A 67,050-nucleotide genomic window follows, 5' to 3' on the forward strand; every position below is an offset into this window, starting at 1 on the left:
CTTGTACCATGTACAAAAATTAATTCAAAATACATCAAAGATCTAACTTAAGAGCCGAAACTATAAAACTCTTAGAAGAAAATATTGGGAAAAATATTCATGACCTTGGATTTGGCAACAATTTCATGGATATGACACCAAAAGTGTAGGCAACAAAAGAAAAAAAACAGATAAACAGAACTGCATCAAATTAAGAACCTTTGTTAAGAACTTAATAGTGTCAAAGACCACTGTTAAGAAAGTGAAAAGACAACCTACAGAATGGGGAAAATATTTGCAGATTATATATCTGATGAGGGATTGATATTTAGAATATAGAAAGAATTTCAACTCAACAACAACAACAACACAACCCAATTCAAAAATGGGTAAATATTTGAACAGACATTTCTCCAAAGAAGATGTACAAATGGCCAATAAGTACACGAAAAGGTGCTCACCATCCCTAGTCATTAGGGAAATGGAAAGCAAAACTATGATGAGATGTCACTTCACACCAACTAGTATGGCTATAATCGGGAAGATGGGAAATAATAAATGTCAGTGAGGCCGTGGAGAGGTTGGAACCATCCTGGGTTAGTGGTGGGAACGTAAAAGGAGCAGCTGATGTGATCTTGGCAGTTACTCAAGATTAGGAACTACCATATGACCTAGCAATCCTACTCCTGGATATATATCCTAATGAACTGAAAGCAGGTCTCTATACACCAATGTTCACAGCAGCATTAGGTACAATAATCAAAAGGTGGAAAAGAACACAAGGGTCTAACAATAGATAAGTGGACACACAAAATGTGGCATACATTGGATACTTTAAATGGAAGCCATAAAATGGAAGGAAATTTTCGGTGTGATATATCCTATGACATCGACAGACCTTGAAAACATTATGCTTAGTGAATAAGCCAGACATAGAAGGACAAATGTTGTATGATTCCACTTACATGAGTTACTCAGAATAGACGAGTTTGACAAAGAAAGTAGAGAAAAGGTTACCAGGGGTTGGGGGCAGGTAGGAATGGGGAGTTATGGTTGAATTGATAGAGTTTATTGGGGATGATGAAAAAAGGGTATAGATAGTGGAGATGAGAAGGTAAACGCTATGAATGTAATTAATGCCACTGAACTGGACACTTACAAATAGGTTGGGGCACCTCGGTGGCTCTTGATTTTGGCTCAGGTCATGGTCTCTCCATTGGTGGGATCAAGGCCTATGTCAGGCTCCTTGCTGACAGCAAAGGAGCCTGCTTGGGATTCTCTCCCTCTCTCTCTCTCTCTCAAAATAAACAACTAAACTTTAAAAAATAAATGCAAATGGCTAAAATGGTATGTATATTTTATCACAGATACACAAAAAATAAAGAGGCGAGGGAGGGTTGAAATTTTATAAGAAATGACCTTTCTGTAGAGCCGTAAAGGAGGCGGAAAGTCAAGTGGCCATCTGCAGGAAGGGGGTTCGGCCAGAGGGAGTAGTACAACAGGTCTGAGTGGGAGTGGGAGAGACACATTCCAGTATCGGGCGGGAGCCCGTGTGGCTGAGTTGAGTGAGCCTGGAGGAGAGTGGAAGGAGGGGAGGCCAGAGAGAGCTCAGGCCGCGGTAAGTATTTTGGTTTCTTCTGGGAAGGGGAGCCACAGCAAGTTTTTGAACAGCTGTACGTGATCCGACTTGAATTTTAACAGGATGCAGTGGAACAAAACATCCGAGGCCACTGCACCGGCCACCGGCCAGCCAGTGGCCAGTTCGCTACCTCCAGGGAGTCTGTCGAGTAAGCGCCTAGTGCTCCCCAGGAGGCGCTTCCCCGAGCCGCCTTCGGGGGGCAGAAGAGCCGCGCTGAACGCCTCGCGTTCGGGTGCCTCGACACACCCCACCCTCGGGCGCAGGTGGCCCAGACCCTGGGAATCCTTACGCCGAAACCTATCCGTAGTTGCGCGCTTCCGCTCGGCCCTTTAAGAGCGAGCGTGTCCGGAGGCCTAACCTGGGGCGATGGCTGCCCGGGGACTGAACCGCGACTTGGGAAGGGAGGCGGAGAAAACTTCCCAAAAAGAATTCCAACTTTTCCTGGGCCTGATTCCCCTCGGGCGTCCCTAAGAGCGCAGAGCTTCCTTTCCGGAAACTTCACTTGGTTCTTTCAATTATCTAAGTTGGAGGGCACAACAGGCCTGCAATGCCTCCGTTCTCCCAGGACGGGAGCCTCCCCCAGCCCAAAGCTCGCTAAGACTCGCCCCTCCCCGCAGGGTGTACCTAGGCGGGTCCATCGCCACCCGGGCAGAGGGGTGTGGGCAGAGAGGGAACAGGTGCAGGGAGGGACCCGCCCCCCTCAACAGGTGAATCACCCCAGTTAAGCGTCGGTTCTCGTGAGTTACACTCTGCGCGGCTTCGCCAGGGCAGGAGAGGGCCGGACAGGACCCCCAGTCCGCAGGCGCCCTCCCGGCGCGCTGGTCACTTGGTTCCGACCCTCGGGGCCGGAGCGTACCTGGGTCAGCCCACTTCCGGGGAGGGAGGTGGAGGAGCCCCTCCCCACCGCCCACCCCCTGGCCCAGCCCTCTGCTCTCACCCAGTGTACCTGGGCTGATCCATTCCCCAGAGCGCGCAGGGGGTGGAGTGGCTCGGGGAGCCACAGTGGGTCCGGCGAGTTTCTCCCCGAAAGCTGGAGCGTGCTCCTCATCCACGTTATTTCCGCTAATTAAAGTCCTGGAACAGGGCAGGGTGGGCTTGGAATAGGGACAAGGAACGGAAGCGGGAAGGGGAGGAGCAAGCACCCCTCCCAGGCTTAGTGCGCGCCGCGCCCCCTACCCTCTCGGTACCAAGTAGGGGACGCGCGGGCCAGACGCGCCCAGACGGCCGCGATGGCGCCAGTGGCTCGCGGGCTCTCCTGGGGGATGGGCCCTCACCTAGCCTTTCGGGGCTGGGGCGCGGTCGTCTTCCTGTGGCTTTTTCTCAGCACCTTGTGCACAGGTATGGAGAGCGGGGCCTCTGGTCGGCGGAGCGGCGGGACGGCACTGTAGAAGGGGGATGGATGGAGTTCTACACAGCCGAGCGGGCTGGAGAGCTGGGGGAGGGGGAGCGCCGAGACTAGGATCTCTGGATCCCCAAGGTCTCGGGAAATCTGGGTGTCAGGGTGAAAGGAATTCCCCATTCGAGCCAAGGAACGCTCCCCCGCCCTAGTTCAGAGATAGCAGGAAGTGAAACTCCCCGGACCGCGAATCCTGGAGCGGCAAGGAGAAGGGGACCTTTTGTGATGTCGGGGTGAAGGACCACCCGATCACTGGCAAAGGCCGGGATGGGGATTTGGGCGCACCCCAAGATTTCTAAGACTTGGGGTAACGGAGAGCGGACACTCGAGGGCTGGATCAGACGCCGCCTGGAGAAAGAGTTCAAGAAACAGAGCCCAGGCTTTGGGTGGATGTAAGACTAGGGACTCCCCAGGCCCCAGCCCCATCCATGTTGCCAAGTATCTGCTTAAGGGTCTGGTGGGATGGACTTACGGACTTGGTGTGAAACCATCTTCTGCTGGCAAGCTTTCACCTGGATCAGATGTTTGGGTGGGGATGTGGAGGGGACTTTATCTTTAACCAAGCGCTTTTGGTGTGTTCGTTTGAGATGGATTAGGGTCGGGTGAGGTGGGAGGCTGATGGAGACACTATGGGGGCTTTAGCTACTCCATGGCAAAAGAGTTCAGTGAAACAACTCCAAAATTCCACTCCCCTCCCTCGCCCCCCAGTCACAAGACCCCATGGAACTTGGAACCTTTAGTGGTTGTTTTTGCAGTAGGGCCTTGAGTGCAGTGGCCTTGGGGTGGTCTTTGCGCCTTCCTGCTTAGGCCACAGAGAGAGGTCCTTCCCATGAGAGAATGGCTAAGGGAAGAGGGAGCCAAGGCCACACTCTAGGAAGAGGGATGGACAGGACGTTCCAAGAAATCTGGCTGTGTGACCTTGCACTTGCCACTTTAGCCCCACGGGTCTAGGAAATGGGCATGATTATCTGAGCAGCCTCTCTGGTCCCAGGGATTAAGGAACAATGTGTGCTAGGGATTCTGTAAAACCATTACACTTGCAAGTGTCCCACTGGTGACCAGTGATGTTGCTCAGTCTTGAGGCACTTCCCTGAGCTCACGGAAGCCCTTGCCGACTCTCCCCTTGCCCTCAGCTCCTGCCAGCGCCATCCAGGTGACTGTGTCAGACCCCTACCACGTGGTGATCCTCTTCCAGCCTGTGACCCTGCCCTGCACCTACCAAGCCACCACGACTCCCACGGCACCCATTGTGATCTGGAAGTACAAGTCTTTCTGCCGGGACCGCATCGCCGATGCCTTCTCCCCAGCCAGTGTGGACAACCAGCTCAATGCCCAACTGGCAGCCGGTAACCCAGGCTACAATCCCTACGTGGAGTGCCAGGACAGCATGCGCACTGTCAGGGTTGTAGCCACCAAGCAGGGCAATGCCGTGACCCTGGGAGACTACTACCAGGGCCGAAGGATCACCATCACAGGAAGTACGTTGGGCTGGGCAGGGCAGGGGATGGGGCGGGCGGGGCTTGCTTGGGTGGCGGTGTTGGCTCCCTTGTGCCCAACCTGGTGTCGCCCCCCCCCCCCCCCCCCCCGGAAGCTCTTGAGCAGCAGTGTCTAAAAGGCTTGATGAAGGGAGGGATCCTTCCTTCCATCCATCCATTCATCCGTCTGTGCTTTATTTAACAACAAAGATTTATTGAGCACCTAACGTATACAGGTGCTGTTTGATGCTGGAAGTTCATCAAATCCTTTCCCTTGTGGAGACCACATTCCAGTGAGGGAGACCAATGAGATAACATGTAGTGTCAAGTGCTTGGAACATAAAATTGGGTAACGAAGAGAAGCAGCGGTTCTAGAATGATACTAATACCAGCAACAGTATGTAAAAATATATATAAGTATGTGCCAAGGCCCTCATCCGGGTTTGTATGGATTAACTCATTTAGACCACACAGTAATTGTGTGAGATTCTGTTGTCATTGTATAGAGGTCCAGAGAGGTAAAGCAGCTTACACGGGGTCACAGAGCTGCGATTCTAAGGCGGCCACTTTGGGTCTCATCTCCAAGCTTGTAATCCCTACTTGCCCAGGGTGGTCAGCAAAGGGCTCACCAAGGCAGTAACATGAGTAAGCTGACGGCGTGAGAGATTTTCATGGATAAAGCCTATGACTTGCCAGGCACCTTACATACTTTCTCCTATGCAGTCCTCGTGACCACATTTTACACTCTTGGCTTTGAGGCTCAGAGAGGTTAGAGTGGCTGTCTAGACACACAGCTAAGAAGGGGCTGGAGCTGGGATTTGAACCCAGGCAGACTTCAGAAGCCTGGTCTTTAACCATAATACTGCCAGCTAACAGGAAATGCCTTTTGGGACTAAGTAAGGAGCAGGTAGGAAGTCATCCATTCATTCTTTCGGTGTTTATCAAGCATCTGCTAAATGTTAGGTGCTGATGTAGGTGCTGTGGATGTAAGTGGCGATCAGGACAGCCAAGGTCTCTGTGCTCAAGGAGGTGACATTCTAGTGGGGTGAGACTGGCAGTAAACAAGCAGAGAAAGAGAATTTCAGGGAGTACTAAGTGCTACAGAGCAAGTCAGCTAGGGCCACCTACTATATGGAATGAGTCAGGGGCGCACCCCTTAAGACATTTAGTGAGTGTGATTTCGAAGGACCAGACCCTAGGGGTGCCTGGGTGGCTCAGTCCGTTAAGCGTCCCACTTGGCCAGGTCATGATCTCACAGTTTGTGAGTTGGAGCCCCCCGCGTCGGGCTCTGTGCTGACAGCTTAGAGCCTGGAGCCTGCTTCGCATTCTGTCTCCCTCTCTCTCTGCCCCTCCCCAGCTCGCACTCTGTCTCTGTCTCTCTCTCTCAAAAATAAATAAACATTAAAATAAGAGATAGAAGGACCAGACCCTAAAGAATCTAGGGGAAGGTGATGGGGCTGTAGTGGGGGAGGGATGAATGCTCAACTCATGTAATGGATTTACCCTTTCAACTCATGTAATGGATTTACCCTTTCTTAAATAAGGATTAGAGTTTTGATCTTGGGTATGGGGACAGAGCAGGGAAGGGAGCGTCCCTTTGCAGACCCCGAGAGACCAGGCAGGTCGTGGAGCACACTCCCTCGCTCTGTCTAGACCATGGACAGAAGGCAAGGTTCCAGAGACCCAGTCTGTCAGTCGTGCTTGGGGGAGGGACCCGAACAGCTTGCCCTGACTTTTCATGAGCATCCTGCTGTTCTTGAGGTCAGAGAGCTTCTTGGGGGTTCAACCTGTACAGGCCCCTCCCCTATAACCCAGGGCCGTCTCTGGCCTGGACCAGGCATGACTACCCAGCAGCCCTGTCCGGATACCCCCAAACTGAGAGTGTCCTTGAAGGCTGGCTGGAATCACGCCTCCTCTGCTGAGGCTAAAACTCCAGAGTGACCCTCAGGCTCTCCTGGGGTAGACTCTTCTTGTTCCAGAGGCCTAAGGTGCCTTGACGCGGGGGTTTCAAGCTGCCTTGACGCGCTCTGTGTCGTGTTTGATACAGGCAGTAATGTGTAAATATCCATTGTGTGTATGTCCTCTCAGGAAATCTGGGAGCCGCGGGAGCTTCCTCCATTTCAGCTTTGAGGATGGAGAAAAGCGGACCCCCTTTTGGTGTTCCTAGGGCCACCAGCTGTCCAGGTTTTAACTGGAAGTTGTCCTTGGCAAACCATAATGGTGTGTCCCTCAGCTCAGGGTGCCTCTGGCTACCCCTCCATTCCTCCTTGCTTTGAGTGACGTGGAGCGCCAGGATGGGAGCTTGTTTCTACCTCGCCAGGCTGCCTGGGCACGTGTGCCCCCCCACCCACCCCTACCCAGTAGCACTAGAAAGCCCATGGGACCCCTGGGGTGAGGGCTGCTTCTGCCTGATGCAGATAAGGAACCAAAGGTCCAGAGATGTAGAAGAGGCCCTGCTCTGTTCTCAACTGGAGACCCAGCACCTCCTCCTGGCACCTAAAACAATGAGGGCAATGCCCAGCCCGAGTGATGTCAGGACCACACATAGACCGGGAACAGGGTGCGCCCTGCAGGAAGGAGGTGGGCCCGGGCCTTAGAATTGATCAAAAGCAGCTGGAAAGCCATATTTTGTGTGGGTTTTGAAAACGTTATACAGCCTCAAAGAAAACATTGAGCCTGGGATCCGGCCCAGAGGAGCCAGGGGATTTCAACTCCTGGCCTGTGAACTTTGGCTGTAGCCGGGGGTTCCCATCCACCTCTGCAGCACAGGGTAGGGACCCGCCCCTCAGCTCTGGTTTTGGAGACTTGGTTGGAGTCTGATTTAAGGACACAGGTGGGAAAATGATGGGCCGAGAGGGTGTTCCGGAGAATCAGGAAGATTTGGGAGCACGTAGTTCAGCGTTTTATGAGGATTCAGTGAGAATACATGGAAAGGGACCCAGCACAGAGGAAGAGTTCAATAATCAGTGGCTAGATGTGTGATTGTGGAGGGGAGTTGTGTCCTCTACTCCCTCACAGTTGCTCGGAAGGTCACCTTACGTGTAAGGCTTCCCTGGCCACCCCTTAAATTTACACAACTCCCACATCTGGCACTTTCCGTCTGCCTTCTCTGGTCGGGTTTCTCCATACTCCTTATCACCATCTGATACATGGTATATTTAAGTTTATTTGTCTTTCTTTCTCAGTTAGGATCTGAGCTCCGTCAAAGCGGGGATTTATATCTGCTGTATGTAGCAGTGGTTCTCAAACTTGTCGGTTGTAGGGCCTCTCCACTCTTAAATACTTCAGAGAACTTTGCTTTTATGACTAGCAAACAGAGGAGTTTAAAAAATATTTAAAATGACAATAACCAATTTGTTACAGGTTAATATAAATAACGTGCTTTTTTATGGAAAAAGAACCATATTTTCCAAACGCAAGCAAAAACCTTTAACGAAGAGTATGGCATTGTTTTAGTTTTATATTTTTGCACATCTCCTGCAAGTCTGCCCGAGCAGGAGAAGCTGGCTTCTCAGAGCTGCTGCTGCATTCAGTATACTCTGACAGCACAGGCTTTATAGCCTCTGGAAAACTTCCTGGCAACGCACGAGAGATTGAGCGAGAAAGGCAGATAACACCTTAGTATTATTATGATAACTTTGACCTCAAGGACGCCTCTGAAAAGATCTGGGGGAACCCCGGGGTCTATAGATCACACTTGGAGGACTGCCTTTCTAGCACGCCAGTCGCCTCAGGTATGTCCGGAACATAGGGTGCATTTGGTGATTATGTGTTGAATATTGAATGAGTGTATCAAGTGCCTATTTGAATACAGCCATGTGCCCAGAATGCTAGAACAGACAGCAGGTGCTAAGGAAGGTGGGCATGAAGAGGGAAGGGGTTCATTTCCCGGTCCTGGCCAAGGCCCCGTGCCAAGCACTGGGGACTCAGTAGTGGCCGAGACAGGCCGGGTTCTGCCTGCATGGAGCCCACATTCCCTTGGGCATGGGGTCACGGAGGGTCAACCCCTGAGCTGGCTGATACAATTCAGCAGTGAGGTGGAGGTTACGCTTGCAGGATGGACCCGGCCCTGTGAGCGTCTGGGAACCCAGTGCCAGGCAGGTATGGGCCCAGCATCTTGGGGGACGGTGAGGAGGCCAGTGTGTCTGGAGTCTAGTGAGCAAAGGAGAACAGTGGGTTTGAGGCTGGTGTGGTAACCAGTGGCCAGATCTTATCAAGGGCCTTGTGGGCTGGGGGTAAGGTGCTTGGAGGGGCGAAGGAGGACCTCGGCAGGAGGGTTTCCTATAGGCGCGAGGCCTTTTGAAAAAGGAAGAGGGATCAGCTCTTTCATTACTTCATCAGTGGACTGATGCCCTGCTGGGTCCCAGGTGGTGCAGACTGGGGCACACACTTCGTGCCCTCGGGGCCCACATGGGGAAGGGCATTGGGTGTGCGGGTCAGGGAGGTAGGCAGGTCAGCAGGAGCCAGAGAGCCAGAGCAGCTGCGGAGAAAGCGGCCTGGACTCCTGGGGTGGGAGAGGGAGGTGCTCATTTCTGGCCCGTTCCTGTCTCCCATCCTCCAAGGGCCTCCTGGGGAGTCGTCCGGGGTCCCACCCCATCCCACGTGGGTGAATGGCCGAAGGGGTTTAACTAATTAGGGCCCGAGGAGTAGGGAGGAAACCGGATGTGCTGAAAGACTTTCATTACCACTGTAATTGACAGGCTCCTGGCCCGTGTGAGCGTCCCAAGCCCTGGGCCTGACCTGGAATGTGGGGCTGGTGACTCGGGAACTGGGGGCGGCCCTAGTGTCTCTCACAGCCACTCTTTCCCAGGCCTGGGCGGCTCCCAATTCCTGGAATCTGGCCTATTTCTCTGCCTCGCCACCCCAGCCTCCTGCCCCTGGGTCTATCCCAGGCACTATGGTGGTTCTTGTCGGGGGAGTCCCCTTTGCTGTGAGAGGTGGTAAGACAATGGCTATAAATCTGCAGCCCAGGCTCTGGAGTCAGACCATCCAGCTCCACCGCTGACGACTCTTATGACCTGGGTCAGATTAGGTGATCTCGCCAGACCTCTTTTCTCATCTACCGAACAGGAAAGGTAACAGGACCCACCTCACAGACTAGTTGAAATACCGTGTTAAGTAGTTACAACAGAGCCTAAAAAGTAGCACACCCTTGGTACGAGTCATTTACTGTTCCCGTGGTCCGTGTGTAGGCCTGCTCTCTTACCCTCTTCCTGACATGCTCTCGGGGAGGCCCCGATGCCCTCGAGGCTCCCTCACCTGTCTCCTGTTGCAGATGCTGACCTGACCTTTGACCAGACGGGTTGGGGGGACAGCGGTGTATATTACTGCTCCGTGGTCTCAGCGCAGGACCTCCAGGGGAACAACGAGGCCTATGCAGAGCTCATCGTTCTGGGTGAGTGGGCTTGGGCCCTGCGGGCCCGGGAAGGGGGTGGGAACCAGGACCGGGCCCCTTCTTCAGCCACTTGTGTATGTCTGCTGTCTGCCCTCCGCCCTCCAGCTCGCTCTCTGGACTCTGTCGCCTGCTTCGCTCTCCCCTCATGGCACCACCAGTCACTGGGGCTTCTCTTTGCCCTGCACCCCAGGCAGGGACCCCTCCCCACAACAATTCAGATAAGCCAGAGCCACACTGAGAGTGGAGAGCGCTGGGGAGTCTACCTCTTCCTGGTCTCCGTTTTTAAAAATCTCGAAATTCTCAGAGTTAATTGGCAGTGAGTGAGGAGGGAAGGCGGTGTGTCTAACTGAGGGAAGGCTGGATCCTGCTGCCATGCGTGGAAGGGACGCTGCCATTAGCCAGATGCTCTGTTACCGGCCAACACATATAGTCACGTGTGGCGCGTGCTATATGTGAGGCATGTGCTATACGTGTGGCACTGCTGGGCTGGACGTTGCCATCATCACACGTGTGATGCAAGAAAACGCATGTGTGAATGAGCACACACATGATGGGGGACGTGCTCCAGGGTGTTCAGATCACAGCAGAGCTCACGTGTGGGTGACCCAGAGAACGCTGGCCTTTGGTCAAATGCACATTCTACATCAGCATTTCCCAAAATGTAGTGTTAGGACCTGCTTAACGCATTAAACAACTATCGAGGCTCGCGCAGAGTTTTTGTGGACGGTTTTGTGGATTATTACAAATTGAAAGCAGGAGGTTTTTTTAAGCACGAGGCACGTGGGCACCCGATCCATTATCCTCAAAGCGATGAGGTCATCGCCCGGCATGGAGCCTCTGGAAAACCCCTGCGCACCTGCGGGAGATGGGGTGCGAGAAAGGCGAATGGTGGCGTGGTGTCATTCTGAGAGTTGTAGCCTCGTGGGCAGGACCACACTTTGGGAACCGCTGGCTTGCGTGCTAGAACCTCCTCGTCGGGGCAGGTGGCACGGAGTATGTGAGGTCTGTTGGGGAGAGCTTTGTTGACACAGAGCTGGTGTGTGGGTGCCCCGGCGGTACGATGCTAGTGGGACACAGAGCAACCGGTGGCACCAGCTGGGCCATGGAATGTACGTATGGGACAGAGTGTGAAATGAGACGGAACTCAGGGCCACGCTATGATTTTGATGGCCTGTTGGCACTTTTGCCTTCATGGGCCTCTTCCTTCGTATTAAAAACACGTGTTTTATGATTGCATTGCTGTAAATTCATTATTATATATTCAGTGTTACTATATTTTTTTCTTCAGATTTTAAAATAAAATTAAAACATTTTCATGGGCCCTCGGGCACTGTGCCTCCTCTGCCTGATGGAACAGGACTGTCCCTGTCACATGACATGGAGCCCTTTGGGGCGATAGGACCCGTGTATGTGGAAAAGATGGAGTGCCCACACGGAGGTTGAACCTTCAGAACCACGGGACCCTTTGGGGCAAGAGAATTCCCCGTGGCATGAGAGAGTGGGTAAATTATGTGGTGGAAGCCTTCTGGAAAATAGCACTCAACTGGTGGGGGGCGCGTGGCAGGAACTGTGTGCCAGGACCCTCCTGGGCTACCAGCCCGTCTGCTTCAGGACAGCTTCACCCTGATGAGCCTGGAGCTTGGCTTCAGGGTAGGGGCGGGCTGGGCTGGCCCCTGCCAGCATAATCTGTCTTTCTTTTGTCCCTCCAGGCAGGACCTCGGGGGTGGCAGAGCTCTTACCTGGTTTTCAGGCGGGGCCCATGGAAGGTACGGGGTAGCGCCCCCCCCCCCCCGCCCCCGACACCACTTACCACTGCTAAGTATTCTCCCCCACCCTAAACCCTGCTCTCTGTGGACCCCCACTAACCTCACCTGACTCCAACTCCGTGGCATCAGGTGACCTGGCCCTGGGATTTGGGGTGGACTGGGCTGGCTGAGCAGGGGCCTGGGGTGCAGGCAGGGGGCTCCTGTTGACTGGTGCCTGCCTTACTCTTCTAGAGACGAGGATCTGGGCAGCTGGCTCTCTGTCCCTTCTCTGAGGCTCCATCCTGTTCTTGCTCCAGCCAGGTCACCCCTCATTCTCTGCCTTCCCTGATGAGCCCAGTGCAAGCTCCCTAAATTCAGGACTGGCCTGGGTCGTAGAGGGCGGGCATCCCTCTGCTGCTGCGCCCCGGCGTCTGGCATGGAGAATCCAGCAGGGGGCTGCAACGTCCCCAGCAAGTTTCACAAACAGCTTCGCCCCACCCGTGACTCTGCACTGCCCCGCTGTGCCTGTGTCCGCGTGTCCCCGTGTCCTCCCAGGCCTCCTGCTCACGGCCTTTTCTCCTCCCTCCGCAGACTGGCTATTTGTGGTCGTGGTCTGCTTGGCTGCCTTCCTCGTCTTCCTCCTCCTGGGCATCTGCTGGTGTCAGTGCTGCCCCCACACGTGCTGCTGTTATGTCAGGTGTCCCTGCTGCCCGGAGAAGTGCTGCTGTCCGGAGGCCTGTAAGTGCCCCTCACACGCCCACCCCTGCAGGCCTCTCTCCTGGCTTCCAGGGGAGGAGGTAGCCCTCTGCCCGCTTCCCAGGACACTGTCACCGTTCTGGAGGGTTTGAGCAATCTGGGACAAAGTGGGCCAAGGAGGATCTGCTGTCTTCAATGCTCATTTAGATTTTCACTTATTTGGAGTTGTTTGTTTTGAAAGCATAATTTATGCACATGGTTAAAAAAAAAAAAAGGATTCAAATAGTGCAAAATGCCATTCACTGGGAAGAAAAGCTGCCTTGAAAAACAAAATCTGCAATGAAAAAGTAAGACACCAGACAAGGTTTACAGCACTGTATAATTTACAGAATTTTAAAAGCCCACGTCCACAAAAGCACTCTGGGATTGACGTGGATGCCGTGTTTAAGGCCATCTCTAGCACATCAGAGTAGGTATGGCTGGGGACGGAAGGGGAAAGAGCAAACAAAACAGGAAGGGGGAGGCAAAGAGAGGGAGTCTCCCTCTTGCCACTGGCCCAGCTCCTCTCCTCAGAGACGCGAGCGCTGCCAGTTCCTTCTAGAGCGTCCAGGTACGGCGGTGCCCCTCCGCACTTCACGGTGAAGTGGCAGGCGGCTGTTGTGGGCTTAGGCAGGTGGAGATGTAAGGCCTGGCTGGACAGGTCACCCGCTAGGAAGCCTAATGAGCCACCTCCCCATGTGTGTCCGGTACTTAGCGTGGGGCTCAGCCTACAGAAAACGTTCCTCACCCACTAGCTGTTGGACATGTTGCTGTCAGCACTGGTAATGACTAAGGGCCAGGAAGCACCTTGGAGCCCTGGCAGTGACACTGTGTGACCTCACACAAGCAGCGCCCACTCTCCCGGACGGTTTCCTTCTTTGCCAGGTCCCCGCAGAAGGTGTTTGAACATGAAGGGAAGAGTGCGTGTGAGCACCCAGCACAGGGCTGTGGCTCAATCCACACTGGCTAACTTTATGACATTGAACTCGGCAGTGAGCAACCCGGTTCCTCAAAGTATTGCTGCCCTGAGGAAAATCCGCTGCTCTCTGGAGGCTGCTGGCCATCCTGTTTCTCTTGTCATTTTTAGTTGAGAGCTTCGTATTCAGGCAGGGGGTGTTAGCCGACATCACAGGTGATGAGAGATGCCCCCAACCCCCCCTGCCGGGGCTGCATCCAGGTTTGCAATTACCCCAGTAACTAAGGCTGGGGCCACAATGGCAAATGCCTGTCCCAGGCCATGTTCTTTCCATCCTGAGACTCTGATACCTCAGAGAACCCATGAAATCATTGCCAGGGGCCCCGTTCCTTTGGTCCACAACTCCCAGCTAGTAAGAAGTCGGTCCAGTTCCCACGGTTAGTTAGGGAACTGCCAGATCACCTGAGCTACCGAGGGGCTTCTCCTGGGGGTGCTGAGTGCTGAGCTTTCTGTTTCCAAACTGAATCAGAGGAGGGAGCTTTCTGTGCCTCCCATTTCCCTGTCCCAATCCCAGGGAGGAAGCAGCCTCCTGGGGCCCAGTGACTCTGACACAAGAGCAGCCACCAGAACTCAGCCTCTTGCCTGGGGAGGAAGGCAGCAAAGAGGATGTGCCCTTGAGCTGTCCAGCCTAGAATCAGGCGGGGGTAGGGTGGGAGCAGATGTGGCCCTCGGCCACTGGAGGAGGTACTTGGTTCGCTGCTTGGCTGAGGCAAGTGAACGCTGAGGCTCCCACGCTCTTGCCTCAGACTGATTCCCATTGCGTGTGGGCCTGGAGGACCCAGCAGCCATGCGAGGGGAGTGGGCATGGGATTCCTCCCCAGATGATGCATTTTCTGGAATGGTCAAGGGAATACTTGAATCCAGCTAGAGAATCTAGCACATGGGCTTTACCTACAGGGGCTCCTTTGCACCCTACTGGTCTGTAAGGACACAGGCCCAGGGTGGCCACATCTCCTGACAAGGTGGTTAGAGAGCTGGGATTTTATGTAAAACCTTGTCAAATGTTGGCAAACCATCATATAAACATGTTGGCTTGCCAGATGGGGGCCCCCCATCTGGTAGCACATGCTACCAGTGCACACCCCCTGCCCAAAACCTTTGTGAAGAAACACAAAGGTGGTATGGATTCAACGATGATGTCCTGAGTCTCAGGGACGCTGCAGAAACCAATCCAAGTGCCTAGGGAAGCCCCATGGCTGGGGGATCGGGAAGAAGGTCCAGGCATATGTTCCTCCAGACCCTCTAACACAGCAAAAAGCGGCATGGCTCCTGGCCACCTTCTCATCTTGTGTGTCCTTCCCAGTGTATGCTGCCGGCAAAGCCGCCACCTCAGGCGTCCCAAGCATCTACGCCCCAAGCACCTATGCTCACCTCTCCCCTGCCAAGACCCCGCCCCCACCAGCCATGATTCCCATGGGCCCCATCTACAATGGGTACCCTGGAGACTTCGACAGGAATAGCTCAGGTGAGGCCTGGGGGAGCCAGGGCAGGGGGTAGGCTGGACATTTGGGTCCTAAGGGGTCTGGGGCTGGAAGAAAGAGGGGATTGGAGGCAGGGGAGAGGAGGCTGGATATGGGTTGCTCCAGGTAGACAGCCACTGACAGTCATCTCCCTCAGTTGGTGGCCACAGCTCCCAGGTACCCCTGCTTCGTGACACAGACAGCAGTGTGACCTCTGGTAAGAACCAACTGTTAAAAGATCGGACATGCCTTTAGGGGAGGGAGCTGGGTCTACATCTGCTCTTCTAAACTGATCACCTCCATCTCCTGCCCTTAGAAGTCCGCAGTGGCTACAGAATTCAGGCCAGCCAGCAGGACGACTCCATGCGGGTCCTGTACTACATGGAAAAAGAGCTGGCCAACTTTGACCCTTCTCGACCTGGTGCCCCCAATGGCCGCGTAGAGCGGGGTGAGTGGGAGCCTTGGGGTTTGAGGGGTTCCTGAGTGGGGAGGGAGAACCAAGTCTCCCTGACACCTGTCCTGTGTATGCTTGTGGCAAATCCTGGGCACAGTCCCTCCTTCCCTGCCACAGCCACAGCCACAGCCACAGCCACAGCGAGAAGTGTACGGGACCCTGCATGTCAATACTTAAAAAGATGAGAAGTTTAGGGTCTTCTAGAAAGTGTATGAGCCAAGTGGGTGACACTGCTGGGCCCTGGAGTTCCTGACCTCCCAGCAGTCAGTGACACACCCCCACCCCCACTTCCCTACAGCCATGAGTGAAGTCACCTCCCTCCATGAGGACGACTGGAGATCCCGGCCATCCCGGGGTCCTGCCCTTACCCCAATCCGAGATGAAGAATGGAGTCACCACTCCCCTCACAGTCCCAGGCGGTGGGAGCAAGAGGCCCCCACGGAGCGGCCAGGGAGTGGCTGGGGGGCCGGGCGGCCCCGTGCACGATCTGTGGATGCTCTGGATGACCTTACCCGGCCAAGCTCTGCTGAATCTGGGAGGAGGTCTCCCCCAAGTAGGGGGAGGAGAGGCCAAGCGTATGGACCTCCCAGAAGCCGAAGCCGGGATGATCTCTATGACCAAGATGACCCAAGGGAATTTCCACACTCCCGGGATCCCCACTATGATGACTTCAGGTCTAGAGACCGCCCTTATGCTGACCCTAGGTCCCGCTACCACCGCTCCCGGGACCCTCGGGAAGATAGCTCCAGGTCTGGGGACCCCCAATATGATGGGCGGCTATTGGAAGAGGCCTTGAGGAAAAAGGGGCCAGCTGAGAGGAGGAGGCCTTACAGGGAGGAAGATGAGGAGGCCTACTACCCTCCAGCGCCTCCCCCTTACTCTGAGACCGACTCCCAGGCTTCACGGGAGAGGAGGCTTAAGAAGGTGAGTGAACAGCCCTCCCTGGCTTTAAGACCCTTCCTGGACTTTCCTCCAGAGTCCCCAGCTCACACCCTCTTTTTTTCTCCCTTGCAGAACTTGGCCCTGAGTCGAGAAAGTTTAGTCGTCTGATCTCACGTTTTGTATGTACCTTTTGTACTGTTTTTTGTTTTGTTTTGTTTTTTGTTTTTTAATTTGAGGGACTATTGATTATCTTGCCCTCCTAAGTCTAATAAAACTTATCATTACAAGGCCTGTGTCTAGAGGGAAGTGTTTGTTTTGCTGCACGAAGTGGGTAGCCGGGGAGCTGCTGCGTCTGTGTGTGCGTGCCTGCGAGTGTGCAAAAGGCCATGTGTCCAGTTTTCTCTCAGGACTTGCCTCCTGGGCCGGGAGGAAAGAACCGGGTCTGCCTTCCTCCCCAGGCCGGGAGTACGTGCCCCACGCAGGCTCCGCCTGGCCGTGCGTGCGCGCCCCGGCCCCGCCCAGACGTGCGCATGCGCCCCAGTCCTCCGCCTTCGCGCACCTCCGCCCGGCCGCCGGGAGCGCGCGCGCGCGCTCCTCTCCCCTTCAACCCCGTTCACCTCCCCGCCCCCCCCCCCGACCTACTTTACTTCTCCAAACCCCGCAGCCTGCCTCGTCCCGGGCGACCAGAGCCCCTCCTCCGGGTCCCCTGGCGTTCCATCTGGGCCCGCGTTCCACCGGGCGGCCTGTCGGCGGGTGCCAGGCGGAGGCGGCGACGGCGACCTCGCGCCCCGCCGAGACCCGGGCCCGCGCGCGCCCGCCCGCCATCCGAGACACACAGCGCGCGCGCTCCCCGGGGGCTGCCCTCCCCCCGCGCGCGTCGGCCCCGGGCTCGCGCCGCCGCCGCCGCCGCCGCTGCCGCCGCCGCCGCGCGCGCGCAGCTCAAGTAAAGGAGGAAAAAAAGGGGGAAAAAATAGAAAGCAGCGGCGGCTGCAGCAGCGATCCGCCGCCGGACTGGGCCAGGCCGGGCGGCGGACGCGCGAGCCGGCGATCCAGGGGAGAGGCGGCAGCCATCCAGGGCGGGCCGGGTTAAAAAAAAAGTCGCGGCGGCGGCGGCGGCTGCTCAGGGAAGGAGGCCTGAGGGCCGCGTGCAGCGGGCGGGGGGCGGCCGCGCTGCGTCCCGGAGCCGGGAGCCGCCGGGAGCCGGAGGGCGGGCGGGCGGAGGCGGCGGCGGCGGCTGCAGGAGCAGCGGCGGCGGCGGCGGCGGCGGCGGCATCTCCTCCTCACATGACCCCACTGTTTGTCCCCGTGATCAGCGCGAGCGGCTCCCGTGTCTCCTCCGTCCCCTCCTGCCGCGCGGCGTGAGCGCCGGGCTCGGGGCCCCCCCGGCCGCCCGCCCCCTCCCCTCCCTCCCCTCCCCTCCCCTCCCCCCCCCGGGCCCCGCGCCCCCCCCGCCCCCACCCCCCCCATGGACATGCTGGACCCGGGTCTGGATCCCGCTGCCTCGGCCACCGCTGCTGCCGCCGCCAGGTAAGAATGCCGGACCGGTCCGTGCCCCCGCGCGCCCCGGTCCCGGCCCTTCGGCCTGGCGACCGGGCCGCCATGATCCCGAGCGGCCGCCGGGCCCAGCTCAAAATGGAGGCCGCGAGGGAGGGGGGCCCCGCGCTAATACCATGGGTCCCGGGTCCTAGCGGTATCCCAGCTCCAGACCGGGCTGGGCGGGACGGGGGCCGTGCACCTGGGCAAAGGGGCGGGGGCGGCCCTGACCCCCTCTCCTTCCCGTCCTCCTCGCAGTCACGACAAGGGACCCGAGGCAGAGGAGGGCGTCGAGCTGCAGGAAGGTGAGTACTCGAGGGGCCCACCGGGTCTGCGGCCTGAGCCCGGGGAGGGGACTGGGGGCGCCTAGGCCGCGTGACCACTGACCATCCCCCCCCCCCCCCGACCGCAGGCGGGGACGGCCCTGGGGCGGAGGAGCAGACGGCGGTGGCCATCGCCAGCGTCCAGCAGGCGGCGTTTGGCGACCACAACATCCAGTACCAGTTCCGCACAGAGAATAATGGAGGACAGGTGAGGCTCCGGGCCGGGAGCCCGCGGGCAAGTGTAGTGTTGAGCTGAGGGTCCAGAGGGCGAGCTGGGAGGGGCGCGGACCTGGCCCCTGCCGGGACCCTAGAACCCATCTCGCCGCTTTGCTGCCCCCTGCAGGTGACGTACCGCGTAGTCCAGGTGACTGATGGTCAGCTGGATGGCCAGGGCGACACGGCTGGCGCCGTCAGCGTTGTGTCTACGGCTGCCTTCGCTGGGGGTCAGCAGGCTGTGACCCAGGTGGGTGTGGATGGGGCAGCCCAACGTCCTGGCCCCACTGCTGCATCTGTGCCCCCAGGTCCCGCAGCACCCTTCCCACTGGTAGGTGCCCACAACCCCTGGGGGGATGGAGAGGGGACAGTAACTCTCTTCTTGGGGATCCCCAGGGAGTGGGGCAGGTGGGACACAGATGCTGCCTTTAGACCCGTTGCGTTGTGTGGGTCACATCCCTGTTCTGCAAGATGAAATTTGGGTCAGGAGTTTTGAAATGTCATTTTTTTGTTGTTGTTTTCTGTAAAAGGGGGATGAGAGTAACAGGAAAGACTCTTAGAGGTAAAAATGAATCAACCCATCAGGTGATCACTGAGTATCTGCTGAGTTCCGGAGCTAGGAGACAGAGTGGAGTGGCACACAGGGGTTTTCCGTTCGCCATAGAATGCAGTGAATGTCAGACACAGCAACACGGGAGCGGGTTGGGGAACAAAGATGGCTAAGGGTGGCCTCTGTGTCCTCCTACTCCCCAGGCCGTAATCCAAAATCCCTTCAGCAATGGCGGCAGCCCTGCAGCTGAGGCTGTCAGTGGGGAGGCACGCTTTGCCTATTTCCCAGCATCCAGTGTGGGAGATACCACAGCTGTATCCGTACAGACCACAGACCAGAGCTTGCAGGCCGGAGGTAAAGGGAGGAAGGGGCCAGGGCGGAAGGCAGGGGAGGCAGCAGGCCTAGCAGGGAGGGAAGCCCCCTAACCAGTTCTCACTGCCCCCCAGTTTTTGCACTAACCCCTGCTTTCGCTGCAGGCCAGTTCTATGTCATGATGACGCCACAGGACGTGCTTCAGACAGGAACACAGAGGACAATTGCACCTCGGACACACCCCTACTCCCCGTACGTGCAGGAGACCTGTTCCCAGGAGCAGGGGACCCTGGGAGGGCCTGGTGTGAGAGGGCCAAAGAAAGGGAAGGTTTTCTGGAATGGGAGCCAGGTAGTTGAGCACACGGCAGGCAGTCAGTATGTGTTTTTGGTCTGTCTCTGCTTCTTGAGTATAAGGGAATTACCGTTTTTCTATTTCTGCATAAGACTTTATTTTACACAGCTGATTCTCAAGTCTGACTCTTTAGTAGATGTTTAGGCAAACGGTACCTGAGATAACACGTGCCCGTCTTTTTCCTTTTCTAGGAAAATTGACGGAACCAGAACACCACGGGATGAAAGAAGGAGGGCCCAGCACAACGAAGGTAAGGCCGGGGTGGAGTTTCTGGGTCTCACAGGCACGGCCAGGCCTGGTGCTTGGTGTCACAGATCAGCGACGTGCTAGAAGTGCACAAAAGGTGTTCGTTGAATGCCGGAAGAGTAGAAACAGGTGGAAGATCGTTGTCAGGAACAGACAGGCAGGAGGTGTGAATTGGAATGTGTTTTGTCATCTTGGTTAGTGATCTCGAATTAACGGTCAGCATCTGAAATGGCGTGTTTCACATTCACATACGGATTTCCTGCCTGTTGAAAACTCGAGTTGATTTGATGCCCCTAGAACTATCTTTCCATTGGTGGCTGTCATTGACCTCAAGTCCCTCATTCCCCTGCCTACCTGACTTCCAGAAGCTGTGCCTGTGGCTGGCCAAGGCTGGGGCATCGTGCCTTTTGTAAACACCAAAGCCCACCCTACGGTCATTTTGGCCCTTTATGATGTCCCCTAGTTCCCCACCCTGAGCCCTGCCTGCCCCCAGTCCGTAGCCACTGTCATGGACGTGGTCACATGCAAGTCCAGGGGAACATTTATGTCTTGACGGTTGTCTCTCAGCAAATGTTTCCTGAAGGTGGATTCTGGGCTGGGTGGCAAGCACGTCCCCCCCCCCCCCGCCCCCCACCCTGTGCCAGGTCTGGAGCCCGGTCTGCAGTGTCAAGGAGGCTGGATGGAGTTCAGGCTGGTTTCTTCCCCAGAGAGATGGCCTTTAGGAGTGCGTGTCAGGCAGAGGGCAACGCAGGCTGGAGGGCAGGCAGAGTGGCCTGCAGCTGCTTCGGGGAGTGCTGGTGTGGTCATAGCAGAGGTTCCATGCGGAGTGCTTGGGGGCGGGGGACCGGGGAGGACTAAGGAGGGCCTTGAATGTCAGGCGAGGCCCTGAGACTCCCCACGGTGTTCAGCTGGGTTTGGGCCTTTGTACCTGTGATCGGAGCAGCTCATTGAGCTTGGCGTTGAGCATATCTGTACCATGTATATGCCTGTGTTTTAGGCCCTCGGGTACAGTGGATGATAGAAGAGATGAGGTCTTGGCTCTCCCGGTGTCCGTTCTGGTGGGAGAGACAGAAGTCACCCAAAGCTGCGGTGTGCCGTGAGGTAGCGTAAATCACGACTAGGAACATAAAGCTGCATGGGAGGTTGGAGGGTAACGGAGACAGCGTGCTCCATAGGCCCCTCTGAGAGGTGACATTTGAGCAGAGGCCTGAATGGGCCAGCCAGGTGCCTGAGGATGCTTAAGTGCAGACGCCCAGGCCGAAGCCAGAACAGACTTGGTGTCTTTGAAGAAGAGCAGGAGTCCGAGAAGGAAAGAGGAAGTTGGAGTTTCAGGAGGGCTGTCCGGGACCGGGGTCACGCAGGGCCTTGTAAGAGGCCCTCCCAGCATCCCTGCTCCCGGGTTTTTATTCCAGCCAGCAGAGGGGTTTGTGTATGGACGCTGGATGGCAAGGGTGATGGGACACCGGGGGCCGGGAGCATAGGAGGTAATTGCAGATGTTGACTCGGGATAGGACAGGGCATGAGGTAGGGGAGCGCGTTGGGGAGATGATTCCAAGGCTGGAGAGTCAGGGCTTCACGATGGCATCAGGTCACTTTGTAGGGAAGGGGCAGGTCTGAGCTTGGTTTGGGCTGCGGTGTGTCTGAGGGGCCTCCAGTAGGATCCCAGGCAGTCGTGGCCCTGCTGCTTACTGGCTGCGTGACGCGAGGCTGCTTCTCAGTGTCTGTGCCTGTTCGGTGTTGTGTAGAATGGTGCCCGCGCGGCTCCCCCAGACACTCATGGTGACTTCAGCCAGTACAGACACACGAGCCCCCCCAGCAGCGCGGTGTGCCGCCTGGTAAGGCTGCACCAGTGACTCGGGGATACCATCCAGCCACCCTCCACCCCACTCGTCACTCTCTGCCTCTCACTAGGTTGGTCTAGCTGCAAAGTCGTGAATCTTTCTCGTCCTACGAAAAACCGTCTCTCTCATAACCCTGTCTTTCTCCAGCTGCATCCTGTTCTCTCCTGACCTGCACAGTATTTGACCCACCCTCTGCCCATCCTCCCTGTACCCTTGGCAGTCTGGCTCATTTCTCTACCAAAAGACGTCCATCTAAGGTCACTCAGGATGACCTCATTGCCAAATCCACTGGCTTCCTTTCCTGTCTGTGCTCCAAGCATCTGACCCTGCCTGTTCTCCTTCTTTCGGGAATGTTCCCTTCTGCTCTACCCGCTCTGGTTTTTCTGCACTCTCTGCTTTTCCTTCCCAGCCTGTTCCTCAGAGCATAGCATCCCAGTAGCTCCGGGAAGCATGTTCACGGTCTCTATCTCCAGGGCTGTCCTCTCAAGGTTCTGAACAAGTGGGTCAGAGGGAGGCCCAGGAGTCTGTATTTCAACAAGTTACCCAGGTGATTCTTCCCATTGGGCAGGGGTGGGAAACTGCTTTGACTGATGGTTTCCGTTGAGGTCTCGCCCCTCTTCTGTTGGCCTCAGGAGAGTTGAAACATTAGGCCCAGGGATGGTCAGTATCCCCAAAGCCTTATCCCCTACTGTAGGTGTCGATCGTTTCTCCAGAAAAGAGTATGTGACTTGGACAAGATGAGAACCACTCTTCAGTGTCCTCCCAGCCCCCCCCCCCCCCCCCCCCCCCGCCAACGCCCCGGCCCTGGCTGTGTGCCAAGCTGTCTCTATTCCATTCTTCTCTCTTGATCTCCAGACCCATAGTTTGAGCTGCCCATTCAAAATCTTCATTTCTGGATGTCCTAGAGACCCCCCTTCGTACTCAACTTGTCCAAAACAGAGCCTGCCGTCTCCCCTCCCCAAAGGCTCCCAGGCAACATTTCTCTTTCCAGAGCGGCATAAGGCTCCCCTGTGGTAATTACCCAAGCTGGAACCGAATGCCAGGGCCACTGTGCACTCTGCCCCCTTCTCCTTCCCTCATGTCTGCGAACCCTGAGATCCTGTGCCAAAGCGGACTTCAAATCAGATTCTCTTTCTCCTTTTTCCCTCTTTTCCCCCGTTTCTTGGAACCACAGGAGCCTGTCTCCAGGCCCCACGGGAAACTGGGTCCTGCGGGTCCTGCCTGAGGGTGGCCCGTGCAGTGCCAGCCCACTGCAGCCATGTCAGACTTTGGGTCCCCTGTTGCCCGGATCCTCTGAGGAGCCAGAAATCCAGATCTCTGTGTGAAATCTGGTTTTTAAATGCCGGATGGGATTGCTTTTTTTTATTTCGTTAGTTCCTACTCTTAATGTTGTTAATTCGTTCCATCTATTTACTTTGGATTTAATTTGTTTGGGGGTTTTTCCCTAGCCTTTTAAGATGATTTAAACCTTTCTTTTTTCCTAGCACAGGCCCTTCTGGTTGCAAATTTCACTCCACTGCTGCTTCAGCTGCATCCCATTTGGATACATTGGTTTTCATTATCGTTCAGTTTAAAATATTTTCCAGTTTTCCTTACGATTTCTTCTTAACTTCCAATCGTGTGCGTTTTCTGGGTAATTTTTTTGTTTCTGATTTCTAGTTTAGTTCTGTTCTCATTAGAAACATACTCTTATTATATAATTTCAGTGCCCTGAAATTTGTCGAGCCTTACTTTATGGTCCTGAACGTGGTCTGTCTTGTGAAAGTTTGCATGTGTACTTGAAGAGAATGTATCTGCTGCTGTTGTGTGGAGTGTTTCCTCGGTCAGCGAGGTCAAGTTGGCTGACACTGCTCAGGTTTTCTGTGCTGACTTTTTTGTCTACTTGTTCTATCAGTTACTGAGAGAGGAGTGTTAGCGTCTCCAATTGTATCTGTGAATTTGCCCATTTCTCCCCCCAGTCCTGGCAGGTTTTTCTCCTGAATTGTTTTCAACGTCGTATGGGCGTAACTTCCGTAGAACGGATGTGGCCTTGGTCTTAATGGTCTTCCACCATTTTAAATGTGCCAAGATGGTCTTCCTGAGCCACAGGCCTCACCACCTCACCACCTGCTTGATGAAGGGGCCTACACTCAAGGGCCTGGGCCCATAAACAGGGCATTCAAGGCCTTACAACCTGGCCTTTCCTACACCCTGCCCCACCGTATCTGCCCCCCCCCCCCCAAGTATTGCCATGTCGCCATTTCTGAATTTTTCACACCTGTCTACCTAATGCCCCTGTCCTCAGAAACCAGCCCAAACGTTCCCTCACCGAGTCTTTTCTCTAAAGGTCCACCACGCCCCACCCCCATGCAGAGATCGTTGCCTCACGCTGGCATTCCCCAGGCCCTCGGTACAATCCTCGATGCAGCACATCCGCGGTGTCAGTACCCCCCATTGACGCACATCTCAGGGATGCTGTGGGCACCAGCAGGGCAGAGATGGAGTCCACCATAGACTCTGGCCTCGCAGGGCACCCTGCACACGGTAGCGCAAGCAGAACGATTTAAAGAAGGAAACGCAAACTGGAAAAGCTGTGCCCGGCCCCCCATCCCTGCCCCCTGGTGGCTGGAAGGGAGGAGTCCACGTAAGGTGGGGCCGCAGCATGGTGCCCGGGCTCGAGCTCGCCAGGCTGCGCGAGGAGAGACCAGGAAGGGGAGGAGCCACCTGCTGTGGAGTGGAGCGTGCTGTGGGGGCCGGGGGGCGGGGGGCGGCGCCGCCAGGCCCGGGCTGGACTCTGGGCTCCGCTGTGGTCTTTTGGCCACGGAGTTCCCAGACCATAGGACATGGCCGTCCTCCATGGGGAGGTGCAGGTCTCTCCCTGGGACCCAGGTATTGTGCACTCACACCAGAGCCAGGGTGGGGCAAAGTGCGGTGCCGGGCACGTTCTCAGCAAGGCGTTGGGGAACTCTTGTGGAAAGACGGGAGAGTCCATGTAGGAGGGCGCCCTCACCCAGGCTACGGTGGGGAGCACTCGGACGTGGAGAAAGGCTGGTTGGCAGTGAGCAGACAAAGCCAAGAGCCGGCGGTGGGATTTGCCTGTTCGTGGCCGGGCGTGTTCTTTGAGAGAACAGCAGGGTCAAGGGGAGGAACCAGCCTCAGAGGCTGTGAGGAGTAATGGGTGTGATTCCGGCCCACCCTCCTTTCTCACTCCCCCACCCCCGACCCCCTCTGTAAACTCCTGTCAGCACCGCCCAGCCTGGAGACCATACTCCTTTGCCTTCCTCTCCAAATCCCTCCTCCAGGCTTCATCTCCTCAGCAAACACCGACGGCTTTTGTCTGTGGTCTGTCCTGGCAGGAGGGATGAGGGTGTGTGATAGTTGTGGGTTGACGGAGGCTTTCTTGTGTGTCCACACCAGCGCCTAGTATTGTGCTTGGAAGGTAAGGAAGATTCTGGCACAGCTTTGCTTCGGGAGGCCCTGAAGTGGGGTCTCGGGCTTCAGCGCAGGCCGCCCCCAGGCAGCTGTTAGAAGGCCCTGAAGTGAGCCAGAGGGAGGAACTGGAGAGAAGGCGCAGGCCCCAGCTGAATGGGGTAGCTGCCACTCAAGTCAGCTGACAGCTTGGGTGAGGTTGCCGAGTTTTACAGAGTAAAAATCACGAATCTGGAATTTTTCAGGTGAAACCTTCCATTAGTTTGCCAGCCCTGGCCTTCGAGGTAGGGTTCACATCCTTTGCAGGCCCCTGCGAGCCGCTCATGCCAGCTGGGGGGGCTTGGGACTCGCTGCCAGGGCTCTGGAGAAGGATTTTAGCCGGGGGTGGGATGCGGTCGGACTGATTGTAGAGATGAAGAGAAAACAAAATTACGGAGCCCAAAGCTCTAGGGAGTATGGAAAAATCAAACGCCCCTGCTCTGGGGGACCCGCGAGGGGTACTTGGGTCCCGTGTAAAGGAGCTCTGGCCCATTCTTGCCTCCCAGGCACACAAGCCACAACTCCATTTCTCAAGATGCCAACTATTACGTGAAATTTCTTAATTTGAATCTTGGCTCAGATTTTTAGAATCTGCCGGGCGGGGGTGCGGGTGGGTAGAGGGGAGACTCTGTTCCTCTTGAGAAGCGGGGCGCGGGTGCCTGCGTTCGGGTCTCGGAACATCAGCGTCAGGGAGTGAGCCGCCCGAAGCTCCGCTGGCACGGCCGTGGACACTGCTGTTGCTCTTACAGTGGAGCGGAGGCGGAGGGACAAGATCAACAACTGGATCGTCCAGCTTTCAAAAATCATTCCAGATTGTAATGCGGACAACAGCAAGACGGGAGCGGTGAGTGCCCCCCGGCCCTCCAGCTCCCCGCGCTGCCGTGGGCCAGGCCCCCAGCCCCTGCGACGAAGTCTGCCTGACCTGGCCCCCGGGCACAGGCCCTGTCCCGGGTGAGCCGGGGGGCGGCGCTCACCGGCGCTCTCGCCCACCCCCCAGAGTAAAGGAGGGATCCTGTCAAAGGCCTGTGACTATATCCGGGAGCTGCGCCAGACCAACCAGCGCATGCAGGAGACCTTCAAGGAGGCCGAGAGGCTGCAGATGGACAATGAGCTCCTGAGGCAACAGGTGAGGGCCGGGCCGGGCCGGGGCAGTGGGGGGGTAGGGGAGCCGGGGCAGGGGCGGGGAGCCAGCCCCTGGCTCCTCGTGCCCTGTCGTGTGTGCCAGATCGAGGAGCTGAAGAACGAGAACGCCGTGCTTCGTGCCCAGCTGCAGCAGCACAACCTGGAGATGGTGGGCGAGAGCACGCGGCAGTGACACCCGCCCCGCCGCGCGGCGGGGGCTCCTCCGGCCGCCGCCGCCCCTTCCCCAGCCCTTAGCACAGAGAGGGACAGACGCCCCTCCCCCAGCTGCGTTTTTTTATAGTAGATTTTTAACAAAACGGGGAGAAATAATGCATTTCTGTGGATAAGCGCCCACCGCTCTCCTCAACTTGGGAAATGATCTCCTCCCTCCCCCTCCTGTCTGTCTCCCTCCTCCGGCCCCCACGGAGCCCCAGCACTTCTAGTGGTCTCGCCTGGAGGCAAGAGGGAGGAGGACGGAGCCCTGCCATATCCCGCTGCCTCCTTGGTCTCTAGAGGTACTGAGACAGGGTGCTTTCGGGAAGGAGGGGAGACTTTAGGGGGGCCAGCCCCGGGGCCTGGACCTAAGCAGGGAGGCCATGTCCCACCCCACCTCTTGTTTCTGGATCCCTGCTCCCCTTTGAGTGTGTGTGTGTGTTTTAATTTTCTTTATGGAAAAGTGGACAAAAAAATAGAGAGAGAGAGAGAGAGAGGTATTTAACTGCAATAAACTGGCCCCATGTGGCCCCGCCTTGTCTGTTTGTGTATCTGTCCATCTCGGGTTTGGGGAGGGGGGGGCCTGGGGTCTGCAGAACTCCATGTTGTGTTCGTGGCTGTGTGCCCCTCCCTGCCATCCTGTACCCCCTGGTACCCAGTCTGTCAGCTGGATGGTGGAGAAATTAAGGAACGGATATCCTCTTTGAGGCCCCAGGTGTGCATGTGTGGTGTGAAGGCAGGAGGTGCCAGGGTCAAGGACACGTCCCATGTTTTTGGAGGAGAGGCTGGGGTCTCTCCTGTCATCCGTTCTAAAAATAGGACTGGCTCCTGACCCTGACCTTAGGGGTTGAAGCCCTCCCCTCTGCACCAGCCAATGGTGGGGCCTGGCCTTGAGCCCCCCCACCCCCAGGAAGGGCAGATGGCCAGGAAGCCAGGCTTGGCCCGTCAGCCTGTCGCCTCACACTGTGGCTCTGGCGCCTGTACTGTGACCCCTGCCCCGGCTGATGACGAAACCTGGCCTGAGCGGAGACGCGGCGATGCCTGGCGGTGCCGGTGCCGGGGGACGCTGCCATGTCTCCCTGTGGGTGGCCGCACAGCCCTTGACTCCACTTCGGCCCCACCCCCCATGCCGCTCCAGGGAGCCGGGCCTGCCAGCCTCGTCACCTCACCGAGCTCTCCGGTCCCATCCTGAATGTTCCTACCTGGTGTTCCCTCTGACAGGGTTCCCTCTGACAGCCCCGTCCCCTCCGCCGAGTGAAGGCGTGTGGGGCAGGAAGAGCCTAACGTGGACCGAATCGGGGGGCAGGTGGCAGGGAACAGCCTTCGCCTCCCGGCCCCCACACGCCCCACTTTTGTGGTTTTGAGTGGGCCTCAGCGGCAGCTCAGACCCAGAAAGGGTGTCCGTTCCTTGGCAGCGTCGTCTGTAGGCTCTTCTGCCGGAGTTGACCCTGAACAGTCCTAGAGTGAGTCAGGGAGGCGGCATGGCTAAAGGCCTGTCTGCCGAGTCAAGGTTGGTAGTTCCCAGGGCCGTATGCCCGCAAAGACGGCCCAAGTGAGTAGGAGGGAGGTGGCCCCAGGCAGGCAGCCCAGGTTCGTCTCCATCCGGTGACCTGCTGGAGGACCAGCTCGCCCAAAAAAGGCCCAGCTGTGCAGCGTTGGCCATCGTCTGTGGTTTGGCTGCTCCCACCGCGGCCGGTTTCAAGGTGCCAGGGGGATGTCCCGCGGCAGAGCTGGGATGAGATGCGCACCCTTCGCTCCGTGGAGCCAGTGTGAGCCGGGTCTAGCACGTCCCACTGTGGCCTGTGCTCGTGGGGAGGCAGGAAGGCCAAATGGTGAGAGCACGGGCCCCAGAGTCCGGCCGCTCAGGCCGGCCTAGCTCTTCTGACCACGTGCTCTTGGGCACTGCCCCGAGTCCGCCCTCAGTTCCCCCCTACAGAATGAAGAAAAGCAGCCTTGGGGTGGCCGTGGGCTCCTAGGAGGGAGCAGGGCCTGGGAAGCTAGGCCGCCGGGACCGGTGGCTAAGAAGGCAACGAGGGCCCCAAAGCACAGAGCAGAGCCCGACACAGGGCAGGCGGGAGCCGCGGGGGGCGGGCGGCAGAGGCCGAATGCAAAAGTGGGTCAGTACATCTGCTGGCGCATTGGATGCAGGCGTCTGATGGCAGCCGTTACTATCACTGCTGTCTCGAGGCCCAAAATTCTCGGGGACGTTCTGCAGATACATTTCCCAAGATTCAGAAAACCACATGCCTGCTGGGGGCTGGAGCCGACACAGATTCCTGCGTCTGGCCACCCCAGCGTTTCCTGCTAGAACCCGTGCACGTGTGAAGACCGCCTGAAGTGGTAGGAATTCTGCTGGACGCCCGAGGGGACCATAGTGACAGCCGGCCTCCCTGTGGATGAGGATATCGGGAAAGGGTGGAGAATAAGAGGTCACCTTCCTCCTACTCATCGAACTGTTCAACTTTGGGGCCAAAAGGAATTTTTTCTGAAGTCAACAGGGTGATGATGCTGTGTCAGGGAAAGTGTCTCCCAGGTGGCTGGCTAGAGGCTTGGGTCTGTGGCCCCGTCTGCCCCACCCCCTGGACACACCTCCGCTGGCTCAGGGTGACATAACACTGTTCCCTGTCGCTCTGTTCCCGCTTATCTCCCGTCTTGTCGGCGCCACCACCTTCTTGGAAATGAGTTGGGACAAAGGGGAGGGGGCTTAGTACCCCCGCCTCCCCCAGAAGGGCCCATAAAAGCAGCTGAAACGGGACCCCAGACACCACAGCAAGTCCCAAACCCGACAGCGGGACACAGCCAGACAACACGATGGCACTGAGCACACAGGTCCAGGCCGCCTGCCTCCTGCTCCTCCTCCTGGCCAGCCTGGCCAGTGGCTCAGCTCTCCCGCAAGAGGTGAGAGCCCAGGGGGCCTGGGCCCGGCACGGCGGCCGGGACCGGAGAGCCAGGCCCTGGGGTGGTGGGGGCACTGCTGAGGGCACCTGGTCCCCTTAGCACCGGGCAGAGCTCGGGGCAGGGACCGGGGTGGGGACGGCCGGCCGCCTGAAGTACAGAGATCGTGGCCTGAGGATCGGACTGGGGGCCCGAACTAGTTCCACAGTTACAGAGCACCTGCTCTGTGACAAGTCCTTTTCTAGTCAGTGGGGATCACGCAGCGAACAAGGTAGATGAGAGAAGAGTTTTGCTCTCGTGGAGCTTACGTCCCGGCCGGGGAATTCATCTGTGAACAGTTAAAACATAACCAGGATAACTGTCTCGTCAATGGGATCCTGAATAACAGAAGATGGTGATGGCAGCAGAGTGGCCACGAGGGGTGAGGGGAGGACTTCCGACGGGCCAGGGGCCGGGAGTCGAGCGGGATGGTTTGTGAGAAATGAAATTCGACCTGGGACCGGGTGACCTGGACCCTAAGAGAAGGGAGCGGTAAGCGAAGCCCCGGGCAGAGGACAGACGGGTGTCCGAGGATCGGAGGCTGTAGTAAGTGGAGAGGACGCTGCTTGGAGAGGAGACTGAGGGGCGGACTCCAAGTACTGACTTTCCTCCGCCTGTGAGCGCAGCTCTGCAGGCTAGTTTCTTTTAGCACACGCGCAGGCACTGGGGAGAGGGGCGGAGGGAGAGACTCTTGAGCGGGCGCCACGCTTTTAATCCGACCGATAAGGCGTGAGGAACGAACGGGATGGACGGGGCGAGACGCAGGGAGACTTGCTACAGGCGGGGGTGGCATCCAGGCCAGGGAGGGCGATGTCCCCAAGAAGAGAGAGAGGGAGACGGATCCGGGATGTCTGCAGGAAGAGCTGCCCGAGGGCGGGGGAGAAAAGGCCAGACAGCAAGGCCACTCCTGGGATACCAGCTGAGCCCCAGGACACCGACCACGCGGGGAGAAGCTGGTCTTTGGGGGCGAGTCTGAGAGCTCCACGTCCCCACCACCCTCACCACCCCTTCTGCTCCCACAGACAGGACAGCTCACGGACCTCCAACCCCAGGACACAGCGGCGGCCGAGGCGGGCTTGAAGGTGAGAGCACCTGCGAGTCCCTTCTGAGCCTCCCCGTCCCTTCCCTGCGCCCAAGCTCCGCTCACTCTCCCTTCCTCCCCGCAGCCTGTGCTCCAGAGGCTAAGGAGGCGAGACACCCACTTCCCCATCTGCATGTTCTGCTGCGGCTGCTGTAAAAAAGCAAAGTGTGGGATGTGCTGCAAGACGTAGAGCCTCCCCAGCCTGCCCCCGGACCTCCCTCCCCTCCGTATTTATTCCTGCTGCCCCCTGACTCTCAGTGAATAGACTTGGAATAAAATGGCTCGTTCTGTCTGTTGTTTTCCATCCCAGAGTGTCTGTTGCCCTTTCTCCCTGCCCCAGGCCCATGCCAGAGGCTGGTTCTGGCCCCTGTCTTGTAAGGGCCGGTACTCCGTGGGGTGTACCGGGTTCGTGCGTGCTGGGTTTGGCAAGGAGGCTTGGTGAAGGAAGTTTCTTCCCTGTTCTTCCCTCCCTTCCTCTCTTCAGAGGACCGAGAATTTACGTTGCTACAGCAGGGGCTGGAAGTTAAGCCAAGTTCTTCTCCTTGAAGTCTTCTTGAAACAGGGGTTACAACTTCAGATTCCCCACAAGGGTTCTCAAAGCAAGGTCTGGGGACTCCTCGCAGGGCTCCACAAGGTGGAAACTACGAAAACGTCACTTGTTTTTTTCTTTCACCTTCTTTGCGTCCCGGGCGTACAAGCTGTGTGACACGGGATGACCCCATGGCTCTGACGGTAATGAGCTGTGTGCTCATGTGCCCCTGTGCTTTAAAAGCGCCCCAATCTCGATTTCTCATACATTGAGCAGCCATAGATACCACCCATGTAAACAAGAGTTGTTTTGGAGTCCTCGAAGATTTTGCAGAACGAGTGAGGGGTGGTGGGCTTGTCTCAGAGGAGCACGTGGGAGGCTCTGTGATCTCAGTAAGGACACACGGCACGTGACCCACGTGGGAGAACGCCGTCCACCTCCATGAGGAACTGAGTTCCCTCCCGTTGTTCTTGGGACCATATCCCCCTCACTTTATCCCATTTCCCCACTGATAGAAACAGAGAAGATGCATTTCACTACCTTCCCAGCCTCTAAGAAAACATCAGCGCTAGCATGGTGATAAGGGGCCTTGGCCATTTGGGCCCAATGTTTCGTATCCATGGGGAGGCCTGGGTATCCAAGGGGGGACCGGGAAATGGCTATTGTGCCCAAAGATGGGCCAAACATGGCGAAATCTTCTTTTCGAGAGAAGGTGGCCATGCTTATTTTTATGTGAAATTTCCTGATTTTTTAAATATTGGCAGCTGATGAAAGGGATTTTATTTTTTGTAAACAACACTCTGTGAGCCCACCTAAACACAGCCAGGGAGCCAGATCGGTCCTGTACATTGCCACCCTCTACCTTCTGCCTTGGAAGCCATGAGAGGCTCGCCCTCTGGGAGTGATTTCCCTGAATGGAGACCGAAGGGTGGGAAGAGGAAGGTGAGGTAGACAGCTTGGTCTCCCATTAGCTGCAGGATCTCGCAGGCGTCTTCTCTCCACGGAAACCCCACCTCCTCATCTGAAAAAGGAGAAGCGTCTCTAGGCTTCGGTTCATCGGGTGATTTAGCTGCTCACGAGTTATGAGTTGAACTGTGTCCACCCCCCGCCACATTTAATTTTTTTTTAATGTTTATTTATTTTTGAGAGAGAGAGAGAGAAACTGAGCGCAAGCATGGGAGGGGCAGAGAGAGAGGGAGGCACAGAATGGGTAGCAGCCTCCAGGTTCTGAGCTGTCAGCACAGAGGCCGACTCGGCTCCAACTCACGAATCACGAGATGATGACCTGAGCCGAAGTCGGACGCTTAACCGACTGAGCCACCCAGGCACCACCCACCCCCACCCCCACATTTAAATGTTGAAGTCCTAAGTCCCAGGATTGTGACCCGATTTGGAAATAGGGTCTCTTTAGAGATAATCAAGTTAAAATGAGGTCAGTAGGGTGAACCCTAATCCAATAGGGCTAGTGTCCTTATGAAAAGCAGGGATTTGGACACAGAGGCCCGTATACGGGAAGAACGCCATGCGAACATGAAGACCGTCACCTAGGAGCCAAGGAGAGAAGCCTGGAGCAGATCCTTCCCCCCAGCGCCCAGGGTCGAGCCTGCCAACATCTTGACGTCAGACTGCAGCCTCCAGCCCCAGGAGACAATCAATTTCTGTTTTTTGAGCCACCCGGCATGCGGTGCTCTGTCACAGTAGCCTTACCACACCTGCCTGGTTTGGAAGGCTCGGCCGGACCAGAGCGGCGGCTCCCCCTTTAGACACTCTCAGGCTCCCCAGCACCCCACCCTCCTGTGGCCTGGAGACCCAGGACTGCAGATCTCAGCCTAGTGGCCAGGGCTCTCTGTGGAGGCACCTGCCTGTGCATCCTACCCGCCCCATGAGACAGCCTCCGGTGCACGCCTAAAGAGGAGCTGAACCCCCAAACGGCACAGGCACGCGACCCCAACGGGGTTGGTGTTGAGGCTGAAGGCTGTGACATATGAGTAGCCCAGGATCTCAGTGTCCTCCTCCGAAGCCCAGGCACCGGGCCCCTCTCTTCTCCGGGACCCAGGCGTTCAAGCCCCACCCCACTCTCAATGGGCCTTTGTCCCTGTCTGGGAAAGGCACGGGCAGAGTCTGACATCATGAAGCCTGAGGTGGGGGTGGGACTCCCCCTCCCCCTCTATCCAGCTTTCTCTGACTCCACACGCCTGGGTCTGAGGGATTTCCCTGCCCCTCACCCTCCCCACCCTGGCCGAGTTCTCCCTTGGGAGAAAGGACCTCCCCTCTCCCCACAAACTGCTCTGGCCTGAATGAGGACTGAGGATGCGCCAGTGTGACTGAACAGCTCCTGGTCAAACCATCACTACGCTTAATCGCGGCATCACCAGCTCCCTCCGCCCGTCCCTCCCCGTACAAGCACCTTGCAGAGGTCATGACCAAAGAGGAGGATCGCTGTGGAATCTGGAATCGGCACACAGAGGGTCCTCACCCAGCTCATAGAGTAAACAGAGCCCCCGATAAGCCCCTCTGTGCACCAGGTGCTGTTCTATGGGACAGAGGATGAACTAGACAGACAGGTAGAAACCCTGCCCTCTGGGAGCTCCTGTGCCGGCACGGAAGGAGCACACCCAGAGCGCGGCGGGCAAGTGTGCGGAGGGCTCTGGAAGGACAGGGCAGCGTTTGAATGGAGGGGCCTGGCTTGGTGAGACGGGCAGGGCAGGCTTCCAGAGGAAGTGGTGTCCGAGCTGGGAGCCAACAGAGTGCATAGGCTGCGGCCAGTGGCAGAGTGGGGAGCGGGATGGGGTAGGGAGACCTGTCCGGGAGGAAGGAACAGGTAAGTGCAAAGGTCTCCAGGCAGAAGGTGCCCCTGGGTATTTGAGCAACACATTCGTGCACCCGCTCTGTGGTTAGGAAGCTTAACTCTGTGCCAGGAGCCATTCTACAAACAGGACAGACGGAATAAGCAGGCAAAGCCCTCGTCGTTCTGGAGGCCAAGTTCTCATGAGAGGAGACAGTCAAACCATACGGTCACTTGTGATAGCAAGAAGAGCCTGGAAGATAGACCAGGATGTGGGCACCCAACCTGACCCTGGGAAGTGATTCAAGAGAATGGAGGTGACGCTGAAGCCAAGAGCGGGCAGGTCCCACCTGCTGCTGCTCACACCCTCTGTGGCCTCTTGGGACTGAGGTTATACCTGTTCTTGCCACTGACGTTCCCTAGACACTGAGGACAAGGCCTCCTGTTAGCCTGAGACTTCCAGGGATATCAGAAGGCCCTCTCAGGGACCCAGAACCAGGGTGATGGAGGAGGGGGGACAAGTGAGGCCGCTTCCCCCCCGCCCCGTCCCCTCCAGGAAGGAGCTAGTAGAACCCAGGCGTCAGGCTGCCCAGTTCCAGCGGTGGTGACAAGGGCCCCTTTGTGCCCCCCTCCCTCGGGGGCAGGGAGGAGCTGGGCCCTGGAGGCAGGCGGCCCCTGGCACCCGGGGGGAGGGGACGGGCTGGCAAGTGGGGGCCCGGACCCTGGGAGGCCAGGGGACTGTGAGCTGGGCCGGTGGAGCAGAGGGCGCAGAAGCAAGAGCATCCAAGTGAGTACCGCCGCCAAGAGGGGCCAGCGATGAGGTGGAGGGCAGAGGACCGGGACTGAGGGGGCGGCGAGGGGCGCCCAGAAGCACGCGCCAAGGCCAGGTGCTCCGGGCCGTGGGTGGTCACCGGCAACTGCCACCAGTTTAGGTTGGAGCAGGGTGCGGGTCAGAACTGCTTTGGGGAGGGGCTGGGACCGCAGCAGGGACAGTGACCGGCCTTAGGGAAGAAACCAGAGAGAAAGAACAAAGGGCCCCCTCAGCATCCCCACGGTGGAAGTTGTGCAGGAACGACCACCGCCCGAGGGCTCCTAAGGTGCGGTGGGAGTGTCTGGGGCTGGATGAGGAACAGAAGGATGGGCAGGAGATCAGACACCTGCATCCCGCTGTCTGTGAGGGCGTGAGGGCGGTGGGCCGTGAGCGAGCAAGTTCTAGCACCCGGCACCTGACAGGTGCATGTGTGTGTGTGTGTGTGTGTGTGTGTGTGTGTGCACGTGCACGCACACACACGCTGCCCCTGGGTCCGCCTGGATCTGCATCAGCGTTCCTCAGCCTTGTTTTCGTTACACCCCACTAAGGAAAAATTGTAGACCTGGTTTTCCTAATCCCACTCCCACCAAGCAGATACACCCTATGCATGTTTATGCACCGCGGCCCTTTCGAGACTCACACTGCATTGGAACCTCTAAGACTTTTCTGGCCCACCCCCCAGGAACCAAGTTTTACCCCCCGTGAAAAACAGGTGGCCTACAAGCTTGTTTCACAAGTCGGCCCGGGTCCTGGGGCTGGGCCTCACCTGTGTCTATCTCCTGTGCCTTCCTGTCGCATGTGCAACGGTGGCATCAGCCACGTGGCCATCAGCACGCGTCTGGGCGGGTCTGTCCTCAGCCACACCTCGTGTGCGCAGGTCTGTGGGTCTTTGTGAGCCTGGCCTGCAGGTGGGTCCACACGCATGCCTGAACGCCGTGCCCACGCCAGCCCAGGTGGACACGTGCAGCGGACACGAGGCGGGGCAATGCAGCATGCTTCTGTGACTGTGTGTGTGCCGGCACGTTCTGCGGGCGCGGGGGTCTCGGTGCCTGTCTGCGGGTGCAGGGCCCTGACCGGGGTGCGCCCGAGTCCCCGCTGTGTGAGCCTGCTCCTTCTGGTCGGGTCTGGATCTGTCACTTTTCATACCGGCCTTTGCATATGTCTGACTGTGCATGCGTCTGTGTCCGTGGGAAGAAGGGCGGCGGAAGCCAGGAAAGGCAGCCACTTGGAAACCTTGGCTTCGACCCTGAGGCAACCCACAGAGCCGCCGGGTGCCAGGGACTCACTGACTCCCAACCCCTGGTCCCGCCTGGTCCCGCTCAGAGCCCAGCCAGGAGTGCCGGACTCTTCTCCCATCCCACCTACCCGAGAAGCCCCCCGGGATGAGGCACCCTCACCCTGAGCGAACAGGGCTCTTTTGTAACCGGTCCTGGCCTCTGTTGAGGGTGGGGGACACCAGGGGCCGTCTGTGGGGTGGGAGAGGGCGGCAGGAATTCCCGCGGCATGCCGGGAATGCTGATGCCGTGAAACCCAGTCATTGATGGGCCAGGTCCCTGCCTGCCACCCCCAGGCCTCAGCCGTGGGACATCTGCTCCCTCACCCTACTCACCACCCTGCCTGCCTCCCCCCCCCACCCCGATGCTCTGCCGCTCCCCCTTTCCTCCCCAGAGTTCTTTGCCATCACAGCTTGGGGTGGGCCGTGGCCACAGAGTAGCTGCCGGGCCGTGTGGGAGGGTCCCAAGCATCCACAGGCCGCAGAGCCCACACGGGCAGCCTTACGGCGGGTCGCCACTCAGAGCGGACCCTGAAAGAGGGCGGCAGGGGGACACTTGTCTGACTCTCGTTCCAGGTTGGCTGGCTGACCGCTTCAAGTGAGACCCGAAGACATTCCCAACTCAGGGAGACGGAGGTGAGGGGCGGGGTTCCAACTTCTCTTTCCCCCTGGCTTCCCCCGCTTCCCGCTGCTGGCCCAGCCCTGGCTCTGTCCTTACTTTCTCGAGGTGCCCAGGGGTATGAGGACAAGGAGGCTAATTATCAGGGCGGTTCGGTGGTGAAGTCTGCAGACCCAGAGCTAGGCAGACAGGGCTTGAATCCTAACTCTGCCACCTGCGGGCCGTGTGGCCTTGGGCAGGTTACTTAACCTCTCTGGACCTCAGTATAAAGTGAGGGTTATAACTGCACCTACCTCAAAGAGATCACATGAATTAATATCACGGAGTAAAGCGCTGAAGCCTCGTACGCGGTCAATGCCATAGAAATGTTTGCAACTACAGACCATAATAATACCAGCAGCAGCTAACATCTGAACAGGCCCCTTCCTGAAGCCTTAATAGAAGCAACCCTCACCACCACCTCCCCTTTCCAGCTGTTGCTCGCTTGCTGTACAAAATGATATTCCTCACGACACTGCCTCTGTTTTGGATTATGATTTCAGGTAGGAGGTAGGGGTGCCGGGGGTCCTGGGGCCCTGAGCAGGCTGGGGCTGTCTCTGTGGGCCCCTGGGGCCCCCAGGGCGGTGGAAGGCGACGGGAGTGGGGGCGGGGGCGGGGGGGGGTCAGGGAGGACGTGTCCCTCCGCCTCAGTGGTCCCGCTTGCCTGCAGCCTCCCGAGGGGGTCACTGGGGTGCCTGGATGCCCTCGTCCATCTCTGCCTTCGAGGGCACGTGCGTCTCCATCCCCTGCCGCTTCGACTTCCCCGACGAGCTGCGGCCGGCGGTCGTGCATGGCGTCTGGTACTTCAACAGCCCCTACCCGAAAAACTACCCCCCCGTGGTCTTCAAGTCTCGAACCCAAGTCGTGCACGAGAGCTTCCAGGGCCGCAGCCGCCTCCTGGGGGACCTGGGCATGCGCAACTGCACCCTGCTGCTCAGCAGCCTCAGCCCGGAGCTGGGCGGCAAGTACTACTTCCGCGGGGACCTCGGGGGCTACAACCAGTACACCTTCTCTGAGCACAGTGTTCTGGACATCATCAGTGAGTCCCCAGAGGGTGCGCGGGTGCTGCGGGCTGGGGCGGTGCACAAAGTCTTCCCCGGGACCTCTCCAGGGAGGTCCGGGCTGGCAGGTCCAGGGACTTCTCGGTCTGGCTGGGGGGAGGGGTGCAAACCCCAACGCCCACACGGACCAGGCGGACGACAGCAGACTAAGGCCCCGGATAGTCTTATTGCCCTCAGAGGAATATGAGCGCTCTTCCACTTCTAGAAACAACTCGGAGAAAAGCAGCGGGGCCCAGGGGTTCGGGGTGAGGCCTCTGGATGGATCCCTGTGTCAGCTGGGTGACTGGGGGCAAATCACTTAACTTCTCTGGGCTGTGCTTTCCTCTTCTGTAAGTCGGGGATGGGAACAGCACTTAGAGCTCAACGAGTGAAGAGTTACCAGTGCTCAGAGCAGCGCCCGGCACAGGGGACCCTGCTCTGGGTAGCTGGTGATCCGGGAGAATGCACAGATACTGCTCCCAGACGATCTGAATTTTTAAGAGAAACCAGAACTGTGTGTTTTTTCCGTGTAATCTCCCAATTCCTAAACATTGGCTGCTGATTCAGATTTTTTTTTTTTTTAATCCTAAATTTAGGCCAAATAAAATGCAGTTCTGGGCCAGATTTGGCAATCAGAGTAGGGCACGCTGCCTAATGTCTGAGAGGCCCTGTAGCGTGGAGCCCTTAGATTCGGATTTCCCATCAGCACGGAGCTAAATGAGCCAGATCACAGCCGTGATGCAGAAAGAGACCCCACTGGCACAGCCAGGCACGGACACACACACGGAAAATAAACCAAAGAAAACACGGGAAAGGAGAGAAGCATTTTTTTTTTTTAAATGTTTATTGTTTATTTTTGAGAGAGAGACAGAGTGTGAGTGGGAGAGGGTCAGAGAGAGGGAGACAGAATCCCAAGCAGGCTCCAGGCTCTGAGCTGTCAACACAGAGCCCGACGCAGGGCTGGAACCCACGAACTGTGAGATCGTGACCTGAGCTGAAGTCAGATGCTTAACGGACTGAGCCACCCAGAGAGAAGTTTCTTAGGGGATATAAAGTCATAGCCAGAGCACAGATTATGAAGCCAGAGTGACAGGGTTTGAAGTTCAGTTTTACTCCACACTAGCTGTGGTCTCAGTAGAATTCCTCACCTCAAAAATGAGCAAACTAATATTACCCGCTTAACTAGCATGGCTGGGAGGACTGGCAAGTCAAACTGGTGTCATGTACTCAGGGCATTATAGCATTACTTTCATTATTGCACACCTGTGGTTGATTGTGGAGGACCTCTGGGTGACAGGTAACCGGGAGGAGAGAGGGTCGTAGGGAATTCTGTCTCCAAGGATGGGGAGGCAACCAGGTACCGAGAATGAAGTAGGACAAGGTAGAGGTGGCCCGTGGCCCGATGCTGCTTCCTCAGCCCTCCCTCCTCCCCCGGCCCCCGCCACCCCTGTCTCATCTAGACACCCCCAACATCGTGGTCCCCCCGGAGGTGGTGGCAGGCACGGAAGTCGAGGTCAGCTGCATGGTGCCTGACAACTGCCCAGAGCTGCGCCCGGAGCTGAGCTGGCTGGGCCACGAAGGGCTGGGGGAGCCCACCGTGCTGGGTCGGCTGCGCGAGGACGAGGGCACGTGGGTGCAGGTGTCGCTGCTACACTTCGTGCCCACTAGGGAGGCCAACGGCCACCGGCTGGGCTGCCAGGCCTCCTTCCCCAACACCACTCTGCAGTTCGAGGGCTACGCCAGCCTGGACGTCAAGTGTGAGCCTGGGGGCGGGGCTGGGGCGGGGGGTGGGGGTGGGTGGGGGGGCGGTGGTCAGGGCCGGGGGCGGGGTCTGCGGCCCCAGCCCCCTGACCCCACACCGTGTCCCCGGCCTCAGACCCCCCGGTGATCGTGGAGATGAATGCCTCGGTGGAGGCCATCGAGGGCTCGCATGTCAGCCTGCTCTGTGGGGCTGACAGCAACCCGCTGCCGCTGCTGACGTGGATGCGGGATGGCACGGTGCTCCGGGAGGCCGTGGCCGAGAGCCTGTTCCTGGATCTGGAAGAGGTGACCCCTGCGGAGGACGGCGTCTACGCCTGCCTGGCAGAGAACGCCTATGGCCAGGAGAACCGCACCGTGGGGCTCAGCGTCATGTGTGAGTCTCCTGCACGCGCCAGCACCGGCCCCGGGGCAGAGAGGTTAGGGGAAACCGGCCTTACGCAGGGCCGCTGGAGTCGGGCCCGGCCCCCTCCAGGCCATAAACAAGGTGGAGGTGGAGATGGAGAGGAGGGCGTCAGGTCGAGGCGTTCCCGCCTGCTTCCCAAAGTATCTGGCGAACACCTACTGTGACCACTCTCATCCCTGGGACAAGGTGGGGGGCAGATGGAGCCCCGCCCCCCGGGGAAGCCTGTTAAACTCGGCTTCCTGCCCACAGCCTTGGCTGCTCTGGGAGTAGATCTTGGCCCTGGAAATCTGCATTTCAAGATGAGCCCCGTTGCAGTTCTAGTGGGAGGGATGAGGGGACCCCGGACCTCACCCAGCCCCTTGCCTACACCGTGTGTATTGTGGAGTCCATGGGGAGGGGCTGGTCAGATGAGGTTCTTTGTTAGGAACCAAGGAGAGGTCATTCATTCATTCACAAATATTTATTGAGGCAAAATGCCCAGGGCTGTGGATAATAATAATGACAGCTACAGCCAAGATTTACTCAGAGTGCTTTACACAAATACTCTGCCCCCAGGCATCCCCACGGCTGGCTCTGACCCACCTCTTCTAGACCCAGGGAGGCCCTCCCTCACCATCCCAGTTAAAACTGTAACTCCCTGATTTCCCATTACATTAATTTTTCTCCAAAGCAGTTATCCCCATCTTGCCTCCTATATGTTTATTTACTTACATAGGGTCTACTCACGTGGTTGGAAATCTTCATTTTCCCTTGTTCAGGTTACAGGAGTGCCTGCCACTTGGGTTCCCAGTGGCTCCTGTGAGCTTGGGACTCTGATTAAGCTCCTTTTCCAGAGGCTTGGAGACGTTAGGAGATGGGTCCACTCACAGCTGGGAAGGGGCAGAGCTGAGGTTCAAACACAAGTACTCTGGCTGCAGAGCCCGTGTTGATGTAAACAGGATAAACCAGGACAGGGGTCACCCGAGCCACCCTGAGCTGGTGCGCTCAGGTCAGGGTGGATGGGGTCACGTTGGGGCTGGGAGTTGGCTGGCAGAAGAGGCACCCTTGGCTTCTGACCATCGGCCCCCTGTCCTGCCCCCCAGATGCACCCCGGAAGCCGATGGTGAACGGGACAATGGTGGCCGTGGAGGGGGAGACGGTCTCCATCTTGTGCTCCACACAGAGCAACCCGGATCCTATTCTCACCATCTTCAAGGAGAAGCAGATTCTGGCCACGGTCATCTACGAGAGCGAGCTGCAGCTGGAACTACCTGCCGTCACGCCTGAGGATGACGGAGAGTACTGGTGTGTGGCTGAGAACCAGTACGGCCAGAGGGCCACCACCTTCAACCTATCCGTGGAGTGTGAGTACCCGCCCCCCCCCCCCCTTCCCCTGCTGACTTGATCTTGACTTCCGGCTGGACTTGACCTCCTTCACCTTCCCTGCCTTGGTGGATGGTTCGGTGGGGGTACCTGGATTACTGGAAAGCATCCGTGCCTCCCAACCCGGGGTCAGCTTTGCACCAGCAGGTGAGAATGGGGAAGGTAGGGAAGCCGAATCCACAGCAAGAAATTAAAAGTCCCCCCTGAGAGTACTGTGTTCTCACATCCTGGGGCATGCTTGTCACCAAAGAGATTTCTGGATCGTGTGGCCTTTTGCGTTCAACAGTAATCACGACCTCTGACCCCTGTGTTGCATTGCTGGGTACCAGGCGTTGCTGGAAGCTCTGTACAGGGATCCGCTCGTTTCGTCCACATGACATTCCCATGAGGGAGGTTCTAGTCCTGTCTCCAGTTTCCGGAGAAGCAAACTGAAGCCCAGAGAGGTTATGCCACTTCCCCAAAGTCACACAGCCAGAAAACGGTTCAAATCCAGGCAGACTGGCTCCACTTTTCCGTACTGCCACAGTTGACTTCATCCTCTGTGATTACATCAGAATACATTGATCAGACAGTTGTGCTGTGCAAAGGGCGGTGTGGCTCTGTGGGATGTGGGGGAGGGGACCAAGTGGGACCAAGCTTTATTATCAGATACAGTGTAGCCAGAGAGGTGGGGTGGATGCACATAGAAAGCTAACTGTCTTCGAAATGGAACTCCTCATTCCACTGGCAAACAGCACCTCTCCCGACATCACCACCAACAGCCCCACCCCCACCCTGGCACGGGGCCGCCGTTCAGGGCCGCGGCTCCCAAGTCAACGTTTCCGCTCCCTCTCCTGCCGCGACTACCTCTGGAGTGTCATCTCCATATTTCCATCTGCTTCGTTTTTAGCTCCGGCCTGGCCCTCCGACACTAGTCTCCAGACTTTTCCGCTCCTGGTCTCCGTGACTCCCCCTACCGTGGTCCCCACCACACAGGTTTGCCGGAAGGCACTGAGCACAATCCGTACTCAATACCGTGTATGTGGCGATAATCAGTACGTGGTAGATACAGATTATTTCTGGAGGGCCACCTTCTGTGGCAGAGGGGTGGCCACACAGGCTCGGCTGGCCTTTCACCTCTGCGCACATTCTCTGCCCGCAGCGTCCGAGGTGATCGCGCGTTGTGGGGTCCTCTGCTTTCTCCATGCTTGCCCTCCTGGGCCCAGCTTCCTCCTGCTGCTATGCCCCCTTTCCCTGTCACACCCCAAGCCAGCGGATCTTAGGTTTTAGAGGCGGAGAGCCCCCTGAGAATCTGACGGAAGCCGCGGAACGTGCACACCACCCCATCTCACATACGTTTGTAGTCACGGACCCCTGTGCAGTAAGAGTGGCCAGCGGTCATGAACGGTCTGCTCTGGGCAGGATTCTAACTTCCGCGGTGTTACTTTGCTGAGCCTTTGTGGCCACCCTGTGAAGCACGTATGTGCTATCATCATCTCCTCTTTGAGCGAGGAGAAAACCAAGGTCAGAATCTCCCAAGACCATGCAGCTAGGAAGGTTGTGTAGAGCCAGGATCCTTCTGGACTCTCGTCTGCCTCTGCTCTCAAACCCGTGGCGGCTTCGCGTCCCCACAGCCCTGGGGGCCCAAGGACTTGCTTAATCTGGCTCGTTCTGATAACAAACACATTGGGAGTGGAAGGCCTTCAATCTGCTGGAGTTGAGAAGCAGCTGTGCCCCCCCCACCTGCCCCCACCACACCTGCTGAGCCCTTTAGGCTTCCCCAAGGCCCCTTTCTGTTCCCGAAGGCTTTGTCCTGTAGCACCAGGGGTTTCGTGCTCACTGACAACGGCGGGTGCTCCTAGTGAGGGGTGTCCTGGGGTTTCCCGCTGGCCTGCTGATCCCAGGGCCAGCTCGGCGTGGGACACGCAGGTGGTGCTCGCCTCCCCTGAGTGTTTGTGGGCGGGGACCAGTCTGAGCCGTCGGCACACATTGACCTATTTTGGTGTCACAACAACACGTGATGGTGAGGGACTGTTCCTCACCCCGGTTTAACAGAAGGAGACTGAAGTGTGAGCTGGTCGGCATCCCAGCTCTGTCCCCACCTTGCTGCATGCTCCCGGCCAAGGGACTCCACCTTTGCTGCGCCCCTCCGCTGAAAACTGGGTATGAGGGCAGTAGCTGAGCCCAGAGAAGGTTGTGAAGACTGTGGAGGTTAGTGAGCCCCCCACAGTGCCTCGCCTGACGTGTCCTATGTGCTCCGGAAGGCCGAGGCATCGCTTCCGGCTAATCTCTCCCTCTGACTCCGGGCTGGATGCCCGCCCAGCCTTTCCTGCCGCCGAGGCTTTGCTCATACGCTCCCTCTGCCGGGACGGTTCTGTTGATCTCCTCCTAAATCCTCGGGAGCATCACGCTTGTGAGCCCGCCTTCAGAGTTCACGTAGCTCCTTTCGAGTAAGGAACAATACTCCTGTTTGCACAGATGAAAACTCCATCCTGGAGACCCAGGGAGGCTGAATGGCCTGATCAGGGCAGAGCTGGGCTTCCAGCTGGGCTTCCAGAACTCCCCGCTCTTTGTGGAACTTGGGGTCTGCGTAAGGTCAGTCAGGGTTTCCTAGGCGTCCCGGGCTGCCCGCAAAGCTGCGGAGACACTGAGCACGTACGGGCAGAGTGGCGGCAGGCTGTCGTTGAGCACAGCGGCGCAGTCGTGCATGAAAAGTTTTTTTAAAAAATGTGATAGTTCAGGTTTGTCATTGTTAATGTACCCTGTGGTGTATTAACTCGTTAACACTACGGCAAGCACAGTGCCTGTCTGCCTGGGCAAAATTTGGGCCATACGTGTTTAATTTACTAGATTTAGATGCATGAACGCATTGAGGTTCCAGCTGGAATTATCTCTAGTTTGAATCCGGTCACGTGACACCTGGTCCATCACTGTGACCTGCTTTTTTTTTTTTTTTTTTCCTGGAAATTGAAAATAAGTGGGGGAATTGATGGCCTGAGAGTCTTTTGCCCACGTGTAAGTGGGTTTTGGTCGGGACTGAGACCCAGAGCTCAGTCTAGAGTGAGCGGACTCTAGTGCTGGATTCTTCAGGAGGGAAAAAGAACTTGGCAACATTCAGGGGCGCCTGGGTGGCTCAGTCAGTTAAGCATCTGACTTCGGCTCAGGTCATGGTCTCACGGTTTGTGAGTTCAAGCCCCGTGTCGGGCTCTGGGCTGTCAATGCAGAGCCTGCTTCAGATCCTCTGTCTCCCTCTCTCTACTCCTCCTCCAGCCTCTCTCTCTCTGTCTCTCAAAAATAAATAAACATAAAAAAATAAAATAAAAAGCAACATTCAAGTTAACTAACTTGGATTTAAATTTTAAAAAAGCAACATTTGAGATCCTATTATAAGATCATATTTTGGAAAATGAAAGAAACAACAACAAAAAAACGAGAGCAGTCCCAGTTTTGTAATACAAATGGCAGCAAAGGGAGGCTCAACACAATGATCTTGGGGGGAGGATGGGGGCCGGTGCCGGTGGCAGTGGGGGCCCCCCAAGGGAGGGACGGTCAGGATGCAAGGGGGTTCTAGCGATCAGCAGGGGCATCTATAGTTCCTGCCAGTGTTCACAGAGCTCGGCTGCGTGAAAGGCGCGGTCTAAGTGTGGGGACAGAGTGGAGGCCGAGCGAGAGCCTGTCCTGATGGAAGTAAGAGACCAGCCAAATTGATCATCTAACATGGGTAGGGGTAAGTGCCGGGGAGCAGACCCAAACTTGCCGGCAATGCATAGTCAGGGAAGCGAGGTGCGGTTTCCGTGAGTGGTAGGAGAGAGAGGCGTCATCTGAGCAGAGCAGGGGACTGAGTTCAGCCGATGTCAGGGAAGTGTTCCAGGCTGAGGGGGAAACGCAAAGACCCTGAGGTGGGAAAAAGCTCCATGAACTTTAAAAAACAGCGAGGAGGCCGGTGCGACTGGGAAGGAGCCATGGCAAGAGAAGATTAGTGCGGCTGGGTCCTGCGGGGGCCTTGCAAGACCAGGAAATGAATTTGGATGTCACTGTAAGTGACATGGGGGAGGGGGGTTCATCACGATCTCATTTGTGTTTTGCAAGGTGAACGAAGAGAGGGTGCAAGAGGTTCTGCAAAGGGGGAAATACAGCTCATCTCTGACGCGGCCGCCGCTATCCTTGGCCCTCAGCCTCTGGGGGGCCTCTGGTCCCCTGAGTCCTGGTCTTTCTTGCCCCCGCAGTCGCCCCTGTGATCCTGCTGGAGTCCCACTGTGCAGCGGCCCGGGACACAGTGCAGTGCCTGTGCGTGGTGAAATCTAACCCCGAGCCGTCCGTGGCCTTCGAGCTGCCCTCACGCAACGTGACCGTGAACGAGACCGAGCGAGAGTTCGTGTACTCGGAGCGCAGCGGCCTCCTGCTCACCAGCATCCTCACGCTGCGGGGACAGGCCCAGGCCCCGCCCCGGGTCATCTGCACGTCCCGCAACCTCTACGGCACCAAGAGCCTGGAGCTGCCCTTCCAGGGAGCCCGTGAGTGGTGCGGGCCGGGGCCGGGAGCCACGGGGGTGGAGGGGGCTCCTCTTGGATCCACACTGCCCTCCCCAAGGCCGACCGAGCACGCGGCTTGATCAGGTGGTAAGGGTGCCCTTCCCAGGTGATACGGAGGGGCTGTCCTGAGTCTGCCTGTGTTCTCCCGGGTCTGCTCCTGGGCCCTCTGGCAGCTAAGCCCTCCAGGCCAGTCAGGGCGAGGACACCCCAGCTGTGTAAATATTTTCACTATCACCTCTGCCCCAGCCTGGCTCCTAAGAACCCGGGTGTCCTCACTACCACCAGCAACCCTGAGGGGGCCTGGGTCTTCTGTCCTCAGACCGCCTGATGTGGGCCAAGATCGGCCCCGTGGGAGCCGTGGTCGCCTTTGCCATCCTAATTGCCATCGTCTGCTACATCACCCAGACGCGGAGAAAGTGAGTGGCCTGCCGGGGCTCATCTGGGCGTGGGGAGTCTTCCCGGGCTAGGGAGGCAGGGAGGTCAGTTAGAGGCTGCGGCGGGTGGGGGGGGGGGGCGGCGAGGGAGGCCTCCCTGTCTGTGTGTGGGAGGGCAGTTCTGCTCTGAGAATGTTCCGAAGGATGGAGGAGAGAAACTCCCGCCAACACGAGCCACCACCATTCAGGGCGCGCCGGTGCCTGGGAGGGCACTTTCCCCTGATGGGTCCCTGTCCCCTGCGTTCTCTGCTATGGCCTCCTGCCCTCTAAGAGCCCTCCTCCTGAGCAGGCCGCAGCGTGATGGGGGAATGCCAGCTACCCCTGGCTCGCAACCATGGGGTCGGCCCCAGGTGGTTCCAGGGCCCTGGTGATCCCACACCTCATTTCTGGCAACAGAAACACTCCCGGCCCCAAACCACAGCCCCCTGCCACAACGGTGCTGTTTCTCTGCCTTGTGGCACACGCACGTCAGCTCCCCTGAGAGCGGACTAATCTTTCTGCACCACATCCTGGCAGCAAGAGGGTGTGACGGGGCCAGGGAAGAACCCCTAGAAGCCAGACCGGGGTCCTGAAAAGTGGCAGGGACCAGGTGGAGGGATGGACAGTGGGGGACAGGAAGATGCTGGTCATTCTGAAGAGGCCATCTGCCCCATCTTAGAGAGAAGGCTGGAAACCACTCTGGGGTCCCTTGAGTGAAACTCCTAAGGTGGATGGGGTGCAGAAATGGAAGGGAGAGGGAGGCCTGGGACTCCCCCTGGGGCTGACATGTCCTGCCCTGCAGAAAGAACGTGACAGAGAGCCCCAGCTTCTCGGCGGGGGACAACCCCCCGGTCCTGTTCAGCAGCGACTTCCGCATCTCTGGGGCGCCAGAGAAGTATGAGGTGAGGGCCTGTGGCTCCAGCTTAGCTGGAGTACCTGGGTGCCAGGGACACGGAGGGTCTGGGAGAGCCTAGGGGGCCAAGGGGCAGCAGGGAGGCTGGCCCCTCAGAAGGGGCAGGGAGGAAGTGCGGAGGGCTGGCTGCACCTGGGCTGGGCAGGGAGCTCGGGCTGAGGCCGTGAAGGGGGCCGAGGGGCTCCGCTGAGGGCAGCCCCCATCCTCCCCACCCGGGTCTGTGACTGCATTTCCTTCTCCAATAGTCCAGAGAGGTCTCTACCCTGGAATGAGCGCCCCGGGAGGTAGGTTCCGGGGGCCTCAGTGTGCCCGCCTCTGGGCCCTTGTCGGGCCGTGGGGTTGGCGTGCATGTGTGTGCGTTCTCGTCAGGCATCCAGGACGGCTCCTGGTCAAGTCCGGCCCTGCCCGGCACTCCTGGCCTTGTCTATTCTGTCCTGTTGCTGCTCCCTTCTGTCTGTGGCCGCTGTCCCGTGTCTGTGTCCAATGGGTGGGGGCGGGGATGGGGCACATGACAGGGAAGCCGAAGTCACACCTGCAGGATCTCGCAGACTGCGGAGGGGAGCCTCACCAGACCCAAACACAGGGGAAGGACGCACTGAGCCAGGCATTTGCAAATATTTGGAAAGGTGGGATCCCAACCAGGTGGCTTTAATCTGGGAAGATGCTATGGGTTGACTTGCATGCCCCTCAAATCCCTACGTTGAAGAGGGCTTCCCGGAGACATTGAATTTGTAGGTGACTTTCGGGCTCAGCAAGGAGGAGGTGGTTGTGCGTCGGGGCACCCGTGGGGGCGAAGGCCCCAGGGTGGGGCGAGAAAGGAGGTTCACGTGGGGCTTTGGGACTCAACTCTGGGGCCGTGCAGGCGCAAGTAACCGCAGCCTCTGGAAAAGGTGGGACGAGGGCCTCCTAACGGGCTGGTTCTGTTCCTAGAGCGAGAGGCGACTGGGATCTGAGAGGAGGCTGCTGGGCCTTCGGGGGGAACCCCCAGAGCTGGACCTGAGCTATTCTCACTCGGACCTGGGAAAACGGCCCACCAAGGACAGCTACACCCTGACGGAGGAGCTGGCCGAGTATGCTGAAATCCGTGTCAAGTGAGGGGGTGGGGGCAGCCCGTGTGGCCACCCCTCCCTCGGGACCCTCGCCGGCCCCTACTGGCTATGGGCTCCCTTGCTCCCCAGAGCGGTGAGGGCTGGGGCAGGAAAGGGACGGGGCAGGTGACGGTGAGGTCCTGGGGGCCCGGCCTCCCCTCCTTCCCAGCTGCCCCCACCCTGCCAGCACCCACCCTGCACTGTGGCTCCTCTCTAACCTCCTTTAACCTCATCTGTCCAGAGGGGAGCTCCGTCTGTCTGTCCGTGTTATTTATTGCTGCCCCCTGCCTGGTCTCCTGCCCCCACACCCGGCCCCAGGGCCTGTACAGAGGGACATGAAATAAATGCCCTGAATCCAAATACCTATCTAGATACTGATGACTCTTTTAAAAATTTCTTTTTAAACTTTATTTATTTATTTATTTTGAGAGAGAGAGACCTTGTGAGTGGGGGAGGGGTGGGGGGGGGGAGAGAGAGAATCCCAAGCAGGCACTGCACTGTCAGCACAGAGCCCCACACGGGGCTCGAACTCACAGAACTGCGATATGGTGCCCTGAACAGAAACCGAGATCTGGACACTTAACCGACTGAGCCACCCGGGCGCCCCGACCCTGATGATTTCTGATCCATCCTAGGCGAGACTACCATCGCCCTCCTTGCCCTCTGCAAGGCCCCGTGTGGCGACGTGGGCCCAGGAATTCTAGCCCTGAGCCCAGGCCAACTGCCCTGAAGCCGCTCCCACTCGGGGCTGGCAGCTGTGAGCTGAGTCTGGCCCCTTCACTCACTCCCATTCCCTCCTGCACTCTGCTGGGCGGGGTGACCGCAGATCTCACCGTCTCGTAAGCCTGTGTTGGTTTGACTGCCTTCCCCCCACGTTCGTGCCACAGTCTGTAGCTTCAGCCTCTCCCACCTCACTCATTTGGTTCACGAAACATTAATTAGGCACCAGCTGTGTACCAAGCCCTGTCAAGAAGCTCAGGCTATCGTGGGAAGGGATAGGACAACCCTGTGAAGGTAAGAACGCTGTGGCTCTGAGAAGCCAGGTGATTTCCCCAGGGTCCCAGGGCTAGGAAATGGAGTGGCCAGGCCCTGGACTCAGTTCTTCGTTTTCCGTAACCCCTGTTGGGAACGTGAAGAGGTTAATCAATCTCCACTTACCTTCCCTAACAAGTAGGACAGTGGCTCTCACAATGGTCCCTGTACCAGCGGCATAAGCGTCCCCTGGGAACCTGTCAGAAAGGCACATTCTCAAGGCCCCTTGTCAGTCTGTAGGAACTAAAAGCTCGGGGGTGGGGGGCGGCAGTCTGTGTTTTGACAAGCCCTCCGGGTGATTCTGAGGCATCGATGTTTGGGAACCTAGGGGAGCCGAGGCACAAAGGTTAAATCACGTCCTTGTCCCCCAGCTGGTGACTGCACAGCCCCAACCTGAGGCCAGAGCCGGGCTCCCGCCACTGTGCGCTCTGCCATCTTGAAGCAACGGGGGCTCACGGGACGGAAGGTGCTGAGGGAGCGGGGAGGACAGGGCCGCAATTGGGCCGTGGGCCCTGGGCCGGGCTGGGGCGGGCCCTGCTCTTTGAAGAAGGCAGAGGATACCACAGAGGCCAAAGTCAAGGCTGAGAGGCGGGACTAACCAAACCGTGTTGGGAGGGAAAGTGATGAGGCCGCCTCCGGCTAGGATGGCGAGTCCACTTGCAGGAACAAGAAAGGGCTGTGGGTGGTCGCGGGGCTGTGAGCAGTGGGGAGGGGACCGACCCCAGGCCTAGCCCGAGCCCCTTCCTCCCGGAGCCCTCTTGGTCCGGTAGAGAGAAGGACGTTGAACAAAGGACCTCACACGTGATGCCGACTGCCGATGACGCCTGCTCCCAAGGGAAGTGCAAGGGGGGCTTTTAGAGCCCGGGACGGAAGTGTGCCTCGGGGTCTCAGGGGTCGGGGGAAGCGTCCCGATGACAGGAAAGTCTCACGGGAACACGGCGTGTGAAGGCCCCCCAAGTGGGAACATATTTGGCAAGGTCCCGCGAGCCGAGAGGAAGGACAGAGAGTGGCGGAGGATGAGGCAGAGAATCGTGGGGACTTCCCAGGAGCCACGGGGGAAGTTCCGAGCAGATCTCCTGCGCAACGCAGGGACCCCACCCTGACGCACCTGTCCTCTGACGACAGACTCTGGCTCCGGCAGGTCTGGGCTGATAGGAAGGCCCCTAAGGACTTCGCCCCGAGGAGCAGAGCAGTGTCAATAATGAGGGACTCCGGTAACCCTGTGCTGCCCAAAGGGCCGCCCGAGTGCCATGCTGGAGAGCAATTTCTACATTAATACTGATGTTTCATTCGGCATGGATCGGAACAAAAGGAAAGCGACACGCCAAACTGGTGATTGGGTTGTTTTTTTGTGTTTTGTTTGTTTTTTAACAAAAGCTTAGGATGAGGCTGTTTAAAAAATAGTCAAGTGGGGGTGCCCGGGTAGCTCAGTCAATTTAAGCATCCAACTCTTTCTTGATTTTGGTTCAGGTCATGATCTCACAGTTTCGTGAGATCAAGTGCCGCATCAGGCTCTGTGCTGAGGGTGGAGCCTGCTTAAGATTCTCTCTCTCTCTCTCTCTCTCTCTCCCCCCCTCTGCTTCTCTCCCCCAACTCATGTTGCTCGTTCTCTCTCTCTCTAAAATAACTTAAAACAGTCAAGTGAATTGATTTAAAGAGATGTATGAAATAAAGGACAGACAGAACAAAAGTCCTGAAGGTCATAGGCAGACCTCTAAAGTTTACGGAAAACGAAGTGATCTGATACAAAGACCGTCCCTTAGGAGGGACTAACATTCAGTGATGACACACAAGGAGGATCGGAATTCGGGATATCACACTCCACCCCTCTCCTAGACTCCCCCCAGAATTCATCTCTTCCATCGACACGTGGTTCCTGAGCACCTGTTATGTGCCTACTAAGCATCTACTGAGCACCTATGCTGGGCTCCAGGGATATCACAGTGACCAAGAAGAAACTCTCTCCGACCTCATGAGGCTGACACTCTGTGGAAGAGACAGATGACAATCAGTCAAACAAGTGCTGGTTGGGGAGTGGGTGTGCTAAGAAGGAAAGTGAGCACGATTGGACAGAATGTGCTGTGTAGGGCTGCCATCTTGGAAAGAGGTCATTTGAGTAGAGAGAAGGAAGTGAGGGAGGGGATTCTGGTCATTTGTGGAGAATGTGGATCCAGGGAAAAGCCAAGATCAGGTGCAAAGGCTCAGGGTGGGAATGTACGTGTTATGTTTAGGAACCAGAAGGAAACCAGCATGCCGGGGGGGGGGGGGGGGGGGGGAGGGTTGGTGAGCCGGAACAGTTCCCGGCTTCAAGGAAGCCTGATCACAAGCCTTATGGTTAGGACTTGGTCTTTTACTCAGAGTGATCTGGGTTGTCACTGGAGGATTATACACAGAAACATATTAAGGAGGGGCTGAGGTTTCTAAGACCCCACTGTGGGAACAATGAACCCAGCTGATGGGCAGCTGTGGGCAGAGGGCTCAGGAGGCCAAGAGAGAGGAAGTGGAGACAGTGAGAGGGGACAGGTCAGGACCTCTGTTGTAAAAGGAAATGATGGAGCTTGCTAGTGCTGGAGGAGAGGGAGAGAGAGGGGTTCCAGACAGCCTCTTCCTCAGCCGCTGAAGACGGTGGAAGGAACAAGCTCGTGGAGAACACAAGTGTGCCCTACTCCAGCCGCATCAATAGGAAAGGCTGACGGCAGCCCTCCCTTGGGAAATTACAAGTTGAGGAAGAGTCAGAACCTATGACATGGTGACTTAGAGACATGGGGACAGAGGCACAGGATGACGTCTGGCTGGGCCAGCGTAGAGGTGAGCAGGTCTCATGTTGGCAGGGACAGCCACCGCGTGTAGGAAGGAAGACGCCCAGGCACCGGGCCAGGGTCATGACCACAGGCATCTCCTTTTCCTCTTCTCCTGCCAACTCCCAGGTTCCTCCTGGCTGAGAACAACCCATCCCTGGCAGCCCCCAGTCCTATCCTGAGGACAGTGCCTGCGGCAGGCAGCTTGTCACCCTCATCAGTGAAAGGGCTCCAGGCCAGAGCCTCCTTCCCTGGGTTTTCTTCCCCACCCTCCTTGCTGTCAACTCCAGCCTGTTCCCCGGACAGAAGGAGACAACCTCAGCCTCACAGGCCTCCCAGGCAGGGCAGTAGGCAAGCAGAAGACCCACCCCCAGAGTCTGGTCTGCCTGGAGTAGCTCCCCTGGGGAATGGGAGGAAAAAAATAGTTTGGTCTCAAAGGGTCTCTCTGTCAAGCCCCAACTCCAGGTCACCCATGGAATGTTGGTCAAGCAGAGCGAGTGACAATATCCATAATAATAACAGCTCACTTTTACAGCACATTCATTTCGTGACAGCCACTGTGTGAAGCACTATATGTGCCTGTGATTTCTCACAGCACACCCATGAGGTCAGTTCTGCCAATATCATCATCTCCTTTAGAAGGGAAACTGAGGGATGTCACAACTGATAATTGACAGCACTTGGATTTGAAACCAGGTCTGTTTACCACATGCTTGTCATAAGTCACTCACACAGCTGAGTCCATCACACGGGTGACCTCACTAAACCTGTGAGGAAGGCGCGATCACTATCCTCATCTTATGGTCCTGGGGAGGGGGCTCCGAGGGGGCACATGGCCAGGTGGGGAGTGGTAGCCCAGGGCTCACGGTAGCACCTAGTTGCCTGGCTCCACTGCTTTCCCAGAGGGGATGTGACCCAAAGTGCTGGCCATCCACCATAAAAGGAGAGGCACATCACCCAAAGTCAATTACAGGAAGAATTGTCAATTACAAGCCCCATTGGAAGAATCATCAACAGGAAGGAATCACTGATAAATACAGAAAGTATTTAGAACACTTGGCCACCCAAAATGGAGACTATCTACCTCTTTGGAAGGAAAGTTGGAAAGAAGAGTAAAGGCACCAAAGTCATAGAGTTCTGCTTCCACCCTGGCCTTCTCCATAAGCCTTTGGTCTCCAGAAACCGAGGCACATCCGTGAGTCTACTGCCCAGTTTCCTCCTGTTACAAGACTGTGAGCGATGCCTGGAGTTAGGCCAGCAGAGGTCTCAGGCACTCCTTCTAGGTGATGATTAGGGATTTAAGTCCCCATTGGGTCCCCTGCCAGAGACCTTTGGGACCCTGTTCCCCAGCTGGAGCCCCCATTGGGATTGCTGGGGACTTTAATTTTTATTCTGAAATAATTATAGAATCACAGGAAGTTGCAAAAATAGAACTTTTTATTTTGAAATAATTATAGATTCACAGGAAGTTGCACAGATAAAACAGAGGTCTTGTGTGCCCATATTTTACACAATTATGGTACAGTATCAAAACCAAGAGTGTGACATTAGTAGAGTGTGTGTATACAGTTCCGAGTCCTTTTATCACATGTCTAGATGTATGTGGCCATCGCTGCAATCAAGATCCAGAATTACTCCCTTACCACAAGGCTTTCCCTTGTAGTCATGCCCACTTCCCTTTGCCCCTGGCAACCAGTAATCTGTTTTCCATCTCTATCATTTTGTCATTTTATTTGGTCTGTTACATAAAAGGAATCATATGGTACATGACCTGTTGAGGTTGATGTTTCCTTTTTTTCTTAGTACGATGTCCTTCAGAATCATCCAAGCTGTGTGCATCAATACCTTGTTCTCTGCTATTACTACTCCATGGTATGGATGGATCACAATTTAAGCATTCACCTACATGACATGCTGGTTCTTGCCAGTTTTTGGCTATTACAAATAAAGCTGCCATGAACAACTGTGTTAAGGTTTTTGTGTGGACGTAAGTTTTCATTTCTTGGGGATAAACACCTAGGAATGCAATTGCTAAGTCATATGGTGGTGCGTTTTGTTCATTTTTCCAAGAAACTCACCATCTATTTCCCAGAGTGGCTTCACCATTTTACATTCCCACCAGCAATGTGTGAATGATCCAGTTTCACTGTATCATCACCCACACATGGTATTGTTATTATTTTTTATTTTGGCTGTTCTAATAGGTATGTAGTGATATCTTACCAGGGTCTTGATTTACATTTCACTGATGGCCAGTGATGTTGAACATCTTTTTATGTGCTTATTTGCCATCTGTGAAACGTTTCCCTTCGGTGAAACATCTCTTCATGACTTTTGCCCGTTTTCTAGTTGCCTGTTCGATCCACTTACTTAAAGTATATACTTCAGCGGTTTTATGCATATTCACAGAGGTGTGCAACCTTCACCACAATCAATTTTAAAATGTTTTATTTTAAGTAAACTCCACACCACATGTGGGGCTCAAACTCATGACCGAGATATCAAGAGTTGTATGCTCTACCGACTGAGCCAACCAGGCACCCCCAACCACAATCAATATTAGAACATTTCATCAACCCCCAAATAAACCCATGTCTATTAGCTGTCATCCCCCATTTCCTCTCAGCCCTAGGCAATCATTAAATACTTTACGTCTCTATAGATTTTCCTTTTCTAGACACTCCATAGAAATGGAATCATACAACATGTGGTCTTTTGTGATCAGCTTTTTTCACTTAATGTTTCCATCTTCACCCATGTGGTAGCATCTATCAGTACTTTATTTCTTTTTATTGCCAAATATTTCATTGTATGGATATACCATATTTTCTTTATCCATTCATCACTTGATGGACACCTGGGTTGTTCCTACTTTTTGGCTCTGATGAATAATGTCACTACAAATATTTGTGTTCAAATTTCTGGACGGATATGTTTTACTCTTGGGTATATACCAAGGACTAGAAGTGCAGAGAGCTATGGTAATTCTATGTTTAACCTGAGGAACTGTTTTGAGATTGTTTTCCAAACTGGCTGGACAATTTTATACTCCTACTAGAAATATATAAAAGATTCAGTTACTGCACATCCTTTCTAGCATTTGATATTGCCACTATGTTTAATTTCAGCTAAGAGATGTGTGGTAGTATTACCTCATTGTGATCTTAATTTGCATTTCTCTAAAGGTCAGTGATTGCTGACCATTTTTTATATGATTGTCTTTGGTGAAATGTCTCCTCATGTCTTTTGCCCGTTGTGAAAATTAATAGAAGGAAGCCTCACTAAGATGGAGCAGGCTAGAAAGGGGAGCCATACCACTCAATGCCAATTACAGGAAGAACTGTCAATTACAGACCCCAAAAGAAGAATCATCAACAGGAAAGAATCCTCAATTACAGGGCCCAACAGGGGAAAGAAGCACATTGCATCTCCTGCAAGAAATCAATCACCCCTGCAACTTAGCCAGTGAGAAACTGTCACCACCCTGGACTTGGGCTTTTCTCCAATGGACTTTCATTCCAAACAACACCTTTTAACTTCCTCCTTGTCCATAAAATAATGTTCCTTTCCTTTGTTGGACTTGCCTATACAATTGCATGTCCCAAATTGCAATTTTCTGTTATTCCTGAATAAACTAATTTTTGCTGGTAAAATAACTTCCTGGTTTATTTTTAACACCATCTTCTAATTTGATTGAGTTTTTTAATGTTGAGCTTTTATATGTGTGTGTGTGTGTGTGTGTGTATGTGTGTATGTGTGTAATTATATACATATATATATATTCTAGATATGTAAATATTTTCTTCTAGTCTGTAGTTGGTCTTTTCCTTGTCTTAACAAGGTCTTTCACAGAGCAAAACAAAAGCAAAAACAAACACAAATTTTTAATTTTGATGAAATCCAATTTATAGATCATGACCTGAGCTGAAATCGAGAGTCAGATACCTGGGCAGTTCAGTTGGTTAAGCGTTCAACTTCGGCACAGGTCATGATGTCATGGCTCATGTGTTTGAGCCCCGGGTTGGGCTCTGTGCTGACAGCTCAGAGCCTGGAGCCTGCTTTGGATCCTGTGTCTCCCTCTATCAGCCCCTCCCCTGCATGCTTGCTCTCTCTCTCTCTCTCTCACTCAAAAATAAACATTAAAAAAAAAAAAAAAAGTCAGACGCTTAACCAAATGAGCCACTCAGGTGCCCCTCCATGTTACCTTCTAAAAGTGTTTTAGTTTTATGTTTCACATACAGATCTATAATCCACTTTAATTTTTGTACAAAGTGTGAAGTTTGGGTTGAGGTTCGTGTTTTGCTTATGGATGTAACCAATCTCTCCACCAACATTTGTTGAAGGACTATGTTTCTTCCATTGGATTGCTTTTGCTCCTTTATAAAAAAATTAGTTGGCCATCCTTGTTTGGGGTCATTTCTGGGTTCTTTAGTCCATTTATCTATGTATTTATTCCCCCCACCAATACCACACAGTTTTGATTACTGCACATTACTTTATAATAAGCTTTGAAATCAGGGTAGAGTGACCGCCCTTTTATTCTTCTTTTTCAGAAATGTTTCCTATTCTAGTTCTCTGTCTTTCTACATAAACTTTAGAATAATCTTGTCTAGGAGCACCTGGGTGGCTCAGTCGGTTAAGTGTCCAACTCTTGATTTTGGCTCAGGTCATGATCTCACGGTTTGTGAGATCGAACCCTACATTGGGCTCTGCACTGACAGCACGGAGCCTGCTTGGGATTCTCTCCCTCTCTCTCTGTTCCCCTACCCTGCTCATGCCTTCTCTCTCTCTCTCAAAATAAATAAACATTAGAAAAAAGAATAATTTTGTCTATAGCTACAAAAATTTTTTCTGGGATTTTGAAAGTAATTGCATTGAATCTGTTTAATCAATTTGAGGAGAATTGACATCTTTATCATGTTTAATCTTCTGATTCATGAATATAGTATTTAGTTTGGTCTTCTTTTATTTTTTTCAGCAGTGTTTTGTCATTTTCAGTATACAAGTCTTATATATGTCTTGTTAGATTTATTACATCTAGTTATGTCTTTTTAAAAAGCCATTATAAATGGAATTGTATTTTACATTTCAGTTTCCACATGATTATTGTCAGTATTAAAAAAGTGAGTAAATGACTAATATTTGTGTTAATTTTGTATTCTGCAACCTTGCTGAATTTCCAGTACTGTATTCAGTAGAGTGGTGATTGTAGACACCTTAGGGTGGAAATATTCAGTCTTATAGTGTTGACAGGCCCATTTTAGTTTTTTTAAGTTAGTTGCAGATTATCAAGTGGAGGAATTTCCTGTCTATTCCTAGTTCTCAGAGAGTTTTTATTGTGAATGGGTGTTGGATTTTGTCAAAATTTTCCGCAACAATTTATATGATCATGTGATTTTTCTTCTTTATCCTATTAATGTAAGATTACATTGTTTGATTCTCAAATACTGAACCAGCCTTGCATCCCTCAGATAATCTCCATTTGGTCATAGTATACAGTTCTTTTTACATATTGCTGAATTCTATCTGCTAATATTCTGATACAATTTTTTGCCTCTATATTCATGAGGAATATTGGTCTGTAGTTTTTCTTTGCATTGTCTTTGTCTTTTTGTGTTTGTTTCAGGGTAATACTGGCTTCTCAGAATAAGCTGAGAAGTGTTCCCTCTACTGTTTTCTGGATGATATTATGTAGAATTGGTGTTACTTCTTTACACATTGGGTAGGATTCTCCAGTAAAGCCATATGTGCCTGGAGATTTCTTTTTCATGTTTTAAATTATCTCAGTAGTTATAGGGCTCTACAAATTACCTAACTGACATCTGGAGGGGTGTGGTAGTTTTTACTTTTTGAGGAATTGATCCACTTAATCTAAGTTTTGAAATTTATGTGCATAGAGTTGCTCATAGTATTCTCTTATTACCTTTTTGATGTCTGCAGGACCTGTAGTGGTATCCCATTTCATTATTTTTTTTAAGTTTATTTCTTTATTTTGAGAGAGAGAGAGAGAGAGAGAGAATGAGAGTGCTTGTGTGAGCACTTAAGCAGGGTAGGGACAGAGAGAGGAAGAGAGAATCCCAAGCAACCCAGGGCTTGATCCCACTAACCATGAGATCATGGCCTGAGCCACAATCAAGATTCAGCCACTTAACCGACTGAGCCACCCAGGTGCCCCCATGCCCCATTCATTCTTAATGTTAGCAATTTGTCGTCTCTCTCTTTTTTTGTCAGCCTTGCTAGAGATTTGTCAATTTTATTGGTCTTTTCAGTGAAACAGATATTTAATTTTCTCTATTATTTCTGTGTTTTCAGTCTCATTGATTTCTGCCTTTATGTATATTATTTCCTTCCTTATGCTTGCTTTGGGTTTATTTTTCTCTTATTTTCTAGCTTCTGGAGATGGAGACTTTTATTACTGATTTGAGACTTTTCTTCTTTTAATGTAACCCTTTAGTTCTATAAATTTACCTCCTGTGCTTAGCTGTGTACCACAAAATTTGATAAGTTTTATTTTCGTTTTCTTTCAGTTCAATGTATTTTTTATATTTCCCTTGAGATTTCCTCCTTGACACATATATTATTTAGAAGTGTGCTGTTTAGTTTCCAAGTCTTCAGAGATTTTTCTGTTATTAATTTCTAGTTTGATTCTATTATGGTTAGGGAATGTACTCTACAAGATTTCAATTATTTCAAAGTTTCTAAGTGTTGTTGTATAGCCCTAAATTTAGTTTATCTTGGTATACGTTCCATGGATTCTTGAAAAGAATGTGTATTACATCATTTGAGCATCAACTAGATCCTGTTGGTTGATGGTGTTCTTGCGTTCTTATATATCCTTGCTGATTCTAATGTCTAGTTGCTCTATCATTTGTTGAGGGAGGGATGCTAAAGTTTCTAACTATAACTGTGGCTTTGTCTATTTCTCCTTTCATTTCTATTGGTTTTTGTTTCATGTATTTTTTAGCTGTGTTGTTTGGTACACACACATTTAGCATTGCTATGTCTTCTTGGTGGATTGACCTTTTCCTTATAACATCCCTCCCTAGCTTTGGTCATTTTCTTTGTTCTGAAGTTTACTTTTCTTAAATTAAGATATAACTGACATACAACATTAGTTTCAAGTGTACAACATGATTTAATATTTATATATATTGTGAAATGATCACCACAATAAGTCTAGTTAACATCCATCATCACCACACACAGTTATAATTTTTTTCTTTTAAGATCTACTCTCTTAGAATTTTTCAAATATAGCAGTATTATTAACTATAGTCACTATGCCGTATATTACACCCCCAAGACTTATTTTATAACTGGAAGTTGGCACCTTTTGACCACCTTCACCCCTTTTGACCACCTCCCCATCCTCTGCCTCTGGCAACCACCAATCTGTTCTCTGTATCTACAAGTTCATTTTGTTTGTTTTTTAGATTCCACATATAAGGGAGTTAAGGTAGTGTTTGTCTTTCTGTTTGACTTATTTCACTTAGCATAGTGCCCTTAAGGTCCATCCATGTTGTCACAAATGGCAAAATTTCCTTCTTTCTTATGGCTGAGTAATATTCCATTGTATATACACACATCACATTTTCCTTATCCATTCATTCACTGATGCACACTTAGGAGGCTTCTATGTCTTAGGTATTGTAAATAATATTGCAGTGAACTTGGAGGTGCCATATCTTTTTGAATTAGTGTTTTCATTTCCTTCAGATAAATACCCCAGAAGTGGAATTGCTCATACATAATGGTAGTTCTATTTTTAATTGTTTTGAAGAACTCTACTTTCTTTTGATTAATTTACATCATTTTATTTTCAACTTGCCTGTCTAATTACATTTGAAGTTATTTTCTTATGACAGCATATAGTTGGGTCATTTTTTTAACTCACTCTGTCAATCTCTGTCTTCATTTGTGTATTTACACCACTTACATTTAATGTAATTACTTACATGGTAAGGCCTAAGCCTGTCATTTTATTTTTATTTTATTTTTGTTCTCTCAATTTTTAATTTCTTTGTTTTCTTTTTTCCTACCTTCATGTAGGCCTCTTGAACAATTTTTAAAATTCCATTTTGATTTATCTATAGTGTTTTTTAATATATCACTTTGTATAGTGTTTTAGTGGTAGATCTAAGCATTACATTATATAGAACTTATCAAAGTCTACTGGTTTCAAAATTTTACCAGCTCAAGTGAAGTATAGAAACTTTACCTCCTTTACATCCTTTTACCCTCTCCCATTTATAATTATCTTTAATATTTCTTCTACAGACACTGAGAACGGCATTACACAGTGTTATAGATTTTGCTTTGCCAGATATAATTTAGAAAACTCAAGAAGAGAAGGAAAGTCCTTTGTATTTACCCATAGGTTTGCTCTTTCCATTTTCTTTCCTCCTTTCTGGTGTTCCAAAATTTCTTTAAAAAAAAATTCATTTTCTTTCAAGGGCGCCTGGGTGGCTCAGTCGGTTGAGCGTCCAACTTTGGCTCAGGTCATGATCTCATGGTTCATGAGTTTGAGCCCTGCGTTGGTCTCTGGAACCTGCTTCAGATTCTGTGTCTCCCCATCTCTGCCTCTTCCCTGTTCGCGCTCTGTCTCTCTCTCTCAAAAAAAAAAAAATTTTTTTTTAATGTTTAAATAATTTTCTTTCTGTTTAGAAGATTCCCTTATAGCCACTCTTCTAGGGTCTCTGTTGGTTAAAAATTCTGTTAGTTTTCCTTCATCTGAGAATGTCTTGATTTCCCCTTCATTCCTGAATAATAGATATACATTTCTGGGTTGATAGTTCTTTTCTTTCAGTATCTAAGAGATGCTGTATCTAAGAGATGCTGTTTCACTTTCATAACACCTTTCTTATCACCTTATCACCTTTTTGATACAAAATCTACTGTCATTTGAATGGGTTTTCTCCCTGTAGGTAATGCATCATTTCTCTGTGGTTGCTTTCAAGATTTTTTCTTTGTCTAATTTTTATAAGTTTGACTAGTATGTGTCTTGACATGGATTTCTTTGGGTTAATCTTGTTTGGGATTCACTCAGCTTCTTGAATCTGTAGATAATATGGTTTTTGTTTGTTTTGTCAAATTAGGAACATTTCAGCCATTATTTCTTCAAATATTTTCTCAGGCTCACCCTCTTTCTCCTCTCCTGAGACTACAATGACATGAATGTTAGATCTTTTGTTATACTAGCCACACATGTCCTTGAGGCTCTGTTCTTCTTCTTTTTTTTTTTTTTTCTTCAGTTTGTTCTGTTTTTCAAATTGGGTAATTTCTAATGTTCCATGTTCCATTCTGTTGTTGAGCTCATTCATTAGGGCTTTTAATTTCAGTTATTGTATTTTTTAGCTCTAAAATTTCCTTTTGATTCTTTATTATTTCTTTGCTGACACTCTATTTTTTTCAATAGGTTTCAAACATGTCTGTAATTGCTCACTGAAGCATTTTTATGATGGCTGTTTTAAAATCCTTGTTAGATAATTCCAACATCTGTGTCATCTTGGTGTTTGTGTCTGTTGATTACCTTTTTGCATTCAGTTTGAGAACTTCCTGGTTCTTAGTAGGCTGAGTGATTTTCAAATGAAACCAGGACATTTTGGGTATTATTTATGGGACTGGATCTTATTTAAATCAGTGTTTTAGCAAGCTTCCCCTGACACTGTTCCAGTGAAATGAACAGGGGCACTGCCTCATTATCGCCAAATGGGGGTAGAAGTTCAGGTTCTCCACTCCGCCTCTCTTGACAGCTGGTGTGTGTGTGTGTGTGTGTGTGTGTGTGAAGTTTTCTCATTGCTGGGCAGGGGTGGAAGATCAGGTTCCCCATTATGCATCCATTAATACCATCTTGATTGGGACAGGGAGGGGGTACATCATTATTGCTCTCCACATGGCTTTCATGAAGATTCCACAGAAGTTGGGCTTATGATCACTGAGTGATGGTCAAAGTCCTGATTCTCCCCTAGACCTCCTCTTACACCACTCCAATGAGGAGTATGATGTCTCATCACAGGGTGGGGTTGGATGTTCAGGCTGCCCATGTGGTTTCTACTGACACTGTGGGGAGAAAGAGCCCAGAGGGGCTGGAGGGCCCAGCCCCACACTCAGCCTCCTCTGGCACCACTCAGATGTGGTATGGGGTCGTGGCCTGGCAAGGGTGAAAGTCTAGGGTCACACTCAGCCTTTGCTGTCAGGGGTAGAAGTGAAGCAGCAGGTTTTTCTGTGACATTTCGCTGGAATAGAGCAGTTACTGCATGAAAGATTTCTGTCTTTCTGGGCTGCCCCTTTCTTGGTTCTTTAGCTAGAAGAGCAGAGTTTTGCTGGAACTTTTTTTTTTTTTTTTGTCTGTGCTCATTGTCATTTCCAGTTGCTTGCTTCTTCAGTATTCAGTCTGGGATAGATGAAGCGAAGAGAAAACCCAGAGAATTCATGGTCATATCATTCCTCAGGTCCCAAGGTCCCTAACCAGTGTGCCTTCTCTCAGTCTTTCAGTGTCTTTTTATGCTTATTTTATAATATCCAGAGTTTTTAATTGTTCTTAGCAGAAGAAATAGGGAAGAATATACCTTCCCATAACATTACTGTCTTTTGAATAAGTTGTTCTTTTTCTGTTTCTTTTTTTGTTTGTTTTTTAAATGTTTGTTTATTTTGGGGAGAGAGAGGGAGACAGAATCCAAAGCAGGTTCCAGGCTCTGAGCTGTCACCACAGAGCCCAACGCGGGGCTCAAATTCATGAACCGTGAGATCATGACCTGAGCCAAAGTCAGATGCTTAACCGACTGAGCCACCCAGAAGCCCCTCTCCTTTTCTGTTCCTTTCTCAGTGGCTGGTAGTCAGTAGAGTTTGATGATACCAGGGTGAAGATTTCTCAGAGACTTCCCTGACCATCTGTAGGATTTGAATGGCTTTGCCTGATGTCTGGGTCTGGTCTCCAGACACTCACAGACTAGAAGCCTGATGAAAGTGGTAAGTTTCTAGTCTCAAGACTTGCCCATTCAAGAACACTCCATGAAAGTTATCTTTTTTCCTTTTGATACTGTGAGCTCTTCCCTCAACCCTCGGGAGCTGCTGGAGCATCAGTGTAAGTGATCAGATTTCCCGACCATTCTGGCCTTTGGAGAGAAAGTAATAGGAATGAGAATAACTGGATGGTGTCACTAAACTACCAACACTTTCATATTGCCTTGTGCCTTTTTCAGCAGGCTGGCGGTTCTAATCTGCTTGGCTTAAATTATCAGCATTTCCTGAGAGCTGGATAGAGAGGAAGTTGTGGAGGGACTAGCTCTGAAACTATCTGATGTAGAAACTCCATACACCGAACCTAAAAACTGACCGTAGGTACTCGAGTGTTCCTTTCAAGCTGATTCCAAGCCCAAGTTGCCCTCATGGCCTCTTTTCCCCCCTCCCTACTTCACCATGCCTCTTGGTTGCCCTGAGAGTCACACAGGGGCAAGGGGTGGGGCCAAGGAGGGTGAAAATCCTTCGCTGTGCTTCCCCTTTCACTCTCAGATGCTGCCAAGGTCCCTGAAGAGGGAAGACACGAGGAAACAGGTAAAAATTATTTTGCTCTCTTTTGCATTCAGCATGCCGGCACGGAGCAGCTGCTGTGTGCCAGGCACAGTTCTTGGGGCTGGGAGCACAGCGGGGACCCCCCCCCCTTACCCATGTATCAACAGGATGTAGACCCCCATCTTTGAGCATGCCCTCTGATGGGCTTGTGGAGTCTTCTGAGAATAGGATGGGTCACCAGATGCCCAGGAGGGAAGAATGGACTCAGGGAGGCGGGCTCTGAGATCCTGCAAGGCCCTCAGCAGGCCTATGTCGAGCAGGCCACCATGGGTCTGGGTAGCATGGCCTTACCCTGAGCCTTTGTGCCTAATGCCTACTGTCCCCAGCCTCCACGCCCCACCCTGTCTCAGCAGCCTTCCGATTCCAGGTCTAAGGTCCCACTTCTTACGTCCCAGCGACTGCCTGGAGCTGCCGGGGGCGAGCACGTAGCTCTGCTCTGAGAAGTGCCCTCTCCCCCCCATCCTGGTGTTCTCAAGGCATTCCCCCATGAAGCTGCGGCTGGCGGCTGGCGGCACAAGGGGCACAACGGTCCGGCTACTGGAGGCTGGTCTTTGCCCCAGAGAATGGAATCTAGCCCTTGCCACAGCTCTTGTGGAAACCCAAAGGGGACCCGCAGCGCATCCCTCAAAACGCTGACCCTGCAGCCCTGCCGAGTTTCTCACGGGAAACGTAAAATCGGTTCCATGGCTAAAGAAGCATGGGCAACGTGCTGCACCGTACTGTGCTCTGGCCCCCGTGTCGGCAGATGTGTGATGCACACACAGCTGATTATAAGGGACCAGAAAGACCCACGGTAAAGAATTCTGTTTACCTTCTTCACCCAGCTTTTCTCAAGTGGACGTGGCCTTGAAGGTGTTTTTGCGTGTAGCTCTGTTAGCACCTGCAGAGCCGGTGTCACTTCTACCTGGGGAGTCTGTCCCAGTTCAGACCCCTCACCCCTAACCCGAGCCCGAGCCCCGGCCAGGCCAGCACAGACACTACGCCTGGGGACAGACCCCTCCTTCCTGCTCAGCAAGCAGCCTAGCTTCCCCCACGCCTCCGGGTACCAGCCACCCAACAGCATTTGGCATGAGCCATGCAGCCTGAGGAGATAAACAGCCCCAGGGGGTGAGGGGTGTTTGATGCGTGGGAAATGTTGGCAGGGCAGGTGGGAGGGGTGCAGGTCTGCCCTGAGACCGGAGACACACTCTGTCACACATCCTGCTAACTCCAGAGGGACCAGCACGGAGGGGCCCAGTCATGCAAATTGGGGCTTAAATTTAACTCTATGTAAATGTAACTCTATGTAAAAGTCTAATAAGGTGGCACACAAACTCACTGATCAGAGAGGGACAGATGCGCAGGGCTGCAAACTGGGGGCCCTTGGACTGCCTTCAGCCCGCAGACTGGCCAGCACCGTGTTTGCTTGTTTGTTTGTTTGTTGATGAAAGCAGGACATTTCACAGGAAAATCCAGCTTATTTCTCTTAAAGCACTGGAAGATCAGGCAGTGCTGAGCTCACATTCCCACTTGGCAACAACTGGTTGGGACCGGGACAGTCATTGTCTTTACTCAAGGCATGACCTTTGTTCCCACCTGGTTGATTTATGTTTTCTACCCAGCCCCCAGGGGTATCTGAGTGGGACCCTTGGACCACATTCTCCGAAGTGCTGCCAGACCCCTCTAAATGCTCTCCTGGCATCACACTTAATTGTTAGTTTTAGAGTTATTTTGCTCCTGGTCTTTAAAAATCAAGTTTTGATCATGGCTCTCCCCCATATAAGAACCTTCACTAGTTGCCTCAAGGTGAGCTTCAAGTTACCCCAGACCTGGAATTCAAGGCACTCAGGAGTCTGGTGCCACTCAAAGCCTGAGAGCTGGGCAGGAAGTTTGTAAAATTATGGATGGATGGATGGATGGATGGATGGATAGAAGGATGAACGGATGGATGGATGGATAGAAGGATGGATGGAAGGATGGATGGAAGAAAGGAAGGAGGGCTAGAAAGAGAGACAGGCTAGTCTTACAGAGTTCTTAGGCTGAGAGAATAGACATGACATACCCACAAAAGGCCCCATGAACATCCAGAATTCACAGCCTGCAAGGCAAGCAGACATGGTTCTCCTGGGATCAGGGAAGAGGGGTTGGAGTTTGGTGGGTGAGCAAGAAAAGCCATCTGAAAGAAGCAAGTGACCAGATGGCTCAAAGACAACTCTTCCCGGCCCAGGCTCCTGCCCAGACACAGCACCATGCATCTCCTCGGCCCCTCGTTCCTGCTCCTTGGTAAGGACTGTGGCCTAGGCTTGGGTTCTGGGAGTCTGTGGGAGCTAGAGGAGGAGGAAAGCTCTGGAGCAAAGAGTAAGTATTGGGGAGGAGGGGACAGGCAGGGTATGTGTGTGTGTACCTTCCTCTCTCCCTCTGTCTTTAGAGGGGATTCTTTATTCATTTGAAAGCTCTTTATGCCCCTCAATAATGTTTTTTGATCACTGTGGTGGGTTCCAGAATACTTGGCCTTCTCTGACTCATCTCAATGGAAGTTTGAGCACCCCCACACCCTCTACACCTGGGATGGGGCCTGCGTCTGGATTCCCTGTGACTACAAAATTCCAGGGAGTAGACAAATGCTGGAAAATCTGACCCTGTACCACAACTATCACTATGACGAGACCCGCAAGGACTTCAGTGGGACCATCCTGTACGATACCGCGAAGGCTGGGAAGACTCTGCCTCACTGGGAGAGGGTTCAATTCCTGGGAGACAAAAAGTCCAACTGCACCATACACATCCACCCTGTGTCCGTCAATGACAGTGGCTGGCTTGGGCTGAGAGTGACAACGAAGAATGACAAATGGATGGAGAAAATAGACCTCAACGTCTCTGGTAAGGCCCTGGGGGATGGGGTTCTCTGCCTCGGTTTCGGGCAAGAAGGGAGGTGGAAAACACCCAGCCCCTGGGACAGGGGTGGCAAGCCAGGCCGGAGGTGCCAGTGAGTGAGCGGGCAGCACAAGATAATGGGGCTGGGGCTGGGGCCAGACCTCTGGTCTCCCCTCGGGCCTCCCACCTGCCACTCAATGCCCGCCCATTCCGGAATCCGGGTTCCAGGTGGCCTGATTTTTTACGAGAAGATGGAAATGTGGATTTTCAAGCAAAATCTCCCAATGCCTTAATGTTGGTGATTAATTCTAATTAGGCCTTCGTGGCTAAATAAGACACATGTAGGGGATGAATCAAGCACGGGCCCGGGGCCTCCACCCACAGCCTGTGTCTTCCGTGGTGGTGGGGGAGGTGGGGGGGGGGGTCTAAGCAGCTACACGGGGGTGAGAGCTGTGGTTTCAGACCTGTCGTCTCAGGGTGGCCCAGCCCCGGGGAGAGCTGGAGACACACAGGCCCACTAACGGCACCCACTGAAGGAGTGCCACTCTGGAGGTCTCCAGTGTGGAGGCCATTACACACGCAGGCTTGTCGGCAAAGCCAAGAAAGGCGTGGGGACCTAAACTGGTAACATTCATTTGGGATGGGGGAGCCATGTCAAAAATGTTTAGAGAGCAAACATCAGGGAGGGGGCACGAGGTACGTATGAAATACAATACGGGATTCCTCAGGAGCGGCGGCATTCACAAGAGAGAGTGTTTCTGCCGAGCAAAAGTGATTCAAACCAGAGAAAGGCGGCCAGGAGAGAGGTGCAGAGGCGGAAGGGACCGGCGAGGGGCTCCTGAGGGGTTACCTGGGGCTGTAAAGGCAGGTGTGCGAGGTTGGCACACGGGCCCTCGCTCTCCCAGACCCCCAGCACAGCCCCCTACTCTTTTGCAGAGACGCCTCT

General features: G+C 54.2%; 5 protein-coding genes across 16 annotated transcripts in view; all 5 read left to right on the plus strand.

The window, feature by feature from the left end:
• The first annotated feature begins 1,509 nt into the window (after nucleotides 1-1,509).
• On the plus strand, nucleotides 1,510-16,425 carry LSR (lipolysis stimulated lipoprotein receptor). 5 transcript variants are annotated; one of them, XM_025914797.2, is made up of 10 exons: nucleotides 2,614-2,956; nucleotides 4,148-4,492; nucleotides 9,765-9,884; nucleotides 11,594-11,650; nucleotides 12,221-12,367; nucleotides 14,644-14,805; nucleotides 14,958-15,017; nucleotides 15,117-15,248; nucleotides 15,553-16,178; nucleotides 16,269-16,425. In XM_025914797.2, exons 1-10 carry the CDS (start codon nucleotides 2,848-2,850, stop codon nucleotides 16,302-16,304), a joined length of 1,794 nt encoding a protein of 597 aa, XP_025770582.2. In that variant the 5' UTR covers nucleotides 2,614-2,847; the 3' UTR covers nucleotides 16,305-16,425. The 5 variants fall into 5 exon arrangements, with proteins under 5 accessions (XP_086547106.1, XP_086547103.1, XP_086547104.1 ...); XM_086690980.1 differs by lacking the exon at nucleotides 2,614-2,956 and adding an exon at nucleotides 1,510-1,597 and having other exon boundaries at nucleotides 15,553-16,425; XM_086690977.1 differs by having other exon boundaries at nucleotides 2,611-2,956; nucleotides 15,553-16,425.
• Nucleotides 16,426-17,541: 1,116 nt separating this feature from the next.
• On the plus strand, nucleotides 17,542-26,829 carry USF2 (upstream transcription factor 2, c-fos interacting). 2 transcript variants are annotated; one of them, XM_086691095.1, is made up of 10 exons: nucleotides 17,542-17,663; nucleotides 17,928-17,974; nucleotides 18,082-18,200; nucleotides 18,336-18,455; nucleotides 18,959-19,109; nucleotides 19,232-19,319; nucleotides 19,611-19,669; nucleotides 25,703-25,797; nucleotides 25,951-26,079; nucleotides 26,179-26,829. In XM_086691095.1, exons 1-10 carry the CDS (start codon nucleotides 17,602-17,604, stop codon nucleotides 26,266-26,268), a joined length of 960 nt encoding a protein of 319 aa, XP_086547221.1. In that variant the 5' UTR covers nucleotides 17,542-17,601; the 3' UTR covers nucleotides 26,269-26,829. The 2 variants fall into 2 exon arrangements, with proteins under 2 accessions (XP_086547221.1, XP_086547220.1); XM_086691094.1 differs by having other exon boundaries at nucleotides 17,543-17,663; nucleotides 18,336-18,536.
• A 2,095-nt stretch (nucleotides 26,830-28,924) lies between these two features.
• On the plus strand, nucleotides 28,925-30,595 carry HAMP (hepcidin antimicrobial peptide). The gene is made up of 3 exons (XM_025914594.2): nucleotides 28,925-29,186; nucleotides 30,245-30,304; nucleotides 30,389-30,595. The coding sequence occupies exons 1-3, from the start codon at nucleotides 29,100-29,102 to the stop codon at nucleotides 30,491-30,493; spliced, it is 252 nt and encodes an 83-aa protein (XP_025770379.1). The 5' UTR covers nucleotides 28,925-29,099; the 3' UTR covers nucleotides 30,494-30,595.
• Nucleotides 30,596-34,297: 3,702 nt separating this feature from the next.
• Nucleotides 34,298-48,210, plus strand: MAG (myelin associated glycoprotein). Of its 3 annotated transcripts, XM_086690983.1 has the most exons (12): nucleotides 34,298-34,404; nucleotides 36,278-36,337; nucleotides 36,794-36,862; nucleotides 37,030-37,398; nucleotides 38,860-39,156; nucleotides 39,276-39,533; nucleotides 40,646-40,906; nucleotides 45,131-45,418; nucleotides 45,756-45,852; nucleotides 46,652-46,751; nucleotides 47,008-47,046; nucleotides 47,693-47,821. In XM_086690983.1, the coding sequence occupies exons 3-11, from the start codon at nucleotides 36,817-36,819 to the stop codon at nucleotides 47,032-47,034; spliced, it is 1,743 nt and encodes a 580-aa protein (XP_086547109.1). In that variant the 5' UTR covers nucleotides 34,298-34,404; nucleotides 36,278-36,337; nucleotides 36,794-36,816; the 3' UTR covers nucleotides 47,035-47,046; nucleotides 47,693-47,821. The 3 variants fall into 3 exon arrangements, with proteins under 3 accessions (XP_086547109.1, XP_086547107.1, XP_086547108.1); XM_086690981.1 differs by lacking the exon at nucleotides 47,008-47,046 and having other exon boundaries at nucleotides 47,693-48,210; XM_086690982.1 differs by lacking the exons at nucleotides 34,298-34,404; nucleotides 47,008-47,046 and adding an exon at nucleotides 34,460-34,549 and having other exon boundaries at nucleotides 47,693-48,210.
• A 14,334-nt stretch (nucleotides 48,211-62,544) lies between these two features.
• CD22 (CD22 molecule) overlaps nucleotides 62,545-67,050 on the plus strand; it is an 11,895-nt gene continuing 7,389 nt past the window's right edge. For 2 of the 5 annotated variants that reach the window (XM_086690901.1, XM_086690904.1), the window contains exons 1-5: nucleotides 62,882-63,016; nucleotides 63,192-63,233; nucleotides 65,458-65,513; nucleotides 65,733-66,110; nucleotides 67,041-67,050. The exon at nucleotides 67,041-67,050 is cut by the window's right edge and continues 284 nt beyond it. In XM_086690901.1, coding sequence (XP_086547027.1) covers nucleotides 65,480-65,513; nucleotides 65,733-66,110; nucleotides 67,041-67,050 — 422 coding nt within the window. In that variant the 5' untranslated portion in view covers nucleotides 62,882-63,016; nucleotides 63,192-63,233; nucleotides 65,458-65,479. Of the gene's footprint in view, nucleotides 62,649-62,881; nucleotides 63,017-63,191; nucleotides 63,234-65,457; nucleotides 65,589-65,732; nucleotides 66,111-67,040 lie in introns of those variants that run through there. The other 3 variants (XM_086690903.1, XM_086690902.1, XM_086690900.1) reach the window with 3 other exon arrangements.

Source organism: Puma concolor, chromosome E2, assembly GCF_028749965.1.
Source record: "Puma concolor isolate L17-30 chromosome E2, mPumCon1.1.hap2, whole genome shotgun sequence".
In the NCBI taxonomy this organism is placed as follows: Eukaryota; Metazoa; Chordata; class Mammalia; order Carnivora; family Felidae; genus Puma; species Puma concolor.

Bases quoted from the DNA above. Each gene is read 5' to 3' on its own strand.
- LSR (XM_086690977.1), top strand. From the start codon at position 2,848: ATGGCGCCAGTGGCTCGCGGGCTCTCCTGGGGGATGGGCCCTCACCTA. The intron at 9,885-11,593 runs GTGAGTGGGCTT...TTGTCCCTCCAG, and splicing joins TGCAGAGCTCATCGTTCTGG to GCAGGACCTCGGGGGTGGCA. The intron at 15,249-15,552 runs GTGAGTGGGAGC...ACTTCCCTACAG, and splicing joins CAATGGCCGCGTAGAGCGGG to CCATGAGTGAAGTCACCTCC.
- USF2 (XM_086691094.1), top strand. From the start codon at position 17,602: ATGGACATGCTGGACCCGGGTCTGGATCCCGCTGCCTCGGCCACCGCT. The intron at 18,537-18,958 runs GTAGGTGCCCAC...CCTACTCCCCAG, and splicing joins CCGCAGCACCCTTCCCACTG to GCCGTAATCCAAAATCCCTT. The intron at 19,320-19,610 runs GTACGTGCAGGA...TTCCTTTTCTAG, and splicing joins CGGACACACCCCTACTCCCC to GAAAATTGACGGAACCAGAA.
- HAMP (XM_025914594.2), top strand. From the start codon at position 29,100: ATGGCACTGAGCACACAGGTCCAGGCCGCCTGCCTCCTGCTCCTCCTC. The intron at 29,187-30,244 runs GTGAGAGCCCAG...CTGCTCCCACAG, and splicing joins GCTCAGCTCTCCCGCAAGAG to ACAGGACAGCTCACGGACCT. The intron at 30,305-30,388 runs GTGAGAGCACCT...TCCTCCCCGCAG, and splicing joins CGGCCGAGGCGGGCTTGAAG to CCTGTGCTCCAGAGGCTAAG.
- MAG (XM_086690981.1), top strand. From the start codon at position 36,817: ATGATATTCCTCACGACACTGCCTCTGTTTTGGATTATGATTTCAG. The intron at 37,399-38,859 runs GTGAGTCCCCAG...TGTCTCATCTAG, and splicing joins CAGTGTTCTGGACATCATCA to ACACCCCCAACATCGTGGTC. The intron at 45,419-45,755 runs GTGAGTGGTGCG...TTCTGTCCTCAG, and splicing joins GCTGCCCTTCCAGGGAGCCC to ACCGCCTGATGTGGGCCAAG.